General features: G+C 43.5%; 5 protein-coding genes across 6 annotated transcripts in view; 3 read left to right on the forward strand and 2 right to left on the reverse strand.

The window, feature by feature from the left end:
* The window catches only part of ppp1r14d (protein phosphatase 1 regulatory inhibitor subunit 14D), a 19,129-nt gene extending 10,366 nt beyond the window's left edge, over positions 1–8,763 (forward strand). The window contains exons 2-4 of the mRNA XM_071366218.1: positions 7,545–7,625; positions 8,101–8,133; positions 8,333–8,763. Coding sequence (XP_071222319.1) covers positions 7,545–7,625; positions 8,101–8,133; positions 8,333–8,401 — 183 coding nt within the window. The 3' untranslated portion in view covers positions 8,402–8,763. The remainder of the gene's footprint in view (positions 1–7,544; positions 7,626–8,100; positions 8,134–8,332) is intronic.
* Positions 8,764–10,393: 1,630 nt separating this feature from the next.
* zfyve19 (zinc finger, FYVE domain containing 19) lies at positions 10,394–13,816 on the reverse strand. Its single transcript, XM_071366219.1, has 11 exons — positions 13,586–13,816; positions 13,328–13,449; positions 13,167–13,220; positions 12,910–13,073; positions 12,680–12,822; positions 12,418–12,523; positions 12,030–12,257; positions 11,757–11,833; positions 11,391–11,492; positions 11,113–11,276; positions 10,394–10,979 (listed from the first exon to the last, which is right to left on the reverse strand). The coding sequence occupies exons 1-11, from the start codon at positions 13,637–13,639 to the stop codon at positions 10,904–10,906; spliced, it is 1,290 nt and encodes a 429-aa protein (XP_071222320.1). The 5' UTR covers positions 13,640–13,816; the 3' UTR covers positions 10,394–10,903.
* Positions 13,817–13,875: 59 nt separating this feature from the next.
* bub1bb (BUB1 mitotic checkpoint serine/threonine kinase Bb) lies at positions 13,876–16,991 on the forward strand. The gene is made up of 9 exons (XM_071366220.1): positions 13,876–14,223; positions 14,490–14,658; positions 14,891–14,950; positions 15,078–15,222; positions 15,327–15,523; positions 15,630–15,805; positions 15,931–16,127; positions 16,201–16,298; positions 16,526–16,991. The coding sequence occupies exons 2-9, from the start codon at positions 14,516–14,518 to the stop codon at positions 16,785–16,787; spliced, it is 1,278 nt and encodes a 425-aa protein (XP_071222321.1). The 5' UTR covers positions 13,876–14,223; positions 14,490–14,515; the 3' UTR covers positions 16,788–16,991.
* Positions 16,992–26,192: 9,201 nt separating this feature from the next.
* LOC139553659 (serine/threonine-protein kinase PAK 6-like) lies at positions 26,193–56,025 on the forward strand. 2 transcript variants are annotated; one of them, XM_071366221.1, is made up of 9 exons: positions 26,193–26,638; positions 42,471–42,718; positions 43,891–44,502; positions 45,957–46,490; positions 48,861–48,994; positions 53,393–53,519; positions 53,605–53,730; positions 53,909–54,043; positions 54,565–56,025. In XM_071366221.1, the coding sequence occupies exons 2-9, from the start codon at positions 42,515–42,517 to the stop codon at positions 54,730–54,732; spliced, it is 2,040 nt and encodes a 679-aa protein (XP_071222322.1). In that variant the 5' UTR covers positions 26,193–26,638; positions 42,471–42,514; the 3' UTR covers positions 54,733–56,025. The 2 variants fall into 2 exon arrangements, with proteins under 2 accessions (XP_071222322.1, XP_071222323.1); XM_071366222.1 differs by lacking the exon at positions 54,565–56,025 and adding an exon at positions 54,280–54,542.
* Positions 56,026–56,165: 140 nt separating this feature from the next.
* LOC139553661 (uncharacterized) lies at positions 56,166–58,153 on the reverse strand. Its single transcript, XM_071366223.1, has one exon. It carries the CDS (start codon positions 58,151–58,153, stop codon positions 56,564–56,566), a length of 1,590 nt encoding a protein of 529 aa, XP_071222324.1. The 3' UTR covers positions 56,166–56,563.
* Between the last annotated feature and the right edge of the window lie 13,394 nt (positions 58,154–71,547).

Genomic DNA, 71,547 nt, shown 5'->3' on the forward strand with positions numbered 1-71,547 from the left:
ATGGAGAAGTCTGTTATCTACAAGGAAGTAGTCTATGCATGTAAAAGTGTGGTGAACCGATGAGAAAAAAAGAGTATGCTTTTCCAAATGGATTAAACATTCTCCAAAGGTCTGAAACTGGTATTCAGACATAAAGGTTCGGACAACTCTAGCTGATGTTGACAAGGTAATAGGTTTAGTGGAGGATTGATCCAAATGTGCGTCTAACCAACAGTTAAAGTCACCACCTAAGATCAACATATGGGAGGGCATATCGGGAGTGTAGACAAAACCGGTTTAAAGAAATCACCATTGTCCCAACAAGGAGCACAAATATTAACAAGAAGTACATTCGTATTGAGCAGCCTACCACTGACAATTATGTATCTACCATGTGGATCTGCGATCACATTAGAACATGTAAAAGGTACCGATCTGTGAAGTAAAATAGCCACCCCTCTTGCCTTATTCTGAAATGAGTAATGGAACATCTGACCCACCCATCTGCACCTAAGACTTGACTGTTGTGATACCTTCAGATTAGTTTCTTGGGGAAAGATGATGTGAGCTTTCAGCTAATGAAGGTGGTGTAGCACCTTACTACGTTTAACTGGGTTATTGATGCCCCTGCAATTCCAAGTAAGAAAATTAAAACCATTCCCTCCAGCTGGATGGGCTACACTAGGCATGTCTTAAGAGAGAGAGGACGTGTAAAGGACAAGGTACAATGTAAACTAAAGATCGTAGTTTACCCTAAAAGCGCAAATTTTAAAAACAAAGACAAGCGACGAAGCGCAAAAAAACATTAAAAACTATGTACAAATAAAGAGGGAAAAACCCCTTCCCTCACAACCTCCCTTGCCGAAGTATCTCCCCAACTGAGATGCAAGCAAAACCCTAAATACAAAAAATGTTTAGAGCAAAGCATGATAACTCTTACTCTGTGCTACCTGAGATGTGTGACCATTTAACCAGAGTAAACCAAACATGCATAGATTGGTCCCCAGTAGAGTCTAAGGAAAACTAACCTTGGTTAAGAGAGGTTTAAGAGCAATAAAAGTGGTAAAACTGCAACTGAACCATGAAAACAGCCAGACATTGGCAATAGATTAAAAAAAAATTAGATCAAGGCTTAGATCAAAATAGAATAGTAATGATACAAATTAAAAGCAATAATGTGAGTGAAATAAAGAATATATATATGCATACTGTCACGACTCCGACCGAGGCAGGCTCTCCTTCCCGTTCGGGTGGCGCTCGGCGGTCGTCGTCACCGGCCTATTAGCTGCCACTGATCTTTTTCCTCCCCCTCCTTATGTGTTCATTGGTTACACCTGTTTTGTGTTTGTTCGTAATTAGTTGGGCTTTATCTGTCAGCCGGCCCGCCCGTTTCTTTGTGCGGGATTGTTTTATTGTAAGCTTGGTGTTTGTTAGTCTGATCGTTACGTGTTTGTGTTAGTGTGCATTTTCTGAACTGTTTTCGTTCCCCGTGTCTGGGGCAGTTTATTGGGAGCACCCAGTGTCAAGTGGGGTGGCCGTTGTTTGTCAGTGGTTCATTAAATGAACGTGATCATTGTATCCTCTGTCTTCCTGCGCCTGACTTCGCACTCCGACACCCAGTCCTTACACATATCTGCATTGTATCACATTATAGTGGGGAGTCAACTGTATACTCACCAACATGGGTTGGAAATGAAAATAAAAAAAAGAACGACATTCAAGTGTCAATGAACTCAGCAAAGTTGGCTTCGCTTGCCAACCAGTCTGCCAGCCGGCCTGCTAACTAGCCTGCTAACAAGACCAGCTAACCAACCATTTGTTCCACACCATGCGGTACAACAGCCGCTTTCACATTCTTGTTGATGAAATCGGTTGCTTGAATCTGTGCGTGGAGCCGTCGGGTAAAGTCAGACTCAGAACTGCAGGGTAGATGAGGCCAAACTTCACGCCCGGGCAGGCGCGCAGCTGGCGCTTCACAGCTCCGAAGCTAGCCCGCTTCTTAGCCACAGCCGTGGTGTAGTCCGCAAATATCGATACTCTTTTACCCTTGTAGAGGAGAGGAGATGCTTCTCCCGATCTCCACAGTATGTCATTGCAGATGTGAAAGAAGTGCACCCTGATGACAAATGGTTACTGGGGTTCTCCATCCCGGGGTCGGCTACGCAGGGTGCGGTGGGCCCAGTCTAGCAGCGGCTTCTCCTCCAGGCCCAGCAGCTCCTGAAGCAGCTGGGCCATGAACTCCGTGGGTCTTGGGACCTCCATTTCCTCCGGTATTCCCAGAATATGAATGTTGCTCCTCCGCATTCTACTTTCCATATCTTCGCATCTATTGTCAAGGTATGCCACCCTAGTTTTTAATGAGCCAACGTTAGCCTCGCTAATGCAAGTGCTGTGGTCTGTAGCACCGCGCTCCAGCTCCAATAAGGCAGCTCCGTAGGCGTCAAGCTTTTTCTGTATACTCTCTATAGATTTTTTCAGCTCGTATTTGACCATTGATATCTCTGACCTGAGATTGGTAGAGAGAGTAAATTTTGAGGCTGCCCATCACGGATTGTAGCAGCTCCACTAATAACACTCCAACTAATAACACTGACTGGTTTAGGTAACCTAGTAGGACTGCCCATCCATGATATCGAAAGTATTGTTTTAAACATGGTATGAGGCTATACCGTGTTGGTTAACATTTACAATGTTTACAAACATTGAAAAAAAACTAGCTTATATTTAGGGTTCTCATGGAGTGTGACAGTAGAACTTAGCTCATGAGGCATTTATAAGTTATATTCTAAAAGAATCAATGGATATATACAGTACCAGTCAAAAGTTTGAATACACCTACTCATTCCAGGGTTTTTCTTTATTTTTTACTATTTTCTACATTGTAGAATAGTGAAGACATCAAAACTATGAAATAACACATATTGAATCACGTCGTAATCAAAAACGTGTAAAACAAATCAAAAAAAAAAAAAAAAAAAAATCTAACAAATAGTACACAGGACTCTTAAATAATTTAAATGTGAATCACAGAAACAATGAGGAAAATATGGAAAAAATAAATAAATAATGAAATGTTAATTATATAAAGCAGCCCCTGTAATAATCTGCCAAAGAGTAGCCCCAATCGGCCCGAGCCCCAAGTAATATATTCGGGCCAGATAACTCTCACTGGAATCGGCTCGAGCCCCAAGTAATACATTTGGGCCAGATAACTCACACCAGAATCGGCCCGAGCTCAATCCCCGCATCCTAGCCATAAGTAACATGACGTCGGCCGAGTCTGCCTCTCAGCCGAGTGCCCTGACTCTCAGCCGGAATCGGCCCAGATCCACTGTGCTAGCTGGGTAGCGACTCCTGTGGCAGGCCAGACGCATGCACACTGACACGGTGTCACGCTCGTTGATGGAAGGATCGGACCAAGGTGCAGCGTGGTAGGCGTACATCTTTCTTTTATTGATGACACCAATAAAACATCAAATACAAAACGAAACGCTCAGTTCTGTAGGGCTGGAAAGCAAAAGTACAAAAACAAGATCCCACAAACTAAAGGTGGAAAAAAGGCTGCTTAAGTATGATCCCCAATCAGAGACAACGATAGACAGCTGCCTCTGATTGGGAACCATACCCGGCCAACAAAGAAATAGAAAGACTAGAATGTCCACCCAAATCACACCCTGACCTAACCAAATAGAGAAATAAAAAGGCGCTCTAAGGTCAAGGCGTGACAGTACCCCCCCCAAAGGTGCGGACTCCGGCCGCAAAACCTGACTCTATGGGGGAGGGTCCGGGTGGGCATCTAGCCTCGGTGGCGGCTCCGGTTCGGGACGTAGACCCCGCTCCGCTCGCTGATCCCTCCGCTTCCGTGGAACTGGACCGTGGATCGTCGCCGGAGGAACCGGACTGTGGATCGTCGCCAGAGGAACCGGACCGTGGATCGTCGCCGGATGCTCCGGACCGTGGATCGTCGCCAGAGGCTCCGGACCGTAGATCGTCGCCGGGGACTCCGGACCGCCGATCGTCGCCGGAGACTCCGGACCGTAGATCGTCGCAGAAGGCTCCGGACTGGGAACTGTCGCTGGAGGCTCCGGACCGCCGACCGTCGGTGGAGACTCCGGACTGCCGACCGTCGCTGTAGACTCCGGACCGCCGACCGTCGCTGGAGACTCTGGACCGCCGACCGTCGCTGGAGACTCTGGACCGCCGACCGTCGCTGGAGACTCTGGACTGCCGACCGTCGCTGGAGACTCTGGACTGCCGACCGTCGCTGGAGACTCTGGACTGAAGACCGTCGCTGGAGACTCAGGACTGCAGACCGTCGCTGGAGACTCAGGACTGCAGACCGTCGCTGGAGACTCCGGACCTTGGATCGTCTCTGGAGGCTCCGGGCCATGGATCGTCGCTGGAGGCTCCGGGCTATGGATCGTCGCTGGAGGCTCCGGGCCATGGATCGTCGCTGCAGGCTCGGGGCCATGGATCGTCGCTGGAGTCTCCGGGCCATGGATCGTCTCTGGAGGCTTCGGGCCATGGATCGTCACTGGAGGCTTCGGGCCATGGATTGTCACAGGAGGCTTCGGACTGCGGAGGCGCACTGGAGACCTGGTGCGTGGAGCCGGCACAGGGCGTACCAGGCTAGGGGAGACGCACTGGAGACCGGGTGCGTGGAGCAGGCACAGGGCGTACCCGGCTGGAGAGACGCACTGGAGGCCGGGTGCGTGGAGCTGGCACAGGATATATTGGGCCGTGGAGGCGCACTGGAGGTCTGGAGCGTAGAGCTGGCACAACCCGTCCTGGCTGGATGCTCACTTTAGCCCGGAAAGTACAGGGCGCTGGCACAGAGCGCACCGGGCTGTGAATGCGCACTGGAGATACAGTGCGTATCACCGCATAACATGGTGCCTGAACGGTCACACGCTCCTTAAAGCGAGTGCGGGGAGTTGGCTCTGGTCTGAAACCTGGCTCCGCCAACCACCCCGTGTGCTTCCTTCGTGGTCGCGAACCCCGGTGTCGTCGTTGTTCCTCCCTCGCTGCCTCCGTCTGCTCCCATGGAAGGCGATCCCTTCCGGCCTGGATCTCCTCCCACGTCCAGGATCCCTTACCGTCCAAGATATCCTCCCATGTCCAGGATGTCTGCTCCTCCTGGCCACGCTGCTTGGTCTGTTTGTGGTGGGATCTTCTGTCACGCTCGTTGATGGAAGGATCGGACCAAGGTGCAGCATGGTAGGCGTACATCTTTCTTTTATTGATGACACCGAAAAAACAACAAATACAAAACGAAACGCACAGTTCTGTAGGGCTGGAAAGCAACAGTACAAAAACAAGATCCCACAAACTAAAGGTGGAAAAAGGCTGCCTAAGTATGATCCCCAATCAGAGACAATGATAGACAGCTGCCTCTGATTGGGAACCATACCCGGCCAACAAAGAAATAGAAAAACTAGAATGCCCACCCAAATCACACCCTGACCTAACCAAATAGAGAAATAAAAAGGCTCTCTAAGGTCAAGGCGTGACACACGGTCACCAGGTGTACAGTGTTTCCTCTGACATACATTTTTTGGGGGGGTGAATGTGTATAATTTGTATGCATAAAATGTATAATAGTAATATTTAAAATTACTAAATCGGGTAATTTTGTATACATTTATTTAAATTTGAATCGGGCCGCTTCTGGGGGGATTCTGGTAGATGCCGGCAAAGTCGGCTGAATTCCGGTAGACTGAAAGGACCCGATGTACTTGGGACGATTCTGGGCAGTCATTCATTTTTCTTTCCAGGCCGAGTCCGACACCCAATTCCAGGCCGATTTCAATCAGTTCCGGTCCCCCGGAAGAGGGCTGCTTCTGGGCCAATTCCTCATTGCTAGCTGGGATCCCCAACCCTGTTCATCAGTGCCCAAAATCACTTGCCAGCTAGCTAGATTCCAACTTTGTGTTAGTAAATGAAGCTAGCAAGTAGTAATATGCTAAAAACAGTTACAGAGTTTAATGGCTGTGATACGAGAAAGCTGAGGATGGATCAACAACATCGTAGTTACTCCACAATACTAAACGAAGGAAGAATAAAACATATTCCAAAAACATTAATCCTGTTTGCAGCAAAGCACTGCTGCAAAGAATGGGCCAAGCTCAATTAACTTTTTGTCGTGAATACAATGTGTTATGTTTGGGGCAAATCCAATACCTTACTGAGTACCACTCTCCATATTTTCAAGCATAGTGGTGGCTGCATCATGTTATGGGTATGCTTGTAATCGGTAAGAACTGGGGAGTTTCTAAGGATAAAAAAGAAACAGAAAGGAGCTAAGCACAGGCAAAATCCTAGAGGAAACCCTGGTTCAGTCTGCTTTCCACCAGACACTTCACCTTTCAGCAGGACAATAACCTAAAACACAAGGCCAAATCTACACTGGAGTTGTTTTTTATTTTTTTTACCTTTATTTAACTTGTTTACCAAGAATGTTCCCGAGTGGCCAAGTTACAGTTTCAACTTAAATCTACTTGAAAGTCTATGACAAGACCTGATCAACAACCGACTTGACAGAGCTTGAATTATTTTTAAAATAGTAATTGGCAAATGTTGCACAATCCAGGTGTGGAAAGCTCTTAAAGAATTACCCAGAAAGACTCACAGCTATAATCACTGCCAAAGGTGCTTCTACAAAGTATTGACTCTGGGGTGTGAATAAGGTATTTCTGTTTTTCATTTTCAATACATTTGCAAAAATGTCTAAAAACGTGTTTTTACTTTGTCATTATGGGGTATTTGTGTAGATGGTTGAGAAAACATATATATTTAATCAAGTTTGAATTCAGGCTGTAACACAACAAACTGTGGAATAAGTCAAGGGGTATAAATACTTTCTGAAGACACATTAGGCCTAGACTAATCTGCGCAGGACATTTGCCATGTAAAGGAATGAGCCCAGTATAAGGAAGCTGAAACTCTTGCAATCTTATATCATAAACATTTAAACCGGAGTGATTCTTACTTTATTGGTTGAGCAAAATGCCAGCTGGGTAAATCATCCATGAAATTAGATGGCGGATGCCTGTCCTTCGCCCCTGGTCTCTTGTTCTTGCCTGAATGCTTCTATCATCAATCTCATCATTGTTAGTAATATAATCATTATTATTTTTATACCACTATGTAAAACCAATGTAATAACATCCACAACTAAGTTGTAGTGTTGTTGACTATAGTCTTGTAGATCTACTTAGAATACATTGAAGACCTTTAAATGTGGAAAAATTACAATTTGACGTAATTTTAGGTTTCACGTAAATGATTGTTGTAGTGGTACATCATGCATGGCTTTTAAACGTGGTACTTGGAGACTCGTTCTCTTTAGTACCGTTAAGAATGAAATATGTTAAACTGGTTTGTAAACACTGTGGGATGGCAGAGAGCCCCAGTCATCTATGTCTGCATGGCTGGTAAAAAAACAATGTTCCACTGTCTGTCTGTGGTGGTATGGGTGTGTGTATGGGGCTCCAAAGATGTCCATTGTCTCTGACCAATTTTTTCCCCTCCCTCCCTCCCTCCCTCCCGTCTGTCTGTCTGTCCAGGAGGAGGAGATGCCAGAGTTAGAGATTGACATAGATGAGCTGCTGGAGCTGTCAGACGTGGAGCAGAGATCCAGACTGCAGGTTAGTACACTACAGACAGGTTGCCCTGGGAGGAGCTCAGCTCAGGCATCAACACAGTGTTGTCAGTTAGCCCCGCCCATCATTTACTCCAGAACACAGAGACATCCAATCTGACAAATCCAGAGTCATAGTTATCCAATATGAGATAAGATATTATTTCAGTAACTTGTTTCCGCATACATTTGTCTTGAGCCGTATAAAACAATCTCATTAAAAGAAAAACATAGACAGGGAAAACATACTGCAGACATTTTCCAGTCAAGAGGCCATTTTGTGGGTCACAGTATGAGCCAATACTTACACCTCAGCCATGCCCTTGTTTATACTTTACACATAAACCCAGGAATATTCAACAAAGTAGGGTAATTGCTTTACAAGCACTTGACCCCAGTTGGTGTGCTTGCACAATATTTGATGTGAAAGAGCAATGTCCACATCAGTTACTGAGGCCATGTTTGTTTCTGACCATTTACAGGAGTTACTGCAGGAATGTGGCAAGCCTAAAGAGGTGAGATACAACAAGCAATCATTATAGCCTTGGTCATGTACTCGAAAACGAAACAAAAGTCTGCTAAGTGTACATTTGTTCTCTACAAAGAAATAGTTGCAATTCAATGGTTCACTGCTCTTATACAGTCTCAGAAAGAGTTTTACAGTCAACTGCTTAAACAGGTAGCGTTATCTAGTTTCTTCTTCCTCCCCCTCAGGACTTTATTAATGGGCTGCTTTATCGGATTAAGGGCCTACGCAAAATGTCAGGACCCCTAAAGAAATAATGAGAGGTCAAATCAAGAATCAAGACAATGTAAAGCTCCCTCGCCATTACCTTGTATTCTGGATGTCTGTCTGTGCAGTTACATGTTGATGGGACCCTCTCTCTGCACATGTGGGTCAATGTTGGTCTGTAAAGAGAACAGTGGGTTTTGATTAGTGTTTTATATTACTTTGTTTTTGGACCGTTTTAACGTTTTGATTCCCCTCAATACAAATAATGCACCAGTAATTAAATGTATTGTCTATTACCCACATGGAAAGTTTTTGTGTAAGACTGTATATTTTTGTTTGCCTATTTATGTACATATATTTTTGTTCTGTTAACAGTGTTGTATGTCAATAAAACTTAACATTTTCAAGACAAGGCTTTGGATGTCTACCTATTGTATATGGCTGACTTGTCATTTTGTAGAAGGATAAAGCTAGTCAGTGTATAATAAATATCAAAACAGCATTGTTCTAAAAGCTACACGCTTCACATTGAAAACTCTATAAGAGACGAGAGGAAGAGATTGAATAGTCAATGGCAGCAGAAGTAGGGCAACGGGAATGGCAACCCCCACAGCCCTAAGGTAGTTTTGCTACATGATGGTACTGCCAACCTTTCCAATACTGTTTTCACCCATCAAAATATAATTCCACTCAACACCAGTGGATAAATCAGCATTATTGAGGGGTAATGTTACGTTTTAAGCACTCTAAAATCGCTCTAACAATTCTGCATGTTTGCACCTTAACACACCGATGTTTCTACACGTATTACACAGATATTCATGTTTTTTTTTGTTAATTTACATTACTCTCCCTCCTACGCATATGAAGTCATACATATTCTCATTCTCACTGTGAGTCTGAAATTCCTTTTTTTGTGATCAGAGGTAGTGTCTAATTGAAACATAGGACTTGACTGAAAATGACAGCATGTCAGCAGCACAGGCAACAACTATAGCATAGAGGTGGTCCATTATCTCTATCTGCATCCATTACGACTGTCCATTTCCTTCCTGTGGCCACTGTGTGGGATAACCAAGGTAGGCAAACACAGAGAGGGCCTTTATCTGGGCCTTAATGGACCAAATCCCTGGAGGTGAGCTTCATTATGGCTCTCCAGAGTGAGCCAGACAGTAATGCACCCTGATAAAACTGCACTCTGCCTCTCTCTCTGTCATACACTAAAGGTAATTTGGCAAAGGGCTCCATTAACGTAATTCTCCTGATTTTTCATCCTCCTCACCAACCTTTCTGAAACTGTGGCTGTCCTAGTGTAAGATTGGAGAATCCCTTGAGGGGTATGCCCATAGCGATCCTATTAAATTCCACTGAGTATACCAAACATTAGGAACACCTTCCTAATATTGATTTGATTGATTTGTGGTTATTTTAGTGGTGGGAAAAGTAGGCCACACAGCAAAAAAGCCAACAGGAAATCACTTTTCATCAAATCAAACTTTATTTGTCACATGCGCCGAATACAAGTGTAGACCTTACCGTGAAACGCTTACTTACAAGCCCATAACCAAGAAAGAGTTAAGAAAATATTGACCAAATAAAGTAAAGAATAATTACAAGTAAAATAACGAGGCTATATACAGGGGGTACCAGTAATGAGTCTATGTGCAGATGTACAAGTTAGTCGAGGTAATTCACTTCAAATCTCTCAGACATTGTTTACATCCCTTATATCTACATTACACGCAGCTACAGGAAACAACAATAACGTCCAAGACTACCCTGCCTGCCAAAAGAAAACAAAGCCCCCACTAATCCTTTTATAGTAGCTCCTCTGTGGGCCTCTATTGAGAAGATGACATCATCCCAAATGAGAAACTTGTGTTTCTGCGACATGTGTGCATGTTGTTATTGTCCCCAACTCAGCATCTATCTCAGTATCATGACAACAAATAAGATATCTGCAAGCCAATTAAAGTGCATTATCAAATCAAACCACACTGCTCATAACTAAGCCTCTGAGACAATTGAGGTAGCACAACAAATAGCCCAGACACCTTTATTTAATTGGACCAAAATCCAAAGGGTAACATATAAAATACAATAATGTTTTACAATTGTGAGAGTAAGTTAGACTTACACAACATATTAAAGGGAAATTGATATTACACAGATACTACATATTATTGGCAACAGTCCACATGTGAATGACTGATATTGCTTAGACATTACATCATGTGAATCTACAATAGTTATTCTGTTGCTATCTTAAGCATTGAATTATGCTGCTGCAACCCCATAATGTTACCCCCTAGAATAGCCACTTTGAAGCAATCTAACTACACTTGATAGATTGCTGCGTATTACACTAGATTAGCAACATAATCAGGGTTTCTTCTTGGTCTCTTTGTAAGACAGGTAGTAATGTTTGGATCAGCCTTCGCTTTGTGATCTTGCGAAAGAAAACTGAAGAAAACTGTCCAGCCTCTTAAAGATATAGTACACATCTCTCAGGAGTGACCATCCAGAAAGTAGTGGTGCCAGCCCCTGCAGTCTCACGTCGTCTTCTTCTTAGGTGCCGTGTAACTAGCTGTGCGGTGCTCTTTCCTGACATACTTATCATGGCCCTCCCTGGGAAAAAACATTACAAAAACACCAGGATGAATCGCAGGGAATCTAACTTTCTCGTAAATCACTGCATAGATGTCAATGCAATGATTTGCTTGAGTTATGTGGCCATAGTAGTAGTAGTATTGTGCAGTACCTGAAGCAGCGGTTGCAGTACAAATCACCATCACAGGTGTGACAGCGGATGGAGGCGTCCTGGTTACAGATGCAGCACCAGGGAAGCTCATCCTCGTCACTGTCTAAATCCTGACAGGTTACGACAGCTGCTGGGGTTCTCGACGACGTTGAAGGAACTGGTGTCTATAACATAGATTAAACAAATATATATATTTAATTTTGTTCTTTTACTATCTGCAATTTATTTGTGGAATTCTATGAAGTGTGTGTATTCAAGGAGGACTGCAGGTTTATTACCGGTTTCATGTGAGCGTCTGTCTTCTCTATGTTCCTAGGACCGCTGTGCTCAGGAGGTATGTTGTAGCCACTGGCCTCATCTAATGCAGCTTCTTCCGTGAGCTGGGAATGAGTAAACAATTACCACAGTTTGCTTAATCATTCATATTCATATTCACCTTTACCAGATCACAGCTTCAATTGTCTCTTTCAATTATGACTATTATAAGTAAAATGGCAAAACATCAGCCCCATGTGGTTATGAAAAGTAGCACTATCTTAAAAGAGGTTGATATGCATCGCCACTATGTGTAGGAATGTAAAAGAACAAGGACTCCGTTGAGATAAAGTACATATTCAAAGTAGGTTCTGCTTTTAGTTGCAGACCTTTTTCAGTATCCTCGTCATGGTCTCTTCCTCAGTCTCGTCCTCGCTGTCAGGGTGTTGGAAGTCTTCCATTGTGACTGAAACAACATAACAGAACACTGTTACAGCACATCATTACAACACAGATGACACATCACATAAACAAGAAAACAGATTTGACCACACTGACGGTTTCCTCTCCTCTCTTTCTCTCATAGCTATGGTGTGATTCTGTATGAAGTATTTATATGGAGGAAGGGGGGGGGGGGTTAATATCTACATTTAGTAATTTACCCTTGTCAGGGTCCTGTCCCTTGAGCTGGGCCAGCCTCTTGGCCATCTGTAGAACCTGTTCCTGGGAGCAGCGGTCCCGTCTCAGGTCCTCCATGGCGTCGGCCAGCAGGCGGTTCTTTTTATCCTCCAGCTGCCTGGCTGCATCCTGCAGCCCACCCCCATTATCCAGGTTCTCCTCCAGCCTGTCCCCCTCCTGCTTATTCAAGTTGTTCATGGGACCATCCACACCTGGAATGGAAACATGGTTGGAAAATAGATTCAGCATTTACAACAGCTTGATAGAGTAGGAAGCCATTGAATTGTTATCTTTGAATAAAGACTAATCTACAGTAATATCTCACTTTTTCATTAAAGTTGGTATAGTTACAGATGGGAAGAATCCAAATACCTTCAGGATTTGGTTGTTGGGTGTCTATGACAACTTCCTCTGACAACTGAGTGATCAGGTCATTGGCTTGTTCTGTTGGGGTCCGAACATCAGGGGGCTGGTGTACCTGCACAGAGCCACAAAACTAACTTATTACAATAATGATACGTCACTAAGACCTGAAGAATTTGGATACAGTATGAATGAGGTCAAATAGCAGCAGCACAGAAAGTTTTTGCCTTCATGTGTATGTGTATATGTGTAGTCTAATGCTCAGACTCACAGGTAGAAGGGCTTGGGAGGGAGGACATCTTCCCTGTAAGGCTGCCAAGCGGTCCTCCATCTCCCCTGCAGAGGGTACAGGCTGGAGAGGAGCCTTCAGGGCAGCCAGGCGGGATTCAATCTCTTTTTCTGACGGGATGGACTCTAAACAAAAGGTTGGCCACAGATATAATTTCAGGTATCAGTAAAGATATAGGCCTATTGGAACATAGTGTGTTAAACAATGCTCACTTGGTTTGGTGTCCTCTTTCAGCTTTTGCAGCCTCTCAGCGATGGCCAGGTCCTCTTTACTCAGACGTTTGGTTGGAATGAGGCCTAGTTTGGCATTTCTGCTGCCCCCTGTTTCAGGGGGTGGAATCGGTTGTCCTTGTTTGGCCTCAAGAGCAGCAACACGTCTGCGCAAACACAATATAAAAGGCGTTATGATATCTACCGATAAGCGACATATAGCAAACAGTCGACTGACTCATCAACCTACCTTTACTCACTTTTTGTAGTTTTCAGGAGGGGACCATCTTGCGGCATTGTTTTGGTTTTCTCCACTGCCAAAACAGTATTCAGAGAGCAAGCAAAACCAGCGCATCAAATACCATGTTATTGAATAGGCATAATGTTTTGGTAGAAAAGCAAAACTACATTATCACTCCACCTTGTGAGATTCCCATGACATTGGTTGCAGACCTTCTGCTGGGTGTTGCCACAGCGAGGCACCACTGCGTTGAAAGTCAGGCAACCCGAGCAAAATGAACGCCCACAGTTCTTACAGCCCAACTGTAAAAGATGACAATCAAAACATAAAACAAGGAGTTCGAACCTGTACCAGATGATTTGACAATTATAGGCAGTAAAATATTCAGATAACTACAGCAACTGAAATGAGTAACGTTACTAGGGGGTAGAAACAAACCTCCTTCCTGAAGAGAGTGAACTTTGATGCACAACAATAGCAACGGTTGTCCATTTCGCCGGATTTAGAGTAATGTAATCTGGTTGAACCGCCACTACTGCTATCGTCTTGCCATCTACGTATGATACAGTCATTTGTCAAATAAACATAAAACTAACTATTTCATAGCTAGATTTGTTTAGACTATCCAGGAAAAAATCCATTGATCAATCAGGAAGTCCACCGGAAGTTGCATGTACATTAAGTCTAGGTTCAAAATATAACTGGCCATCTTCAACCTAGCATTCCTTGAGCGTGCAGCCACATGATAAATGTAGTCCTAAAGTATAAATGTAAAGCAAACATATTTTTATGGAAGATATTATATTTGAGTGGTTTTGGAGTCCACAGTAAATAATATACTATCAGCGAAAAATACATTTAATTTTTCAAAAGAGTTTCTCGTTTACTAACGTATTGGTGTGACCATCCAATCAGCTTTGTTCATATCTTCTCGCGGTTCGAGTTCAAAATACACAGAGCAACCAGCATGAAAAGGACAACGACCCAGTCCAGTGTTGTTTAACTTTGACAAAAAATATACATATTTTATCAAGAAAGTTGTTGAAGAAAAAATATATATCTAGCTATCTAACAAGGTAAGATATTTTTGATATAACGTTAGCCTAATACGATTTGGAAACCTAGCTTTGTAGTAGGTAGCTAACCAGCTAGCTACTGTGGCTAACTTGGCTAATGCTAGCCACCTAGCTAGTTATTGTTATGTAACTACTGTAGCTAGCGCTTTTGCAAAAATATTTCAAAGCGTGATACCTTGCTTGTTACTTGCCTTGTAAAATATTACAAGTTGTCCAAGAGATGTACTTGTGTGGCTTGTCATTGTTTGTGTCTGCTGTTATTGTAGCTAGCTAGCTGACTTACAGAAACAAAATGGCAGAAGGTGGAGAAGCAGACTGGGAACTTTGCAAAGAGAACATCCAGCCCTTGAAGAAAGGTCGGGCCATATCAGTTTTACACCAGGCACTCAGTCAACAGCAAGAGGGTTCGAGCTCTGCCACCAACCAACACAAACAGTAAGGATGCCTTTATTAAAGTACTTAACTATCTACAAACAGGGATTTGAGTGCCGTGCTTGGGATGGGAGGGAGAGACAGCATAAAGTGGGACTTTTGCTTACTAGCTACCTAACGTTAAATAACCAGTTTTGGGGCAGTTCCACAAGGCATTCTGGTTCTTGGCTTGGCTGAATGGTGTGAATTTACAGTGCTGGCAATATGCAAACAGGCCTATTGTTTTTGTCTTCAGGGCTTTTGAGTCTGAACTGAGAGTGTATGATGGAGATGACCCCCTTGATGTTTGGGATCGGTAAGATGAAAAGGATTACTCTGGCCAAGACTGTAATCATACCTGAAGGAGTATTACAGTGTGTATGTCTTAATGTTCATTGATAATGTCATTATTGTAGCCAGATAACATGGTTCCTTTTGAACAGGTATGTTAAATGGACAGAGCAGACCTATCCACAGGGAGGAAAGGAGAGTAACCTTAATGTGCTTTTGGAGAGAGCTGTGATGCGCTTCACAGAGGAAAACAAATATCACAATGACAGCCGTTATGTTGACCTATGGATCAAATTTGTAAGTAACCCTTGTCCTTTGTTCATACAGCTTTAACATGTGACAAGTGTCAATCAAACAAGTTGTATTCATGGCTATGTATGTACTCTGTCTTCCTGTATTAGGCGGAGAGCGGTCACGAGCCTTTGGATATCTACACATATATGCGAGCCCAGGGAATAGGAGTACAACAGGCTTCCTTCTACATTGCCTGGTCTGAGGAGTATGAGAATCAGGGTAACTCTCGAACAGCAGACAGTGTCTACCAGGAGGGCTTCAAGCGTGGGGCTGAACCTCTGGAGAAACTCCTGCAGTTTCACAAGTATGGATCTACTTTAATTCATTTTTTTACTGGATCTACTTCCATGCTGTTTGAGGTGGTTTTAGTTTTCCTAGCATGATTCAATGTTTTGTGTCATCTGTTGCAGGGCTTTGCAGGCGCGTGTGTCCCGGCAGGTGATGTCTGGAATGGTGAATGAGGAGAATGACGAGGAGGAGGAAGCTGAGGCAGCAAAGCCTGAGCGGGTTTCTCTGGTGGATCTAAAACACAGGGGGAAGAAAAAGGCTGTTGCACCCATTAGTAGAGTTGGTGCAGCACTGAGCAGTAAGCTAATGTCTCTTTTCAAAATTATAAATCATTCCAGGTTAAAGTGTCATGTTGGGTTATGTAATGTCATAAAGAAGAATATATTTATGATTTTTGACTCTATATTACTTGTTTGTTCACAGGTAATTCACGAAGCCTACAGTTACAAGGCCCACCAGCTCTGGCCAGCAGTGGTCAAAACAGTCGCCTTGTGATCTTTGATGAGAACAAGGCTGTCAGTGCTGAGCCCTCTGAACCAAAGTTGGAATCTTGGATGGCCCCACCCCCATCGAGATCCAAGGAGAACGAGCAGAGGCCTGAGAAATGGAGCAACGTAAAGGTATGAGACACACAGTAATGGGACTTAAGGCTTGTTATAATTTATGACTGAATTTGTGTGTGCTCTATTGTAGATGCCAATGAAGTCCAGGTTTGGTCACAGTGTTGTGGCTCTGCCCATCAAGCCAAACTTCCAGCCCTTTGTGGAGGAGTCGGATCAGCCTCCAGCTATGTGAGTGTAAACTGAGATCATCTTAATCATAACTAACTGAATTAACTACTGCGGCGGGAACAGTAAAGATCCATTTTTCTATTCAAAGAAATGTAGGTCTAGCAATAAATTATTTCAAAATTGTGTGACTTAAACCCAGCAGTAACCCTGAGCTGTATGCCTTTGGCATAGTTTGTTTCTGCTCCAGCTGTGTTTTAGTTATTTGTTCTGACACCTTATTCCTCCAGGACACCGTGTAAGATCAACCCAGCTGTGAATTCAGTGTTGTCTGCACGAAAGCCCTGCAGGGATGAGACTCCTCTGAAGAGACTGCAGCAACAGCAGCAGGAAGAGGGGAAAGCTCTGGAGCATAGCATGTACTGCAAGGAGCTGCTGCTCAGTGGCGCCTCCGAGTTCTGCTTTGAGGAACTGCGGGCTGAGCGCTACCGACAGAAGAAGGCAGGGGGCAGTGGCAAGGAAGAGCAAGCGGGCTCTGGTCTTCCAAACTGACACATTTCCACAAGGACATGTTCAGTGTTTTATCATTAGGTAGCAGACTATCAGTGTCATCATGTATGTATTTTAGCATTTGTGTATATAAACAGTTTGAAACTTGTCCCCTGTGGGAGTCAAACCCACAACCCTGGTGTTGCAAGCGTCATGCTCTACTAACTGAGCCAGACGGGACCACTAATAACACACTATGTATCTGTCTTTCCTCTTTATTATTTATTTGCCTGCTTCATGTAACCTCCCAGTGGAATGAACCTTTCAGTGGTGTAGGCAGGGCGTGAGAATGACTGAGAAATCCAGAGGTGAGAATGACAGGGTTCAATTCATATCGATGCATAGCTGTCACTGCTGTGTATATATACAGTACCAGTCAAAAGTTTGGACACACCTACTCATTCAAGGGTTATTGTTTATTTTTGCTCTTTTCTACGTTGTAGAATAATAGTGAATACATCAAAACTATGAAATAACACATGGAGTCATGTAGTAACCTAAATCGTCAACATACACAACAAATCAACATACACTACTGTTCAAAAGTTTGGGGTCACTTAAAAATGTCCTTGTTTTTGAAATAAAAGCATATATGTCCATTAAAATAACATAATTGATCAGAACTACAGTGTAGACATTGGTAATGTTGGAAATGACTATTGTAGCTGGAAATGGCAGATTTTTTAAAATTTTATATCTACATAGGCGTACAGAGGTCCATTAGCAACCATCACTCCTGTGTTCCATTGGCACGTTGTGTTAGCTAATCCAAGTATAATTTTATAAGGCTAATTGCGCATTAGAAAACTCTTTTGCAATTATGTTAGCACAGCTGAAAACTGTTGTTCTGATTAAAGAAGCAATAAAACTGGCCTTCTTCTGACTAGTTGAGTATCTGGAGCATCAGCATTTGTGGGTTCGATTACAGGCTTCACAGAACAGCGCAAACTGGCTGTAACCAGAATAGAAAGAGGAGTGGAAGGCTCCGGTGCACAACTGAGCAAGAGGACAAGTACATTCGTGTCTAGTTTGAGAAACACGCCTCACAAGGCCTCAACTGGCAGCTTCATTAAATAGTACCTGCCAAACACCAGTCTCAACGTCAACAGTAAAGCGGCGACTCCGGGATGCTATTTCATAGTTTTGATGTCTTCACTATTACAATGTACAAAATAGTAAAACTAGAGAAAAACCTGGAATGAGTAGGTATGTCCAAACTTCTGACTGATTCTGTTGGTTTAAATGTACCCCCACAGGTCTTGTGGTAATTGTTGCCTGTGAACTGGAGCCTGTCGTATGACTCACTGTCAGTAGAGGGCATGCATGAGGAGTTCTAGACCGCAGAGTTCAAATATGGGCTACTTTGCATGTTTTTCATCTGAGGTTATTTGAACCTCTAATTGAATATGAGATGAGTATTTGTATTTATTTGATATGGATCCACATTAGCTGCTGCTACTCTTCCTGGCATCCAGCAAAATTAAGGCAGTTATACAATTTCATAAACATTACAATTACATTCATAACAGATTTCACAACACTGTGTGCCCTCAGGCCCCTACCCCACTACCACATATCTACGACACAAAATCCATGTGTACGTGTGTGTATAGTGCATATATTATCATGTGTATGCATGTGCCTATGTTTGTGTTGCTTTACAGTCCTCGTAGTTCCATAAGGTGTATTTGATTCTGCTGCTTGCATCAGTTACCTGATGTGGAATAGAGTTCCATGTAGGCATGGCTCTATGTAGTACTGTGCGCCTCCCATAATCTGTTCTGGACTTGGGGACTGTGAAGAGACCTTTTGTGGCATGTCTTGTGGGGTATGCATGGGTGTCTGAGCTGTGTGGTAGTTGTTTAAACAGACAGCTCGGTGCTTTCAACATGTCAATACCTCTCACAAATACAAGTAGTGATGAGGTCAATCTCCTCCACTTTGAGCCAGGACAGATTGACATGCATATTATTAATGTTTGCTCTCTGTGTACATCCAAGTGCCAGCCGTGCTGCCCTGTTCTGAGACATTAGTAATTTTCCTAAATCCCTCTGAGGCACCTGACCATACGACTGAACAGTAGTCCAGGTGTGACAAAATTAGAGCCTGTAGGACCTGCCTTGTTGATAGTGCTTTTTAAGAAGGTAGGGCAGCGCTTTATTATGGACAGACTTCTCCCCATCTTAGCTACTGTTGTATCAATATGTTTTGACCATGACAGTTTACAATCCATGGTTACTCCAAGCAGTTTAGTCACCTCACCTTGCTCAATTTCCACATTATTTATTGGGAGATTTAGTTGAGGTTTAGGGTTTAGTCAATGATTTGTACGAAATATAATGCTTTTCGTTTTTGAAATATTTAGGACTAACTTATTCCTTGCCACCCATTCTGAAACGAACTACAGCTCTTTGTTCTGTGTTGCAGTCATTTCAGTTGTCATCCGCATACATCGGCACTCAAAGCCAGTGGCATGTCGTTAGTAAAGATTGAAAAAAGTAAGGGACCTAGACAGCTGCCCTGGGGAATTCCTGATTCTACCTGGCTTCCATTAAAGAACACCCTCTGTGTTTTGTTAGACAGGTAACTCTTTATCCACAAAATAGCAATGGGTGTTTTCTTTTAGCAGATAATGTCAAAAGCAGCACTGAAGTCTAACAAAACAGCCACCATAATATTTTTATCATAAATTTCTCTCAGCCAATCATCAGTCATTTGTGTGAGTTCTGTGCTTGTTGAATGTCCTTTCCTATCAGCGTGCTGAAAGTCTGTTGTTAATTTGTTTACTGTAAAATAGCATTGTATCTGGTCAAACACCATTTTCCCCAAAACTTTACTACGGGTTGGTAACAGGCTGATTGGTCGGATATTTGAGCCAGTAAAGGGGGCTTTACTATTCTTAGATAGCGGAATGACTTTTGCTTCCCTCCAGGCCTGAGGGAAGGCTTAAATTGTCCGCAATTATCCTCAGTAATTTTCCATCCAAGTTGTCAGACCCTGCTGGCTTGTTGCTAGACAACAATAATTTTTTCACCTCTTCCACACTCACTTTACGGAATTCAAAATTACAATTCTTGTCTTTCTGAATTTGGTCAGATATACTTGGATGTGTAGTGCCAGAGGGTGTTCTTTGTTGCTGGCATGTCATGCCTAAGTTTGCTAATCTTGCCAATGAAAATATCAATAAGGTAGTTGGCCATATCAGTTGGTTTTGTGATGAATGAGCCATCTGATTCAATGAATGCTGGAGCTGTGCCTTTTTTACCAACATTTTGTTGAAGGTGCTCTAAAGCGTTTATCTTTGTCTCATAATGTAGTTTATTCTTTTTATTCAGTTTAGTCACATGATTTCTCAATTTGCAGTACGTTTGCCAATCGGTTGTGGAGCCAGACTTTTGCCTCATCCCTCTCAACCATAAAATTGTTCAATTCCTCATTGAGTATACTGCTCTACACAAGCCCTTGTTGGAGGCTAAAGGAGTAAACACTCTGCAACGAGCTGCACTGTCAAACTGCCATAAACTAACTCAGTTCACTATATTTGATGCGGCCACATTTATCTTAATTATTCAAATGAAAATATTACATTCTCTAACTGGAGGATGTTCTTGCATTTTTTTGTTATGGAGAACACCCACAATGATATAGCTACTTGTCATATTGTATCACAGCCAGAATCTTAATTTTAACTTCATATTTTCTTAATTGTCCGAGGGAGGTCTAGTCTGACCCTACTGATATAGTAACAAGTAATCCACTGTGATGATGGGATACATGGCTGCTCAGAGGGCAGATTTGATGACTGGGTGGGAGATAGGTGACTAATTAGCAAGTTAAATCCAGCCTCCTTAGTTGGGTTGTGTGAGCAGCAGAGCAGGCCTAGTCACTCCCCTGAGACCTCTACCACCAGGCTGCTGCTGCTACACCAAGGAACTAGAGGGAAGGACATCCTAAATCACATTTACTGCTGGAAGAATTCACATAGAAACCCACCCTCAAAACACTGTATGGACCTCACCCTTCATTTTGACTGGATCTGAGTGCCTCTCAACTGGTGAGTCCCCGAAAGTAAAATGTTAATTTTGTGAGAATAGATACACATACAATGTTTAGTGTTATTGCAATTCTGTATCTTAGCTGAATCATTTGTATTCCTATTGGCATGTTTGCTGCAGGACTTATTAAATGCTTATCCAGATAGTTCTTGATGCAGAAAATCCATACCTCTCTCTTCTTAAATCCAGCTGTGGAGAGGCTACTATCTATGCTTAATAGGGTTTTTCAAGGCCCTAGGAGGAGGACTTTTGTCTGGCCCTGTTAGTTTGATAGGCAAACAGTCAGGCTATTTTGACCATGTCTCACAGCTGGTGCTTTTAAACTATGTCTGTTTTTATTTACAACAGCAGTTAATAGCAAAATTCCTGTTCAAGCCATTACTTCACTTAGCAGAAGTCCTTGCAAGACCTGGCGTAGCTCATTGTAGGGTTATGCTGAACTAGCCATAGAAAAGGGACAGGTGTATGACAGCTAATAATGTCAGAATAATGCCATGTCATGCTTGACAATGACATGTTAGGATGTGGGCTCAGAGGCTGCTGCTCACTCGGAGGTCCTCAGGTCATAGAATTGATGTGGGCTCTGACCACTCACTGATGACCACTCACTGAGTCAACCACAACCACGGTCAACACTAAAGTCCTGAGGCGGTCTCCCCCATTCTTGAATATTGCCCAGGGCAAATCCTGAGTAACCCTACTAAATGTCATTGAAATTGAAATGCAAGCAATTTACGTTGTCTCTTATGAAGAGAAAGGCTTCCATTGAATTACTATAGCTACAAAAGGTTAAAAAGGCCTACTTTGCAATGCGTGTATCATTACCCCCAGTTTATCTGGTGACTCATTATTTTAATCAGAAGCAGTAGCAGCCTCATCAAGCGTGACAATGCATGACAAACAACAATATATGTGTACTGTTCAGCCTCTGGCTAGCACAGCAAGTCACTATCGTTATTGCTTAAATTCAATGTGTCAGTCTCTTTGACGAAAGTCACATTTTGAGATTTGTATTGCCTCGTGTTTGATTTTGAATTATATTACAATCTTAGCCAGATAAATAGCATAGAGGCCATAGACAGAATGCATATTGTTATAAATAAAGGGAGGATCGCTACTCTGACTTTTTTTAACCCAATCAAGCCAGGTTCCTCACACTGTATGCAAGATGTCACACAGAAGGATAAGGGGAACAAGCAAACAAACTGGTGTCTATAAACAAGCAGCAAAAGAACCAGAGACCTCCAGATAGCCTAAGCAAATATAGGCATTTATTTGTGTTATTGTGGGATATTAGTAGGATACCTGTGCTATGGGATGAGGCTGTATAACTGCCCTGCCCACCCAATATGACCAAAAGCACCACAATAGTACTAACAGAAGAGACCCAGCAGTAGGCAGGCCAATCAATATCAGCAATAACAGCGATGATAACAAAGAGAAAAGCGAAGGGGGGTCACATCTGCCAAGCCCCCAAGTGGCCATAATCTGGATCATTGTTATGCAAATTGTTGAGCCTTTTGCCCGGGTTTATTTGATGTGGGGGTTAAATAACATTATTTACAGTTGTTATAGAGCCTATGCAAAGGTAGTTTCGAATCAAATGACCATGTATTACAGTGTTCTAAATGACCGTGTATTAGTGTTCTAAACGACCATGTATTACAGTATACTACATTTATTTATTTATTTCACCTTTATTTAACCAGGTAGGCCAGATGAGAACAAGTTCTCATTTACAACTGCGACCTGGCCAAGATAAAGCAAAGCAGTGCGACAAAAACAACAACAAAGTGTTACACTTTAACAAACGTACGATAAAATGACCATGTATTACAGTGTTCTAAATTACTGTGTATTACAGTGTTCTACGTGACAATGTATGACAGTGTTCTAAATGGCCATGTATTAAAGTGTTCTACGTGACAATGCATTACAGTATTCTAAATGACCATGTATTGCATTGTTGTGAATGACCATCTATTACAGTGTTCTAAATGACCGTGTATTACAGTGTTCTAAATGGCCATGTATTAAAGTGTTCTACGTGACAATGCATTACAGTATTCTAAATGACCATGTATTGCATTGTTGTGAATGACCATCTATTACAGTGTTCTAAATGACCAGGTATTACAGCACTCTAAATTACAGCGTTCTAAATGACTGTGTATTACAGCGTTCTAAATGACCAGGTATTAGGGTTCTAAATTACCAGGTATTAGTGTTCTAAATGACCATGTGTTACAGTGTTCTAAATGACCAGGTATTACTGTGTTCTAAATGACCGTGTATTACAGCATTCTAAATGACCAGGTATTACAGTGTTCTAAATGACCAGGTATTACAGTGTTCTAAATGACCAGGTATTACAGCGTTCTAAATGACCAGGTATTACAGTGTTCTAAATGACCAGGTATTACAGTGTTCTAAATGACCAGGTATTACAGTGTTCTAAATGACCAGGTATTACAGTGTTCTAAATGACCAGGTATTACAGTGTTCTAAATGACCAGGTATTGCAGTGGTCTAAATGACCAGGTATTACAGTGGTCTAAATGACCAGGTATTAGTGTTCTAAATGACCAGGTATTACAGTGGTCTAAATGACCAGGTATTACAGTGTTCTAAATGACCAGGTATTAGTATTCTAAATTACCAGGTATTACAGTGTTCTAAATGACCAGGTATTAGTGTTCAAAATGACCAGGTATTACAGCGTTCTAAATGACCAGGTATTACAGTGTTCTAAATGACCAGGTATTACAGTGTTCTAAATGACCAGGTATTACAGTGTTCTAAATGACCAGGTATTACAGTGGTCTAAATGACCAGGTATTACAGTGTTCTAAATGACCAGGTATTGCAGTGGTCTAAATGACCAGGTATTACAGTGGTCTAAATGACCAGGTATTAGTGTTCTAAATGACCAGGTATTACAGTGGTCTAAATGACCAGGTATTACAGTGTTCTAAATGACCAGGTATTACAGTGTTCTAAATGACCAGGTATTACAGTGTTCTAAATGACCAGGTGTTACAGTGTTCTAAATGACCAGGTATTACTGTGTTCTAAATGACCATGTGTTACAGTGTTCTAAATGACCAGGTATTACAGTGTTCTAAATGACCAGGTATTGCAGTGGTCTAAATGACCAGGTATTACAGTGGTCTAAATGACCAGGTATTACAGTGGTCTAAATGACCAGGTGTTACAGTGTTCTAAATGACCAGGTATCACAGTGTTCTAAATGACCAGGTATTACAGTGGTCTAAATGACCATGTGTTACAGTGTTCTAAATGACCAGGTATCACAGTGTTCTAAATGACCAGGTATTATAGTGGTCTAAATGACCATGTGTTACAGTGTTCTAAATGACCAGGTATTACAGTGGTCTAAATGACCATGTGTTACAGTGTTCTAAATGACCAGGTATTACAGTGTTCTAAATGACCAGATATTATAGTGGTCTAAATGACCAGGTGTTACAGTGGTCTAAATGACCAGGTATTACAGTGTTCTAAATGACCAGGTATTACAGCGTTCTAAATGACCAGGTATTACAGTGTTCTAAATGACCAGGTATTACAGTGTTCTAAATGACCAGGTATTACAGTGGTCTAAATGACCAGGTATTACAGTGGTCTAAATGACCAGGTATTACAGTGGTCTAAATGACCAGGTATTACAGTGTTCTAAATGACCAGGTATTACAGTGGTCTAAATGACCAGGTATTGCAGTGGTCTAAATGACCAGGTATTACAGGGTTCTAAATGACCAGGTATTACAGGGTTCTAAATGACCAGGTATTACATGGTTCTAAATGACCATGTGTTACAGGGTTCTAAATGACCAGGTATTACAGGGTTCTAAATGACCAGGTATTACAGGGTTCTAAATGACCAGGTATTACAGTGTTCTAAATGACCAGGTATTACATGGTTTTAAATGACCAGGTATTACATGGTTCTAAATGACCAGGTATTACAGTGTTCTAAATGACCAGGTATTACAGTGGTCTAAAGGACCAGGTATTACAGTGGTCTAAATGACCAGGTATTACAGTGGTCTAAATGACCAGGTATTACAGGGTTCTAAATGACCAGGTATTACAGGGTTCTAAATGACCAGGTATTACAGTGGTCTAAATGACCAGGTATTGCAGTGGTCTAAATGACCAGGTATTACCGTGGTCTAAATGACCAGGTATTGCAGTGGTCTAAATGATCAGGTATTACAGGGTTCTAAATGACCAGGTATTACAGGGTTCTAAATGACCAGGTATTACAGTGGTCTAAATGACCAGGTATTGCAGTGGTCTAAATGACCAGGTATTACAGTGGTCTAAATGACCAGGTATTACAGTGTTCTAAATGACCAGGTATTACAGTGTTCTAAATGACCAGGTATTACATGGTTCTAAATGACCAGGTATTACAGGGTTCTAAATGACCAGGTATTAGTGTTCTAAATGACCAGGTATTACAGTGTTCTAAATGACCAGGTATTACAGGGTTCTAAATGACCAGGTATTAGTGTTCTAAATGACCAGGTATTACAGTTTTCTAAATGACGAGGTGGTACTGTGTTCTAAATGACCATAATTTACAGTGTTTTAAATGTTGTTTGGCAGGCTATTTCTGCTATGCATTTCATTTTCTCATTCTTCTGCTTTTTTTTGTTACTATAGTCTTTCTCCTTTTTTCACAGATATGTTGTGTTTGATTAAAATAGTCGATCTTTATGCTAATATATATAGCTGGGGCTGAATATGTATTATTAAATGCAATGGAGTCTACAGCTAGGTTAGAAATTGTGCAGAAGGGAATAACGATAATGGTAATCCTAAATGATTATGCTGACATGAGGATTTCCCTCAGCGTAATTTTAGTGTTAACATGTTAATCCTTAGGTCATAAATTCAGAGAGAAACGGAGATTGGATCATATTTGAGATTAGGATGAGTCATAATAACCAGCCACACAAATAGCCCTCTCTGGTCACGCTCCCATCTCTGACCCTGTCATTAACATGGATAATGCATCCGTTGACTGGGCAGAAAGAAAACGTCACCTTCGGTTACTGCCACTGTTATCCTATCACCCCCTCATGTGGGGCAGAAGGGCAGGGGGGCCAGGTGGATGAAACGTATCCCAGATGATGTATACAGCAGCTCTCCTTTCTTTTCAGTCATTGGAAACCAGCCTAAACAGACACACACGGCACACTGCTATCAATTTAGGGCCACTGCAAAGATAGCCCAATGAGAGGGTGGGAGGAGGGAGGGAGGTGATAAAGGGAGCGAGAGAGAGTGGGAAGGGGTGTGTGTGTGAGAGAGAGAGAGAGAGAGAGAGAGGGGGGAGGGAAGAAGCTCTCTGTATGGCTGTGATAGTCTCTCATCCTGGATACTGCCTTTCTTCTCTGGTTTTGTCCCTTTCACTGGCCACCCTGTGTCCCCAGGAGCAGGCAGCGGTGTAGCGGCACACGGACAAGTTGTTAGCCACGGAGGAAGCTGGGGATGAATCATCCCCAAAAAAGAGCCATTGAGATGGCAGTGTGTGCGTCTGCCTGGAGGGAGGAACGCGTCAAGCTTTCTCAAGCAAGCAGCAGCCTGCAGTGTGTGCCTGCTTGAGAGCCAGCCCTCCTCGACTGTGTGTGTGTGTATATTCCTGTGTGGGGGTTTGTGTGACGGGTGTGTATAACGAGTGCTTGTGTACAGTTAATGTGTGTGTGCGCACTTGCTCGCAAGCCTCTTCCCTTCCTGGAGGAGAGGCTCTCCTTTTCAGCGAACCGCAAGGTAAGGAGCCTGCTGTTTTTATAGCACTAATTTCTCCCTCCACAGACCCTGTGTATTCCCTCTGGGGATGGGGGCATTGGGGAGAAAAAAGAAAAAGAGGCTTAGCTCCATTGATAAAGAGCGGGCTACTGTGTGTGTGTGTGTGTGTGTGTGTGTGTGTGTGTGTGTGTGTGTGTGTGTGTGTGTGTGTCTGACGTCTGCAGGCAACAGCGTTGGTGGAGGAGATGCAAATACAGAGGGAGAGAGTGACAGAGAAAGAGAGGGGGAGGGAGAGAGAGAGAGATAGATATATATATATATATAGAGAGAGAGAGAGAGAGACAGAGCAGAATGCAGTATGCCCATGTGGTAATAAGGGAGAGAAGAAAATACTATGAAAAGCTGATTGGGTGATGTGTTGGATTCTGGGAAAGGCTGCATCTCAGAAAGGAGCTGCATTCACCTTCTGCCCACCCACCCCACGTTCTCTCTCTCCCTCCATCCCTCTCTCTGTCCTCAGCTTCTGTTGAAAATATGTAACCTCAGTTTAGCTGGTGAGCAAACAGAGTTTTGACAGAATTAATCATGTGAAGATAATACAGACAAAGCTATAGCATTTAATGCTGATTACATGTATGCACTGACAATAGAGGTGCTTATTGTTGTCACTATGCATCTGTCCTTATCTGTGACTGTGAGCTGAGTGCTCAGGTGAACTCTATAGCTTTATATCAGACGAACACTGAGTTGAATTGGATCCAGCTGCTGCATGTATTGTTATGCTTACGTGGATGCCGAGGGAAGGCATCCACATAAGCTTTCTTCTGCTCTGTGAGAACATGCACAAAACATGTTCCTTTTGTGAGTCATGATGGTTGTACTGTACACAGTGCTTGACTTGGGCAGGAGCTCTGCTGAGGACCGGCACCTCACATTTTCTACTGCTTGAGCTCCTGTTCCTCTTATAGAATATTAGCTCAAAAGTATTGTGGAGTTCCTGCACCTAAATATAAACTGTACCAGCACACCCAAAATGAGTCCCGGCACCTATTTCATTCCAAGTCAAGCACTTACTGTACAGTACTCTGTGGAATTGATGACAGAGAATACATATTCAGTCAAAGGCAGAGACCCAGTGGCAGACTGACAGTTTGTCACGGCTGTCGTCCTCTTCTTCCTCTGAAGAGGTGTAGCAAGGATCGGACCAATACGCAGCGTGGTAGGTGTCCATGTTTTAATAGGGAAAACTGAACATGAACACAAATACAAAAACAATAAACGTTAACAAACCGAAACAGTCCCGTGTGGCACAAACACTGACACAGGAAACAATCACCCACAAAATACCCAAAGAACATGGCTGCCTAAATATGGTTCCCAATCAGAGACAACGATAAACACCTGCCTCTAATTGAGAACCAATCTAGGCAACCATAGACTTACATAAACACCTAGAATGAACACAACCCCATAAATCTACAAAATAACCCTAGACAGTACAAACACCCTAGACGAGACAAAAACACACAAACCACCCTCGTCACACCCTGACCTAACCAAAAATATAAAGAAAACAAAGAATACTCAGGTCAGGGCGTGACACAGTTAAACAGTCATGTCATTTCACAAGGTCTTATACTGTAGATTGCATTATTGTAATAGTCTACGCCATACTAGTCTTGTTTTAAGTAATTAAATCATTTAGAGAATATAATGGTATATAGTTTTCATGGGATTGCTGGTACAGTCAAACATTGATGGATTTCTCTTTACTGTGACCAGTGGTTAGGACTCTAACTACATGCCCTGGAGGGACACACTGACAATTATGTCTTAAAGTAACTGTCCAGTGTTTCCAGATTTCTCTGAAATATGACCTATAATTAATTACAATATAGGTTAAAAGAAGAAGTACTTTTTATTTTATGTTACAAAGCAGCTTTTTTATGTGTAACGGCTGTCTAATTCCTCCTCCTCGTAAGGGTCGGACCAAAACGCAGCGTTGAATGTGGACATAATGATGTTTATTAAAGTAAAGACGAAACACGAAAACACTTTAACAAACTACAAAAAAAATAAACGATGTAGACAGACCTGGACTTGAGAACTTACAATATACGAAGAACGCACGAACAGGAACAGACTACATACACGAACGACAAACGAAACAGTCCCGTGTAGTAGACATACAGACACGGAAGACAACCACCCACAAACAGTGTGAACAGCCTACCTTAATATGGTTCTCAATCAGAGGAAACGTAAAACACCTGCCCCCTAATTGAGAACCATATCAGGCAACACATTGCACCCAACATAGAAACACAAAACATAGAATGCCCACCCCGACTCACGCCCTGACCAACTAAACACATACAAAACAACAGAAAACAGGTCAGGAACGTGACATTATGTTACAAAGCAGCTTTTCTGTGTTGAAATGGTGTGAGCGTTCCCAAACAACAGAATTGTCACGCCCTGGCTATAGAGAGGTTTTTTTTCTTCTCTATTTTGGTTAGGCCAGGGTGTGACTAGGGTGGGCAGTCTATGTTCTTTTTTTCTATGTTGTTGGTTTTCTATGTGTTTGGCCTGGTGTGGTTTCCAATCAGAGGCAGCTGTCTATCGTTGTCTCTGATTGGGAGCCATACTTAGGTAGCCTGTTTTCAATTTTGAGTTGTGGGTGATTAATTTCTGTTTAGTGTGTGTTGCACCACTTATTGACCTGCTTGTCTTCCTCAGGAAGATGACATCATCCTCTATGAGGAAATAGCAAGCATTTTTTAAACAGCCAGTTTGTGGTTGGGTTTTTGAAGTGTTTTTTTTACCTCCAAATTATGCTTTGGCCACAAATACATTATTTGGGTATGAGTTAACAGAATATTAACTTTTAAAGTGAGATTTTCACTGGACAGTTACTTGCGGCTAGGTGTCCCGCTAGCGTTCCACTACGACAACATCCTGTGAAATTGCAGAGCGTGAAATTCAAAATACATAAATAGTAATATTAAACATTCATGAAAATACAAGTGTCTTATATAATTTAAAAGCTTAACTCTCAGATTTCAAAAAGGCTTTACGGCGAAAGCATACCATGCTATTATCTGACGACAGCGCCCCACATAAAAATACTTTTTCAAACCAGCACAGGCGTCACAAAATCACAAATAGCGATAAAATAAATCACTTACCTTTGAAGATATTCCTCTGTTTGCAATCCCAAGGGTCCCAGCTACACAATGAATGGTTGTTTTGTTTGATAAAGTCCTTCTTTATATCCAAAAAAGTCTGTTTAGTTGGCGCCATTGATTTCAGTAATCCACTCATTCAACATGCATACAAACGAATCCAAAAAGTTACTGGTAAAGTTTGTCCAAACAAGTCAAAGGATGTTTCTAATTAATCCTCAGGTACTCTAATATCTAAATAAATGATCATATTTAATACGGAGAGTAGTATGTTCAATAGGGAAGATAAATAACGAAGAGTGTGCACCTCATTCACGCGCGCAACAAGACTACTTTTCTAATGAGGGACACCTTGCATAAACTACATCTACTTGCTCGTTTTTCAAGAAACAAGCCTGAAACCCTGTCTAAAGACTGTTGACATCTAGTGGAAGCCATAGGAACTGCAATCTGGGTCCTTTTTTGTATATCCCATAGGCTAGCATTGAAATGGCCTGTGACCTCAAAAAAAAATGTCCAGATGGACTTTCCTCGGGTTTTCGGCTGCCATATCAGTTCTGTTATACTCACAAACATTATTTTAACAGTTTTAGAAACCTCAGCGTGTTTTCTATCCAATGCTACCAATTATATGCACATCCTAGCTTCTGGACCTGAGTAACAGGCAGTTTTACTTTGGGCACGTCAGTCATCCGGAATTCAGGATACTGCCCCTCGCCTTAAGAGGGTGTATTCCCGTCTGACTGCAGCAGTATGACATACAGCACTTACCTCTCACACCATAAATAAAGTTGTGAGTAGTTGACCCCGTTTGACTCAGCTCAATGGCCCCTGTGCACCTGCAGCACAGCACAGGGATGTGTCTGTTACCTAGCAGGCTAAGGGTCAGTTAGAGCCTGGGACATCTCTGGGACATCCTGGATCAACAGATCTATAGAGCTCAGCTCCCCCAAACCAGAGAAGGTTAGGAGTAGCAGAGGCTCCACTCCTAGGTGCTGGAGGATTAATTGAGGTTAATCAATAATCAGCACTCATGCAACTTGATCAGTCATTAATTTACCCCATTCTACATTTTGTAAGTATGTTTAATTCATTGGTGGGGGAGGTTACAGCTTGGTCACTCTGTATACCACAGCCAGCGGTAACGAACACGCCATGTGTTTGTGTCTCAGGTTTCTTACTGATATTCAAGAAGGCCAGGGAGGGAGGGAGAGAAAGAGCAGATGAAAGGAGAGTTTTAATATTCCACACAAAGCCAGATGGACATACAGTATGTTAGCTGAGGGTGAGTGACGCGTCATGCACACTCATGGGTCCTCGTCTCACATCATTACTTCTTTTGGAGCCTTTTTTATCATTTTTTCCTTCACGGTCTAGCACTGCCTTAGAGTGCTGTCAGAGCGATGACAAATGATCTGGCCTGTCTCAGGTACAGCTGGGAGGGTGACAGACGGACCCCATGGAGAAGCACACAGGTGCTGCTGGGACATACTTCTTCCCATACTGTATGTACCCTTACCATACAGCCCTGCACTGTGAGCACATGTTGGCCTGCCAGAGGAATGCTTGCTTAGCAGTCATGTCCGCTAGGGGAGAGGAGAGGAGATAAAAAGAGAGGAGAGATGAGGAGAGGAGAGTGGTTATTAAAAGCTTACTGTGGCCAATGGCCATGACCAAGTAAAATGAGGACAGGGTGCCCAGCAGTCACATTGTGTGATGAGACAGCGGCCATACTGGATGAAGGAAGAAGAACTGAGCTGCCGCAAATTGACAACATGGGAGATTAAAAAATCTTTGTCATTTTGTCCCTGGGAGAGGAGCGCTGAGGATGGAGCGGTGAAAGATGAATCATGGCTTCATAGGGAGAAGGGTGTACAGTAAAGCTCGCTAGGGAGGCCCAATGCATCAATAAATTAGACCCCTGAGAGGCCATTTGACCTGTTTCATTGATCCGGCCAGATGACACGACTTTATCTGCTGAGAGTCAGATTGTTTAAAGGACTGGTGGAAGCCAGGAGCATCATAAATTAGACAGAGTGCGGGTCAGTAGTACACTTTACTTCCCTACTGCCTATAGGCCTGTGGTACAGTTAGAAGTACAATATAGGGCCAGGCGGTTTGGGGGCTAGGACTCATTAGAGCACTCATTTGGTACAGGCATGTGTCAGCAGCATCCCTGTAGACATGCAGTGAATAGCACATCAGAGATGAAGACTTGAGAGGTGCTGCATTTACAATGTCATTATGTCAAAGTTCTTGCGGTAGATAAGAGCTAACTTTTAATGTACATGACTCGTACATGTTAGTGTTTCATCGACTCTGGCCTAGTGGAGAACAAAGCCATTTTCTCTCATACCTACTGGCACAGATTCTCCAGGCCCAATCTAATTCAGGCAGAATGATGTATATTCTTTGTCAAGCTCCCCGTGCTCTTCTCAAATCCCTCTTATCACGGCTTGTTTACAGCCAGCGAAGCCAGTCAAGGTTGACCTATAAAGACATTCAGTCTCTTGGTGTTGAGGAGGGATGACAACATGCAGCAAGATAATAAAGTGAGACAGCAAAACAAGTGAAACGTCAGTGGCAGGCGACAGTGACAGCCCTCACTCAATACCCCCCTTCCCCTCTCGTTCTCTCTCTCTCTTTGGTCTGTTCCTTCTCTCAGACTATTCCTCCACTCCATACTATGAACATTCAACCAAAAGTGATGTGCAGTCATGCACTGTGTCTACCCTACAAGCTCAGAAAGCACAAAGTTGTTGGATAAGGACATTTATGTATTGTCCTGTCTCTGGCTCCATATTCATTCAGTGACTAAAAACATGATGAAAAATCATTCAGGTTTTTTTTCTAACCAGAATTTCCGTGGTTGATGCAGTCTAATGACCAGTGACCTCATGGGTGGAATGTTTTTCATATGTTTCATAATTAATAAACAATAAAAAAATGTAACACAGAAAATACAGTGTTTCCATGTCAAACGGTTTTGTTATATTTCAGTCTTCTGTGATGTATATAAAGTGTAATATTGGGATGCAAACTCAAAATGTAATACATTTCAACACTATATCTGACATTGTACAGGTGTCTTGTTTTTTTTAGGCCCATAGCCATGTGTGGGAGGTGTATACTTTGGTTTCAAAGTAGATTTGTTTAGGACTACCAAGAAACAATGATTTAGCTCACTGCAGAAGAAGGTTGAAACAGTTCTGACTTATTTACTTTACAGGAGTCTTTATCTCTTGCAGGGACAGATGACGTAGTTCAGTGAATTTTACATTCTCACTTTTCTTAAATATTGTTCTTTTTAGAGCCACCAAGACTTTACTTTAATAAACTGCAGCGTGAATGTGAAATGAATCTGGTTCTGCTCCTAAGTGTGGTCTTTAATTGAGCTAGCGATACAGTAATACGGTTAGGAAATGCTGTTGTTGTAGCACTAGCTCAAATAAAGACCACACTTGGGAGCAGCAAGCACAAATTAACCTTCTTTATTTTCATAGCATTTTATTTTTGTCCAGCTCTTATACCACATTTGATGTGTGTAATTCATCTCCTTGAATATGCTGTATTTTAGTGTCCTGTGCCCTCTGCTCAAATAGCTCCTGTTATATTGAGTAATTGTAACATGATTATTGATTATCAGCAAATAAAATAAATTTTCCCTCTTTGAGGAAGGTCTGTCCCTAGTGACTCTACTGTCTAGCATGCTATAACACGGCTGCTGGGAGCACAGTCACACAGTCACACTCTGGCAACAATTAACTTAGTGCAGGTTCTATAGCGTGTCTCGCTTTTTGCTTGCACACGACTTGCATGATACATCAGACCACCTATTAATGAAATATACACGTAGGGAGTGTGTCTTTTTGTCTCATATGAATCTAGCTTCATTACACCTGTTTAACACAATAATCATCACGCTATTGCATGTTGACTCATCTCTGTTATTGCCTCTAGAAGTGACTTTTTAGAAAAAACAGGCAGTCCTACTGAATGAAAGGACAGCATCAACCACAGTCATAAACACTGAAATTGTGCCGTCCAGTCACGTCCAGTTCTTGTTTACCTTTCTCTTACCCTCAGAGTGTGTGTGTGTGTGTGTGTGTGTGTGTGTGTGTGTGTGTGTGTGTGTGTGTGTGTGTGTGTGTGTGTGCGCGTGCATTCGTTCGTGTGTGCATTCGTTCGTGTGTGCATTCGTTCGTGTGTGTGTGCGTGCGTGTATGCGCTGAGAAGACAGACCCCTCCACCCCCGGCCCCCTTGAGGGACAACACAGTCTCATTACACTCAAAGGGCAAAATGGTCATCATGATGAAGCTGATAGAAGAGCACGGCACAGATCCAGCTGTGCTATTTAGCCTTGCGTTTGGCTTATTTCTGCATTGACAAACAGAAAGAGGATTACCTTCTGTCCTTTCTCCCACCCACACCTCAAAATTTGACACAAATCTTGTGCACAACAAACATGCGTCAGGAGAAACTGTGTCCTAAAATTGGATCAGAGGAGGGCTGAACACACGCTACTAATCCTACAAGCATAGTTACCTACACTCTCCATACATCAGTACAAGCCTGCCAAAACAAGATAGAAATGGAATCAGGGCAAAATAGGGAAAACGTTCACTTGAGCTTGGCGGACTCAAATCCAATACCTCTCTTATCTCTCTATCTCTTTCTACCCCCTCCCACTCAACATCTCCAATCTGGCTGATATAACTACGGTAGGGGGGTGCATAAGCTATCCCTCACCAGTCCTGTCCATAATGGATTGACGGGATAACTGAGGCTTGTCTGCCTGTTAAAGCTGCTCACAGGGAGTATGGCTGTTGTTAGATCTGGAGATGAGCGTAGGGTGTGAAGGTATGTTTGGGGTCTGAGGTATGTTGTTTACAGGCCCACTGACATACTAGAATTATAGGCTGTCTGTTTGAAAAATGGGGCTGTAATTCATACAAATTAGAAGTGAGAAAGGCTAAATCTCAGGAGTGATTATTGGTCAGACTGTCACTGTACTACTAGAGTAAGTATGCCTTCTAACCAAAGTAGGCCAGTACGACTGCTAAAGATTTAGCATGTGTCCCTTTGACAAGTGATTTTAAATGATTGTTTGTTCTGAACCATCAATCGTTTAAAAGTAAATTGTCAAAGAGACACGTGATTGGTTCTGTGTTCATGGCAGATATTTGGATTCATGCTATATTGCTGGTGTGTTCATGGAGTTAGAAAGAAATAAACCAGTGTAGCACAATTTAGAATTGCCTCATCCTCTTTGGCTTTTGATATCCTTGACAGCACCTGCCGAAGTTTTGCTTCAGCACTTTGGTAGGATTCAAGCCAAGCTGCTGAGGCATGAGGTCAAGTCCCTGTAGTTCAGAGGTATGTGACCAGAAACCATTATTACAGCAAGTGCAAGTTTAGCTCCACATGCATGTATATTTCTTTTCCTATGGGCTGAAAAATCTATAAGATATTGTTATCTGGACATTCATAAGTTTAGTAGATTTTGAGAGGTCGGTATAAGTGCAGATGCATGTTATTACAGCTTGTAAACCAATATTCAGCTCCTACTTTGCAATTAATTTTGTTGAACATGAATAAAGATACTGTGTTTTTTTATTTGGGTCCAAATACTTGGTTCTTTACTTTGTAATGTCCATGTATTCCGAATGGAAACACATAGAAGGAATACAGTGATCTATAATGAATGCTGTTGTGTTCTGTTATCTGCAGGTCTGCATGGCAATGATGCCTCATAGAATAGCACAGAGCAGTGAGAGCAGCTATTCTGTTTGTGACGATATCATCCCATTATCACTGGCATCGGACGACTGTAGCAGTTTGCATTTCACTCATGAGTAAATATTGATTGATCTGCTTGTACAGGAAACACAAGCGTAGTGTATAAATATTTTGCTCAGTACTGCCAACATCTGCACTTCACAGTGCTGAACAGACACAGAACCAGAGAACCGGGCATATGGAGTGAAAAAAACAAAAAAACAGTTGTGTATTTTCTGTCTATTTCGAGCCTTTCGTTACTCAAACTCAAAAGACAAACAGGCCTTAAAACCCTTTTCATGTTTTAGAGTGAAAAACTAGGTCCATGTCTGAAACCACAGCCAGGTTTACCCTGCTCTGTGGTCCCAGCTCCATCCTCCATATCACCCACTCACACCTCCCGACAGCCTCCCTCACGCCATAGTGTCCCTGTCAGATGGAATTAAATTAAATTCCTTCTCAGCTCCACAGTATGTACATAGGGAGAGCACAGAATGATACGCTTATGCAACACTTAGCACTTTAGCCTTGTGATGGAATTATCCTTGGAGGGGGACATTGCTCCCTCCCAGCATTGCTACTCTACTCCCTCAACCTTGTCCCCACCTTCCCCCCCATCTCTCCCTTTATAAATCAGGTTTATCTGAAGTGTGACTGGGGGCCTCTCCACTCTGGTGCCAGGGTGAAGACAGGGCTGTTGGCATGCAGTGGTTAGTCATAACAAGGGTCACTACAGCTGATTAGAGGGCTGTCTGGCGGAGGAGAGCAGAGGAGGCTGCCAGTGTGATTGCATGCCAAGTTGGAGAACGCTGCAGTAGTGATTTCCTCAACTCCCACAATGCATCACGGCAGATGTTGCGTATTCTACTGATGGTATCTTTGTTGTGTTCAATGTGATGGCGTGTCATGAGAACTTGTTACAGTGGGCCACCAGCCATGTTCCCATATGATGTTCTGACAAACATTCATCAGTTCTCCAACAAGACTTTATCAAAGAGCAGCTCATATGCAGCATTATATTTTCAACTAATTATGGACACGTAAATGTGGGTGAAGGAAATGATATGTAATATAACTGATTACTGTATCGTGGTACAGTAGATACAGTGGAGTCCGAAATTATTGACACTTGATAAAGATGAGCAAAACTTATGGTATGAAATAAATCATTCAAATACTGAGCTCTTTTGTATGCTCGAAACAAGTATTTTATACTAATACAAAGTAATAAAACATTTTCTCAAAGAGGTAGGGGTCAAAATTATTGACATCCTTGTTTTCAATACCTTTCAATACCTCACCTTGCGAGGATAACAGCACTGAGCCTTTTCTAAAATGTTTTAGGAGTTGGAGAACACACTGGGAGGGATCTTTCAGATCCTTGATATCCTTAGTCTGCACTTATGGACTGCCCTCTTCAATTCAAACCACACGTTTTCAATGGGTTTCAAGGCCAGAGACAGAGATGTCCATTGCAAAAGGTTATTGAAAGGTATGTCAATAATTCTGACCCCTACCTTTTGAGAAAATAAAATGTTACTTGTTAAACAAATCTCTTTCTCTGGGCAATTAAATTAGTATAAAATAACATAATTTCCGATTTGTCTTGTTGTATACAATATAGCTCAGTATTTTTTATAATACATTTTATACTGTCATATTCACTCGTCTTTATCAATGGTGTCAATAATTGCAGACCTCATTGTACATATAAGATTAATGACAGCAGTGTCCCTAGCTTACACTATGCCACTCATTTTATACTAATACAATTGCTCAGAGAAAGAGATTTGGTTTAACAAGTAACATTTCATTTTGTCAAAAGGTAGGGGTCAATGCAGTGCAGAGGGCTTTATATCTAAAACTTGAGAGGTCACTTTCCCTAGAAGCCAGAGAAAGTCGTGCTTCTTCATTAGCATAAGGACGGGGATGGGGTTATAGTGGACTCCAGCATAGGGACTAGGGGTTATGGTGGTAGACTCCAGCATAGGGACTAGGGGTTATGGTGGTAGACTCCAGCATAGGGACTAGGGGTTATGGTGGTAGAATCCAGCATAGGGACTAGGGGTTATGGTGGTAGACTCCAGCATAGGGACATTAGGGGTTATGGTGGTAGACTCCAGCATAGGGACATTAGGGGTTATGGTGGTAGACTCCAGCATAGGGACATTAGGGGTTATGGTGGTAGACTCCAGCATAGGGACATTATGGGTTATGGTGGTAGACTCCAGCATAGGGACATTAGGGGTTATGGTGGTAGACTCCAGCATAGGGACATTAGGGGTTATGGTGGTAGACTCAAGCATAGGGACATTAGGGGTTATGGTGGTAGACTCCAGCATAGGGACTAGGGGTTATGGTGGTAGACTCCAGCATAGGGACTAGGGGTTATGGTGGGTAGACTCCAGCATAGGGACATTAGGGGTTATGGTGGTAGACTCCAGCACAGGGACATTAGGGGTTATGGTGGTAGACTCCAGCATAGGGACATTAGGGGTTATGGTGGGTAGACTCCAGCATAGGGACATTAGGGGTTATGGTGGTAGACTCCAGCATAGGAACATTAGGGGTTATGGTGGTAGACTCCAGCATAGGGACATTAGGGGTTATGGTGGTAGACTCCAGCATAGGGACATTAGGGGTTATGGTGGTAGACTCCAGCATAGGGACATTAGGGGTTATGGTGGTAGACTCCAGCATAGGGACATTAGGGGTTATGGTGGTAGACTCCAGCATAGGGACATTAGGGGTTATGGTGGTAGACTCCAGCATAGGGACATTAGGGGTTATGGTGGTAGACTCCAGCATAGGGACATTAGGGGTTATGGTGGTAGACTCCAGCATAGGGACATTAGGGGTTATGGTGGTAGACTCCAGCATAGGGACATAAGGGGTTATGGTGGTAGACTCCAGCATAGGGACTAGAGGTTATGGTGGTAGACTCCAGCATAGGGACTAGGGGTTATGGTGGTAGACTCCAGCATAGGGACATTAGGGGTTATGGTGGTAGACTCCAGCATAGGGACATTAGGGGTTATGGTGGTAGACTCCAGCATAGGGACATTAGGGGTTATGGTGGTAGACTCCAGCATAGGGACATTAGGGGTTATGGTGGTAGACTCCAGCATAGGGACATTAGGGGTTATGGTGGTAGACTCCAGCATAGGGACATAAGGGGTTATGGTGGTAGACTCCAGCATAGGGACTAGGGGTTATGGTGGGTAGACTCCAGCATAGGAACATTCGGGGTTATGGTGGTAGACTCCAGCATAGGGACATTAGGGATTATGGTGGTAGACTCCAGCATAGGGAAGAGGGGTTATGGTGGTAGACTCCAGCATAGGGACATTAGGGGTTATGGTGGTAGACTCCAGCATAGGGACATTAGGGGTTATGGTGGTAGACTCCAGCATAGGGACTAGAGGTTATGGTGGTAGACTCCAGCATAGGGACTAGGGGTTATGGTGGTAGACTCCAGCATAGGGACATTAGGGGTTATGGTGGTAGACTCCAGCATAGGGACATTAGGGGTTATGGTGGTAGACTCCAGCATAGGGACATAAGGGGTTATGGTGGTAGACTCCAGCATAGGGACTAGAGGTTATGGTGGTAGACTCCAGCATAGGGACTAGGGGTTATGGTGGTAGACTCCAGCATAGGGACATTAGGGGTTATGGTGGTAGACTCCAGCATAGGGACATTAGGGGTTATGGTGGTAGACTCCAGCATAGGGACATAAGGGGTTATGGTGGTAGACTCCAGCATAGGGACATTAGGGGTTATGGTGGTAGACTCCAGCATAGGGACTAGAGGTTATGGTGGTAGACTCCAGCATAGGGACTAGAGGTTATGGTGGTAGACTCCAGCATAGGGACATTAGGGGTTATGGTGGTAGACTCCAGCATAGGGACATTAGGGGTTATGGTGGTAGACTCCAGCATAGGGACATTAGGGGTTATGGTGGTAGACTCAAGCATAGGGACATTAGGGGTTATGGTGGTAGACTCCAGCATAGGGACTAGGGGTTATGGTGGTAGACTCCAGCATAGGGACTAGGGGTTATGGTGGGTAGACTCCAGCATAGGGACATTAGGGGTTATGGTGGTAGACTCCAGCACAGGGACATTAGGGGTTATGGTGGTAGACTCCAGCATAGGGACATTAGGGGTTATGGTGGGTAGACTCCAGCATAGGGACATTAGGGGTTATGGTGGTAGACTCCAGCATAGGAACATTAGGGGTTATGGTGGTAGACTCCAGCATAGGGACATTAGGGGTTATGGTGGTAGACTCCAGCATAGGGACATTAGGGGTTATGGTGGTAGACTCCAGCATAGGGACATTAGGGGTTATGGTGGTAGACTCCAGCATAGGGACATTAGGGGTTATGGTGGTAGACTCCAGCATAGGGACATTAGGGGTTATGGTGGTAGACTCCAGCATAGGGACATTAGGGGTTATGGTGGTAGACTCCAGCATAGGGACATTAGGGGTTATGGTGGTAGACTCCAGCATAGGGACATTAGGGGTTATGGTGGTAGACTCCAGCATAGGGACATAAGGGGTTATGGTGGTAGACTCCAGCATAGGGACTAGAGGTTATGGTGGTAGACTCCAGCATAGGGACTAGGGGTTATGGTGGTAGACTCCAGCATAGGGACATTAGGGGTTATGGTGGTAGACTCCAGCATAGGGACATTAGGGGTTATGGTGGTAGACTCCAGCATAGGGACATTAGGGGTTATGGTGGTAGACTCCAGCATAGGGACATTAGGGGTTATGGTGGTAGACTCCAGCATAGGGACTAGAGGTTATGGTGGTAGACTCCAGCATAGGGACTAGAGGTTATGGTGGTAGACTCCAGCATAGGGACATTAGGGGTTATGGTGGTAGACTCCAGCATAGGGACATTAGGGGTTATGGTGGTAGACTCCAGCATAGGGACATTAGGGGTTATGGTGGTAGACTCCAGCATAGGGACATAAGGGGTTATGGTGGTAGACTCCAGCATAGGGACTAGGGGTTATGGTGGGTAGACTCCAGCATAGGAACATTCGGGGTTATGGTGGTAGACTCCAGCATAGGGACATTAGGGATTATGGTGGTAGACTCCAGCATAGGGAAGAGGGGTTATGGTGGTAGACTCCAGCATAGGGACATTAGGGGTTATGGTGGTAGACTCCAGCATAGGGACTAGAGGTTATGGTGGTAGACTCCAGCATAGGGACTAGGGGTTATGGTGGTAGACTCCAGCATAGGGACATTAGGGGTTATGGTGGTAGACTCCAGCATAGGGACATTAGGGGTTATGGTGGTAGACTCCAGCATAGGGACATAAGGGGTTATGGTGGTAGACTCCAGCATAGGGACTAGAGGTTATGGTGGTAGACTCCAGCATAGGGACTAGGGGTTATGGTGGTAGACTCCAGCATAGGGACATTAGGGGTTATGGTGGTAGACTCCAGCATAGGGACATTAGGGGTTATGGTGGTAGACTCCAGCATAGGGACATTAGGGGTTATGGTGGTAGACTCCAGCATAGGGACATTAGGGGTTATGGTGGTAGACTCCAGCATAGGGACTAGAGGTTATGGTGGTAGACTCCAGCATAGGGACTAGAGGTTATGGTGGTAGACTCCAGCATAGGGACATTAGGGGTTATGGTGGTAGACTCCAGCATAGGGACATTAGGGGTTATGGTGGTAGACTCCAGCATAGGGACATTAGGGGTTATGGTGGTAGACTCCAGCATAGGGACATAAGGGGTTATGGTGGTAGACTCCAGCATAGGGACTAGGGGTTATGGTGGGTAGACTCCAGCATAGGGAAGAGGGGTTATGGTGGTAGACTCCAGCATAGGGACATTAGGGGTTATGGTGGTAGACTCCAGCATAGGGACATTAGGGGTTATGGTGGTAGACTCCAGCATAGGGACATTAGGGGTTATGGTGGTAGACTCCAGCATAGGGAAGAGGGGTTATGGTGGTAGACTCCAGCATAGGGACATTAGGGGTTATGGTGGTAGACTCCAGCATAGGGACATTAGGGGTTATGGTGGTAGACTCCAGCATAGGGACATTAGGGGTTATGGTGGTAGACTCCAGCATAGGGACATTAGGGGTTATGGTGGTAGACTCCAGCATAGGGACATTAGGGGTTATGGTGGTAGACTCCAGCATAGGGAAGAGGGGTTATGGTGGTAGACTCCAGCATAGGGACATTAGGGGTTATGGTGGTAGACTCCAGCATAGGGACATTAGGGGTTATGGTGGTAGACTCCAGCATAGGGACATTAGGGGTTATGGTGGTAGACTCCAGCATAGGGACATTAGGGGTTATGGTGGTAGACTCCAGCATAGGAACATTAGGGGTTATGGTGGAAGACTCCAGCATAGGGAAGTTAGGGGTTATGGTGGGTAGACTCCAGCATAGGGAAGTTAGGGGTTATGGTGGGTGGACTATTTGTGTTTTCCTCCTAATGCACTGAAAGCCTGTGGGCTCTGGCCAGGCCGACTGTGTGCTCGTCAGTAAAAGGGCAAACAGAGAATGAATAAGCCAGATATCCTTCATTACACACAGGCTTACAAACCTGTCCCCCTAAGACAGGTTATAAGGCACAAAAGCAAATGACAGACAGAAAGCCAGTCTGGAAGATGGACATATCACGGAGAGAATATTTTTTAGACCGACAGATTGGAGTTTATTCACTTGTATTTTGTTTTCTAATGGAAGTGTCTGATGATGGTATAGTCACTTCAACGTACACATTGATGTATAATTGACTGTTCATAGATTAAAGAAGTTGTAAGTGACTTCATCAATGGTAACAACAGTAGCTGCTAATTTAGAAAAATAATGTATTGAATGTGTCTATTTCTTGTCTGTGCAGGGCCGTCTTGAGTTTTGCAAGCTGTCAGTCTTCTGGACCTGACGATGTTTCGTAAGAAGAAAAAGAAGAGGCCAGAGATCTCAACACCAAAGAACTTTGAGCATCGGGTGCACACCTCGTTTGACGCCAAGCGGTGCTGCTTTGTGGGCCTGCCGACCCAATGGCACAGTCTGATAGAGAACCTCCGTAGGCCCAAGCCTATGGTGGACCCCTCCCGGATCACCTCCGTGGAGCTCAAGCCAAAGAAGGTACTGGACCTTATTCTCAGCTCACTTTCCTGTTTGCACAGTTTTTTTTCTCTGAACGTATTATCTAACAGACAAAAAGAGCTGAGAATGTGTAGGATTTTATTTCTGAGAATATTCCAGTTTTAGTAAGCCTCAAAACCCTCCATCAAAAGTGTTTTTATCAGAGGCTATAACGCCCTTTAGATCTTCAGCAGAGTTACCCTGCTTTTGTAGTCTAAAGTTTCCCTAGTCCAGTGATGGCAGTGTGGTTGACAACACTTACTGTTCTCCCTGTCATATTGCTTTCTTATCTATCACGGGGCTCAGCTAATGACCCTGCTGTGTACATTGACTGTACAACGCGAATCCTTGAAGTCTCCAAGATTTATTACTCCATGCAGGAAAATAATAACGATCCATGGCTGAGGGATAGAAAGTGCAGGTACAGCAGTGGAAATGCCAGTGAGCGAAAAAGCCTGCAAATCTAAGGATTTCTGCACTAGGCTGAATACTCATGCCGATATGCCCCTTATAAAAACACAACACATTTTCATTATCACCATTGGATACATTTCAGTTTTGCATTTCAAAATCCCAGTGTCAGCTTCTGAAGCAAGGTCATGGTTTTAACAGGATCATCAGGATTGAATTGGTAGTACAGGGGAGACTTGTGTTCTGTAAATAATGTAGCATTTCCGACAGAGGCAAAGGTTGGCGAGGTTACAAAAATAATTATTACATTTGAGACATTTGTACAATAATTCTCAATTTTGTCATTTGTAAAGAATTTGCAGTGGGATGTTAATTAGTTTGGCTAAGTTACCTATGCAGCTGTGAGAGCTGACCAGAGCACCATTCCAAAGACAGAGAAACATAGGAGACTCTTGTGATGATGAACAGAACTTTACTTTAACCAGAGATTGAGTAATCAGCCAATTGGCCTTTCTCTAATAGGTTCAACTGGTAGGCCCTTTGCCCAACACATTTTTTAAGTCTGTCATCTTGTTCTGTCAGGGCAAGGTAATGCTCTTTTTCTACGCCACTGCGATGTTTGCTACTTGAGATTTCACTCTTCAGAAAGAATCTATCCGTCATTACAGTTTTTATACAAGCCACATTGCAAAATAGAAGTGCCTGTGTGCAGTATGTTACAATCATTCCAGGTTGGCTGAACATTACTGCTTTCCTTTCAGACCATCGTGCGTGGGAGTATGATCGGTCATGGAGACTACATCTCAACCATGATCTCCGACATGAGCAGGTTGTCCGTGACCAGCTCCAACTCCCTGAGGAAGAGCAGCCCTTCGGCCAGGAAAAGGGCCCAGTCCCTGGGCAGGCTGGGGGAGGTGAAGGAGGGGGACACCTACCAGTATGAAGACCTGGGAGAAGATGAGCTGGAGCAGCAGCAGTGGAGAGACAGGGCTCATAACATCCACAGTGAGAGTGGGACGAGTATCACCCTACAGCCGAACGGAGTTCTCCCCAGGGCCAAGTCCACCTATGAAGTGAGCATCAGCTCTCTGGAGGGACCCCTGGCTCCATCCCAGCCAATGCAGGTGCCTATTAAGGGGGCTTATATCAGCTGTGAGGTGGGTAGCCCCACAGAGACACTGATGGTTAAGAGAGACTTCCAGGTGCCCAGGGTTATGCCACAAAAACAGAGGCCCATCTCATTCTTCTTCAGCCCAGCCATGGCTGTCCAGCATACCGACCATGGGGGTCATCCCCCTCCGGAGTACAGCACCAACCTCTACATCCACTCCCACAACAGCCCTGGCAGACCATACTCCTCCTACGACCTGAAGGTGAGCATATCACTTAATCATAATCTCTCATCTATATTTTAGATGGACATTGTCATAGGCCAGCGCGTTTGCTGCTATAACAGCCTCCACTCTTCTGAGAAGGCTTTCCACTAGATGTTGGAACATTGCTGCGGGGACTTGCTTCCATTCAGCCACAAGAGCATTAGTGAGGTCGGGCACTGATGTTGGGCAATTAGGCCTGGCTCGCAGTCGGCGTTCCAATTCATCCCAAAGGTGTTTGATGGGGTTGAGGTCAGGGCTCTGTGCAGGCCAGTCAAGTTCTTCCACCACAATCTCGACAAACCATTTCTGTATGGACCTCGCGTTGTGCATGGGGCATTGTCATGCTGAAACAGGAAGGGACTTCCCCAAACTGTTGCCACAAAGTTGGAAGCACAGAATCATCTAGAATGTCATTGTATGCTATATCGTTAGGATTTCCCTTCACTGGAACTAAGGGGCTTAGCCCAAAACCATGTAAAATAGCCCCAGACCATTATTCTTCCTCCACCAAACTTTACACTTAGCACTATGCATTGGGGCGGGTAGCGTTCTCCTGGCATCTGTAAAACCCAGATTCGTCCATTTGACGGCCAGATGGTGAAGCGTGATTCAACCCTCCAGAGAACACGTTTCCACTGCTCCAGAGTCCAATGGCGGAGAGCTATACACCAGTCCAGCCGACTCTTGGCATTGCGCATGGTGATCTTAGGCTTGTGTGCAGCTGCTCGGCCATGAAAAACCCATTTCGTGAAGCTCCCGAAGGAACAGTTATTGTTCTGAAGTTGCTTCCAGAGACAGTATGGAACTTGGTAGTGAGTGTTGCAACTGAGGACCGACAATTTTTAAGCGCTTCATCACTCGGCGGTCCCATTCTGTGAGCTTGTGTGGCCTACCGCTTTGCGGCTGAGCCATTGCTGCTCCTAGACGTTTCCACTTCACAATAAAAGCACCTACAGTTGACTGGGGCAACTCAAGCAGAGCAGAAATTTGATGAACTGACTTGGTGGAATCCTACATCTTATAGCAGCCTGCATTCCTGCATTCTACAGTTGATTGCTCAATTAATGCTGTTGGTTTTTTCGGGATGCTAAAATATGATTTGTGACTTTATTGCTTCAATGTGCTTGTAAACATTGAGAGATGCTATGTTTAGCATAATCTCAAGGGTACATTGAGGTACCTATGGCAACGTTTTAGCAGGGAGCGCACCAGGTGAAGTCAATGCATAGTGAGAGTGAAGCACTGTGAATTTCATCCAGTAATAAAGCAAGCCAGGGGTCCCTGGGAAGACAGCCAACTCTACCTCTCTCTCTCTCTCTCTCTCTCTCTCTCTCTCTCTCTCTCTCTCTCTCTCTCTCTCTCTCTCTCTCTCTCTCTCTCTCTCTCTATCTCTATCTCTATCTCTATCTCTATCTCTATATCTATCTCTCTCTATCTTTGTTATCGTCCAGGAAGAGTCGGCTCTGAGGCACCACCAGTCAGGCTTCCTACCCAGCACCACCAGTAGTCCCTTCATGAGTGGCATCAGACCCCACAGGACGGTATGCTCCTCAGCCAGCTACACCCTGGGACTGTCTCCCAACATGGGGCTGAGACCCAACGGCCCTGACCCCTTTCTGAGACACTCAGGCTGCCCTAATGCTCCCTTCCCCGGGCAGGACAGCCCCTCCCAGCTCCGGCCTTCCCCCACCGGCTCCCTGGCCTACAGCCCCCCAGGCACATGTTCCCCTGCCTTCAGACCCCCTCAGCACCCACAGAGGCCGCCACCAGACCCCCCCAAGGTGACCCATAAACAGTTTAAGGCTGCCCTGAACATGGTGGTGGACAAGGGAGACCCTCGGTCGTACCTGGAGAACTTTGTGAAGATTGGAGAAGGGTCCACAGGGGTGGTGTGTATCGCTCGGGAGAAACACAGCGGCAGGCAGGTGGCCGTGAAGATGATGGACCTGCGGAGACAACAACGTAGAGAGCTGCTTTTCAATGAGGTATGACGACCTCCAGTCAAAACTATCCTCAATGACCCCCTCAAAACACCACCCCGAATCACCAATAAATAATGCTGGGATACATCACATAAAAGAGCCCAGATGTTATGTATTTGTTGCCGGGTTTAACATGTTTATGCATTTTAAATTGTCAAATAAAATACAATAAAATACATTGAAACTGCTGGGTCAAATGCCCCCTTAGATCCATCTAGTTCTAGCGTAGAGATAGATAACACGTAGTCACTGTTTTGGGACACTGTAAAGTCCATGGAGAATAAGAGCACTGCCCACTGCCCACTGCACTGAGGCTAGGAAACACTGTCACCACCGATAAATCCATAATAATCAATCATTTCAATAAGCATTTCTCTACCTGGACCCGTACAAATCAGCTGGGCTAGACAATCTGGACCCTCTCTTTCAAAAAATCCGCCACCATTGTTGCAACCCCTATTACCAGTCTGCTCAACCTCTCTTTCGTATCGTCCGAGAACCCTAAAGATTGGAAAGCTGCCACGGTCATCCCCCTCCTCAAAGGGGGTGACACTAGACTCAAACTGTTACAGACCTATATCCATCCTGCCCTGTATTTCTAAAGTCTTCTAAAGCCAAGTTAACAGACCACTGACCATTTAGAATCCCACCGTACCTTCTCATCTGTGCAATCCGGTTTGCGAGCCGGTCACGGGTGTACCTCAGACACGCTCAAGGTATTAAACAATATCACAACAGCCATCGATAAAAGACAGTACTGTGCAGCCGTCTTCATCGACCTGGCCAAGGCTTTCGACTCTGTCAATCATAATATTCTTATCGGCAGACTCAACAGCCTTGGTTTCTCAAATGACTGCCTCGCCTGGTTCACCAACTACTTCTCAGATAGAGTTCAGTGTGTCAAATCGGAGGGCTTGTTGTCCGGACCTCTGGGAGTCTCTATGGGGGTACCACAGGGTTCAATTCTCGGGCCGACTCTTTTCTCTGTATATGTCAACGATGTCGCTCTTGCTGCGGGTAATTCCCTGATCCACCTCTACGCAGATGACACCATTCTGTATACATCTGGCACTTCTTTGGACACTGTGTTAACAAACCTCCAAACGAGCTTCAATGCCATACAACACTCCTTCCGTGGCCACCAACTGCTCTTAAACGCTAGTAAAACTAAATGCATGCTTTTCAACCGATCACTGCTAGCACCCGCCCACCCGACTAGCATCACTACTCTGGACGGTTCTGACTTAGAATATGTGGACAACTACAAATACCTAGGTGTCTGGCTAGACTGTAAACTCTCCTTCCAGACTCATATTAAACATCTCCAATCCAAAATTAAATCCAGAATTGGCTTCCTATATCGCAACAAAGCCTCCTTCACTCACGCCGCCAAACATACCCTCGTAAAACTGACTATCCTACCGATCCTTGACTTCGGCGATGTCATTTACAAAATAGCCTCCAACACTCTACTCAGAAAACTGGATGCAGTCTATTACAGTGCCATCCGTTTTGTCACCAAAGCCCCATATACCACCCACCACTGCGACCAGTATGCTCTCGTCGGCTGGCCCTCGCTACATATTCGTCGCCAGACCCACTGGCTCCAGGTCATCTATAATTCTTTGCTAGGTAAATCTCTGCCTTATCTCAGCTCACTGGTCACGATAACAATACCCACCCGTAGCACGCTCCAGCAGATATATCTCACTGGTCATCCCCAAAGCCAACACCCCCTTTGGCCGCCTTTCCTTACAGTTCTCTGCTGCCAATGACTGGAACGAATTGCAAAAATCGCTGAAGATGGAGACTTATATCTCCCTCACTAACTTTAAACATCAGCTATCTGAGCAGCTAACCGATCGCTGCAGCTGTACACAGCCTATCTGTAAATAGCCCATCCAATCTATCTACCTCATCCCCATATTGTTTTCATTTACTTTTTTGCTCTTTTGCGAACCAGTATTTTTACTTGCCCATCATCATCTGCACATCTATCACTCCAGTGTTAATTTGCTAAATTGTAATTACTTCGCTACTATGGACTGTTTATTGCCTTACCTCCTCACTCCATTTGCACACACTGTATATAGACTTTTTTTCTATTGTGTTATTGACTGTACGTTTGTTTATTCCTTGTGTAACTCTGTGTTGTTGTTTGTGTTGCACTGCTTTGCTTTATCTTGGCCAGGTCGCAGTTGTAAATGAGAACTTGTTCTCAACTGGCCTACCTGGTTAAATAAAGGTGAAAAAAAAAAAAATGTTTCCCAGACAATAATACCCAAATAAACTTTTTTTGCCCATGAGTACCCTCTCGAAATCATCAGGTACGTTACATGACACCTCTGTTATCAACTGTATGTGTTTGTCCAGGTGGTGATAATGAGGGACTACCAGCACAGGAACGTGGTGGAGATGTTTAAAAGTGCCATGGTAGAGGAGGAGCTCTGGGTCATTATGGAGTACCTACAGGGTGGAGCACTAACCAACATCGTGTCTGAGACCAGGTATGGAGACACTGCACAGACTTGACCTACACAGCCAGAAATAACTGCTGTCATACTGGGGGCAAATTGTATTGAGGGGTCAATATAATGTCAAATATAGGCATTTTTAAGAGACAAGACTTCAAGGACATGTGTGACAGAAGCATGGAGCAAAATTCTTGTTATGTTTTCAGTACCTATTTTCACCATTAAGTGGTAGTGTGGTACTAATTAGTTGAGAGGACAGGCAAGTATGCACAGTCACTCTCATTCTCACTGCCACTTTAGCAAAACACTGTCCTCCTATGGGAAAATATCATCTGATAACATAATTCAATTTGTGTATGTTCAAATGAAATGTGGTGAAATTAATTTAGTCCCAAAACACAATTTTATCTATGCTCTCATCTTGTTCAGTACTGTATATCAGATACTCTAGAAATGCATAAACAAAAGCAAGAAAATGGCCCACTCGATATTAGACACGAGGAATTGTCAGTGAATTTTAACTCTACCTGTCAATATATTTTAAATTCCAAACTCAAAGTTGGCTCATTCACAATACAGAGACAGGAGTTGACCTCAGAGCCTAGAGACATGGTGACTGAGTGCATTTCTAACTGACATATAAAAATGGGCCAGATCACATTGGCTGTCATTTTCAGTTTTTGTCAGCAGAACCCAAGATTTGCTAAATTATAGCTCCTTCATACTCCAATCCAACCCCAAATAAGATTGTTAAACAATCAATAAAGCTATTAGCCATAACTCTAAAAAAAATATTTTCTGGTGTGTTTCTGTAACACAGTTCTTCAGTGTTCAAAATCAGCTAGGCTATATTTTCATAATGCAAACACGAGATACTGTGAATGCATGTAGTTGTCTGAACCTCACCTATACCACCCACCACTACACTCTTCGAAAAAAAAGGTTATATCTAGAACCTAATAGAGTTCTCCGACTGTCCCCATAGGATAACATTTTAAAGAAACCTTGATGGTTCCACGTAGAACCGTTTTGGGCTCCATGTAGAACCCTATCCACAGAGGGTTCTACATGGAACCCAAAATGGTTCTACCTGGAACCAAAAATAGTTATCCTATGGGGACAGCCAAAGAACCCTTTCAGAACACCATACATCACCTCGGTGATGTGACAGCAGCCATTTTGCAGTGCAGGGAAAAGATGGCGCCGAAGAACATGGCTGACGTTTTACATTCTTCCAACCAATTGTGCTATTTTGTTAGTTTTTTTGTGTTTTGTGTAACTTGTTTTTTTACGTATTTTGTACATAATGTTGCTGCAACCGTCTCTTATGACCGAAAATAACTTCTGGACATCAAAACAGCGATTACTCACCGCGGACTGGAATAAACGTTTTCCTTTAACGAGTCTGACGACAAGGATATACTGCTTTCACAGCCCAGATCCCTGTCATTTGCTTGAAGAAAAGACGCAGGAAAAGGGGCCGCATATCGGGCTGCCTTCTGAGAATCCATAGGCGAGCGAGTAAACTCCCACTACTATCCATTCTTCTTGCTAACGTGCAGTCATTGGAAAATAAAATTGATGACCTACGATTTAAGATTATCCTACCAACAAGACATTAAAAACTGTAATATCTTATGTATCACCGAGACGTGGCTGATCGACGATACGAATAATATAGAGCTGGCGGGATTTTCCATGCACCGGCAGAACAGAGAAGCTACGTCTGGTAAAACGAGGGGTGGGGATGTGTGTCTATTTGTCAATATCAGCTGGTGTGCGATGTCTAAATTTAAAGAAGTCTTGAGGTATTGCTCGCCTGAGGTAGAGTACTTTATGATAAGCTGTAGACCACACTATCTACCAATAGAGTTCTCATCTATATTATTCGTAGCCGTCCATTTACCACCACAGAACAAAGCTGGCACTAAGACCGCTCTCAACCAACTCTATAAGGCCATAAGCAAAGAAGAAAATGCTCAACCAGAAGCGGCACTCCTAGTGGCCTGGGACTTTAATGCAGGTAAACTTAAATAAATGTTTACCAGCATGTCACATGTGCAACCAGAGGAAAAAAATCCCACCTTTACTCCACACACAGAGATGCATACAATGCTATCCCCCGCCCTCCATTTGGCAAATCTGACCATAATTCTATCCTCCTGATTCCTGCTTACAAGCAAAAACTAAAGCAGGAAGTACCAGTGACTCGCTCAATACGGACGTGGTCAGATGACGCGGATGCTACATTACAGGACTGTTTTGCTAGCACAGACTGGAATATGTTCCGGATTTCATCCAATGGTATTGAGGAGTACACCACCTCAGTCATCGGCTTCATCAATAAGTGCATCGACGATGTCCCCCCCATAGTGACCGTACGTACATATCCCAACAAGAAGCCATGGATTACAGGCCACATCCGCATCGAGCTAAAGGCTATAGATGCCACTTTCAAGGAGCGTGAGACTAATCTGGACTCTTATAAGAAATCCTGCTATGTCCTCAGACAAACCATCAAACAAGCAAAGCGTCAATACAGGATTAAGATAGAAACCTACTACAGCTGCTCTGACACAGGTCAGATGTGGCAGGGTTTGAAAACTATTACGTACTACAAAGGGAAACCTAGTCGCAAGCTGCCCAGTGATGTGAGCCTACCAGACGAGCTAAATGCCTTTTATGCTCGATTCGAGGCAAGCAACACTGAAGCATGCACGGGAGCATCATCTTTTCTTGATGACTGTGAGATAACGCTCTCGGTAGCCGATGTGAACAAAACCTTTAAACAGGTCAACATTCACAAAGCCGTTGGGCCAGACGGATTACCAGGACGTGTACTCAAAGTATGTGTGGACGAACTGTCAAGTGTCTTCACTGACATTTTAAATGCAGACCACCATAGTCCCTGCGCCCAAGGAAGCGAAGGTAACCTGCCTAAATGATTACCGCCCCGTAGCACTCACGTCAGTAGCCATGAAGTGCTTTGAAAGGCTGGTCATGGCTCACATCAACAGCATTCTCCCGGACACCCTAGACCCACTCCAATTCGCATACCGCCCCAACAGATCCACAGATGATGCAATCTCAATCGCACTCCACACTGCCCTTTCCCACCTGGACAAAAGGAACACCTATGTGAGAATGCTGTTCATTGATTACAGCTCAGTGTTCAACAACATAGTGCCCACGAAGCTCATCACTAAGCTAAGGACTCTGGGACTAAACACCTCCCTCTGCAACTGGATCCTGGACTTCCTGACGGGCCGCCCCCAGGTGGTAAGAGAAGGCAACAACACTGGGGCCCCTTAATACTGGGGCCCCTCAGGGGTGTGTACTTAGTCCCCTCCTGTACTCTCTGTTCACCCACGACTGCGTGGCCAAACACGACTCCAACACCATCATTAAGTTTGCTGACGACACAACAGTGGTAGGCCTGATCACCGACAACGACGAGACGGCCTATAGGGCTGGCAGTGTGGTGCCAGGACAACAACCTCTCCCTCAATGTGAGCAAGACAAAGGAGCTGATCGTGGTCTACAGGAAAAGGCGGGCTGAACGGGCCCCCATTAACATCGATGGGGCTGTAGTGGAGCGGGTCAAGAGTTTCAAGTTCCTTGGTGTCCACATCACCAACAAACTATCATGGTCCAAACATACCAAGACAGTCGGGAAGAGGGCACGTCAAAACCTTTTCCCCCTCAGGAGACTGAAAAGATTTGGCATGGGTCCTCAGATCCTCAAAAGGTTCTACAGCTGCACCATCGGGAGCATCCTGACCGGTTGCATCACAACCTGGTATGGCAACTGCTCGGCATCTGACCATAAGACGCTACAGAGGGTAATGCGTACGGCCCAGTACATCACTGGGGCCAAGCTTCCTGCCACCCAGGACCTATATAATAGGCGGTGTCAGAGGAAAGCCCATTAAATTGTCAGAGACTCCAGTCACCCAAGTGTGACTGCTACCGCACAGCAAGCAGTAGCGGAGCGCCAAGTCTAGGACCAAAGGCTCCTCAACAGCTTCTACCCCCAAGCCATAAGACTGCTGAACAATTCATAAAATCGCCACCGGACTATTTACATTGACCCCCCCTTTTGTACACTGCTGCTACTCGCTGTTTATTATCTATGCATAGTCACTTCACCCCTACCTACATGTACAAATTACCTAAACTAACCTGTAAACCCGCACACTGACTCGGTACCGGTACCCCCTGTATATAGTCTCGTTATTCTTATTGTGTTACTTTTTATTCTTATTTTTTACTTTTGTCTATTTGGTAAATATTTTCTTAACTCTTCTTGAACTGCACTGTTGGTTAAGGGCTTGTAAGTAAGCATTTCACGGTCAGGTCTACACTTGTTGTATTTGGCGCATGTGACAAATAAAGTTTGATTTAATATATCAGTGTCACTCTCCTATGCAGGCTGAGTGAGGAGCAGATAGCCACAGTCTGTGAGGCTGTGCTGCAAGCCCTGGCCTACCTTCACTCCCAGGGTGTTATCCACAGAGACATCAAGAGTGACTCCATACTGCTAACACTGGATGGGAGGGTAAGTCTCTCTCTCTCATAAGTATTTTTAATTCAGTTGAGAAAAACACACCTGTTTATAATTTAATTTTAATGTCCCTGTATAGATCAAGCTGTCCGACTTTGGGTTCTGTGCTCAGATCAGTAAAGACATCCCTAAAAGGAAGTCTTTAGTGGGAACACCCTACTGGATGGCTCCGGAGGTCATCTCTAAATCACCATACAGCACTGAGGTGAGAAAGAAGATATTCAAAACAACTTTGTATCCTAACAAACTGTACATGTATATTACTGCATACTAATGACATACTAGCTGTATCCAAACAAATACTCATGATGTCCAGTATTCATGTGCATGTCAACACTGACTGAAGGTGATGTTAGAATATACTGGTTTGTTGTGTCTGCCAGGTAGATGTGTGGTCTCTGGGTATCATGGTAGTTGAGATGGTGGATGGAGAGCCCCCCTACTTCAGTGAGACCCCTGTTGCAGCCATGAGAAGACTGAGGGATGAGCCAGCTCCCACTGTACGGAACGCAACACAGGTCAGAGGTCAAACAGAATACATACATAGAGGGACTCCCGAATGGCGCAGTGGTCTAAGGCACTGCATCGCAGTGTTGCTGCGTCACTACAGCCTGGGGCTGTGTCATTACCGGCCGTGACCGGGAGTCCCATAGGGCGGCAACCGGGTTAGGGGAGGGTTCGGCCGGGGGGGCTTTATTTGGCTCATCGCGCTCTAGCAACTCCTGCAGGCTGACTTTGGTTGTCAATTGAACAGTGTTACCTCCGACACATTGGTGCAGCTGGCTTCCGAGTTACGCGAGCGGGTGTTAAGAAGTGCGGTTTGGCGGGTCATGTTTTGGAGGACGCATGACATGTCCTTCACCTCTTCCGAGCTCGTTGGGGAGTTGCAGTCATGAGACAAGATCGTAATCACGAAATTACGAAAAAGGGGGGTAAAAAAAGATTTTCAAAATAAAATAATACATACATGGAGAGATACACACCTTTTCTCTATTTCAACATGTCTGCTGAATTAACTTGGACCTCACACTTTGTGTAGGTCTCCCCGGTGTTGAAGGACTTCCTGGACCATATGTTGATCAGAGACCCAGTGGAGCGGGCCAGCGCCACAGACCTGCTAGAACACCCCTTCCTCTTACAGAGCGGCTCCCCGCAGTGCCTGGTGCCCCTGGTGGAACAGTACCGCAAGCGCATGTCCCGCTGCTGATTCCCCCCCCCCCCTTGATGGAACCCTGATCTGGGATTACTACTGTACCCTGTGTGACCTGCCCAGGCCCAACCCAGCCAGCACCTATCCCAGTGAGGGAGCAGCACCAGAGAGCAGACCCAGAGAGCCTGGTGCTGCTACAGAGCTCATGGCAGCAGGCCGGTAGGCTTGGTAGACAGTGACACAGCCTGGGCCTGCAAATCTAAGAAGCACTTTAGCAGTGAGTTGGCGTAGTGTTACGGAAGCATGCAAACAAACAGTATTCCTCACTCATCTCAACAACGTCTGGGCCTATCCAATGGAATTCCTCTCGACATAACAACAATCTAACATTAGTGCATTATATGAAACTTGAAATCCAAGGGAACTGTAAACTGTAGCCTATTGTGAACCTTTACCGTAATTGAGCAGTTTCCCATCGTAGTGTTTGGATATTAGTTGTGTATTTTCAGCTTGTGCTATAGGCTCAAGCTGTGGTAGCTCATGACTTTGAGAGAAGCGTAATGTTACATACCTCTACAACCATATGGGACACTGACTGAAGTTCAGTGAAACCTTGCACCTTGTCAGTGAACAATTTGCATGGCCAAATGAAGGCACACCTGGCCTGATCGGAATGTTTAAAACGTGCTACTGAGAGATGACATGAGAGACATCCTCCAACATCACCATGACAAATGTGTAGATGGGTTGGCTGTTTGTTTTTATTGGGCTCAATGAATCATATTCCTTTTAATATTTATCCTATTTTGCTTTCCGAAAAGGATTGTGAACTGTTTGTAGCCTAAGATGTGAAATTGCAAATAAGTTAAAATTTTAGATTATCAACTTGAAACGTAGCGGTTGAACAAATAATGTAAATACAGATACTGTATATTAGGACTTACTACTTGCAGAGCCATTGTATAGTTAGTTATATGGGATGAATTTTACTTAATTTTGAAAGTGTGTGTGTTTACGCTTGGATGCTGTGTTGGTGTTGCCTCAAACATCCCTTCCACTGTGTTGTGACTGACTTTTGAAACTACAGGATGTGTTTGTTGCTACTGAAGATGTGTGTGTGTGTGTGTGTGAAGTATTTGCATTGGTTTGAATAGATAAAGCACACAGGCTTGGCATGTGATGCTGAAGAACATCCACCAGCTGAGAGCACATTGCACATTGTCTTTGTATTCTTACCAGTGACACAACATATTTCATGTATTTGTATTTCTATGTCGGACATTCATGAAAAAGAGAATTATACATTATTTACATTTTCTAAAAATCAATAAATAATGCATATTGACTCTTGATCTTGATAATCTAAGCACTGCTATTTTGTTCCAATTCAGTTTGATGTTTAATGCCCCCTTTCACACAGTTGTATCTCTCTCTCTCTCATCTCTCTCTCTCACATACACACATCATATCAAATGCAGAAATGAGAATTCTGTCACATTTTTTTTATATTTTAATAAATATTACATAGCATAGCTTGTGCATATTAACATCATGATTCATTGTAAATAATTATACATGACAGGCTTACCTAGAATATAGGCTACATATTCCATAGTATAATAGTATAATATAACATTATTTTTGACAAATAAAAGCGACACTGCCATCATTACGATTGATGTATATAGCACATGACTGAATGGACAGACAAAGCAATGGGCTATGTTCATTAGACTGAAGAAACACAAGTTTAGATAGAGCTATATCGTTATTTTACAATCTAAGAATAAAGGAGATAAGTTACCACACTGCTTGAACATGTGGAATCTAAAGTGCTTTATCAAATCGACTTCTCCTAATTCTTCAAATTGAACAATTGGTTTCCCTGTTACTCCAGAGAGACAACTTGGGAAGTGCTCTCAAATTCACACTTCACCCCGCTAATGCTGTCCACGCTTGGCTGACTGTTAACTCTCTGATGCGTGTGGGAAAAGGGAAAAGTCTCGGACCGGGACATCCTCCCTCTGCCCTGTGAGGAACCGGAGGAACAGTCAATTACCAGTCTCATGAACTCGGGGGCAGTGAATCGCCGCAGTAATCTGGTCCCCAGCCCGGTGAACCCCGGTGGACGGACAGGAATCTTCTCCGGCTCCATCTCTGCTCTGTGGAAGAGGAGTTTGTTGAGTCGCCCGTTCGGCGGGAGGCTGCCGCGCTTCTGACTCTCTCTCCTGCTTGATTGAGCGACGTCATTATTATCATTTTTTGGCGCCCTGATAGAATCCTCGGGTGCTCTCTGAGATTTATTTTTACAGATTAAAAGTGCTTTTGGTGCCGTGACGGTTTTGTCAGTGTCGTTTGTCACCTCCCAGGTGCTCTTTTGACATTCAATCTTTGCTATCAGGGATCTCTCGTCCTGCAGCGAGGCTCTCTTTAATTTACTGCCTGATAGGCTCATGTCACACACATCACCCTGATAGGACTGCTTTCTGCTGCTCAGGAGGTCCAGGTTAAATGGCTTTGCTTTGTCCCAGAGTGGAATACTCTCTGGCTCCTCCTGTTTCATTCCTCTGTGTCTGTTGACATCTTTCTGGCATGGCTCTGGGTGATGGCTCAGTGTTTTAACCCCCCTCATGTCCTGTAGCTTATGGTTCTGTATCTGTTTGGCTGTGAATATGTCATCCTGTTCTTCTTCTGACAGGGCCCTCTCAAGGTGATTCCTATCTAGAGACTGATTCTGGCATCTGATGCGCGCCCACAGTTTGTTACTGTCCCCGACCCTCAGCTGTCTCTGGAACACGCCAGGCAGATGGTCTTCATCCTGGCTCTGGAACTGTTTAGAGAACCTCTCCAGAACCTGCCTGGGGAGCTTGTTGGGCTGCTGCCACTCTGTCCCGGCCTCCATCCCAAATCCGACCTCCCCTAGTGGGTCATCTGACACTACCCCCCTCCTCCCAGAGTTCAGGGCCTGGACACAGTGGTCATGCCCAAAGAATTTGGCCACCTGGATGGCAGAGTGGCCAGCCTGATTGGTGCGGTCCAGTCTCAGGCCCATTCTTTTGAATGCCCTGACCAGGAACTCCAACACGTGGCTGTGGCCGGTGTAGGCTGCGTACATCAGGGCGCTGTTCCCCCAGGCGTCAGATACATCAGGGTCGGCGTTGAACTGCACCAGAAGTTTGACCACGTCCAGGTGGCCCAGCTCACAGGCCAGGCTCAAGGAGGTACGCCCGTGCTCATCCTGGCAATTCACGTCGGCCCCTTTTTCCAGCAGCAGGCGGGCAAACTTGGCCCGGCCCCCGGGGTCCTGCAGGCAAACGGCGAACATCAAAGGGGTACGGCCATTTTCCGTCTTGGAGTTGATTATGCGGTTGTCCAGCGCATCCAGGACGAAGCGCGCCAGGTGCACTTTGCCATCGTGCATGGCATCCAGGAAGGTCTTGGTGCCAGAGCCCTGGCGCAGATCCTTAGGTCTCATCATGCTTGACGGTAACTTCTGGTGGTGAGCCTCAGACTCTTCTGAGATAGGAACGGAGAGTGAATCAGGGCCCCCTCTGTGTTGACAGTGAGTGTATTTACCTCAGAGTGAGCCTCAGCGAGGAGCTGCCTGTGCTTTTATACCTCTCTCTCTACACACCCTCCCCGCGTTGTCAAGGAAACAGCCATCTGAGGTCCATTATGCTGCTGCAACATCCATTCAGAATAACCTCCCTCCACCGGGAGGAAATATATGCTATTTGAACTGAATAATTACTCAAGGAGAAAAACATTGCTGCGTTTTTGATGTGTGCCAGGTTAAAGCGGCTGCAAAGGAGGTGCTTAAATCAGTCTCTTTTCCCCCCAGGTTTAATACCATTCTTTCACATACAGCTCTAATTAAATTTAGCACTCTCTCACATGGGTCAAAATAGAAAGCTTGGATTTTCTATTTATACCATTTCGTTGCTAAAGGTCAGCTAATCTTGCATGATATGAATGTTTTAAATAATGTATTATATTATGACTTATACATATGCATGATTATAGTTTCTTCTCTTACCAAAGTTTTGAGAGAATAATATAGTAAAGTCAGGTTTGGAGCACTGATTTAGCTTTTTAAGACAGAATGGAAATGTGAGTTTTCATCACTGCACAGGTGCCAAAAACACCATCCCACCCCTATGATACAGCTCCAGTGAATTGAGGTATTATTTACATACTGTAGCGACTCCCCTCTGCTTCCTTGTGCCAGGAAACCTGGCCCTCTCACTGCCTTTGATCCCTTTGATCTCTGTAATCAGTGACAAGAACTCTGTTTGTACGACAACGTCTATTATTTTTCCATGTAACCTGCTGCATGCTGTGATACTAATAATGTGTCATGTTCTGTCCACGTGACAGGAGAGAGGTCTCTGAACATGGCTATCGTGATGAATACTGTATTGAGGAAAATGTTTTTTCAATGCTTTATTTGTTCTGTTGAAGTGTTTTGCAACCAACTGATTTTTAAATCACTGTTATTTTTTGTTTTTCATATACACTGGGTTTAAAAACATTAGGAACACCTGCTCTTTCCATGACGTAGACTTACCAGGTGAATCCAGGTGAAAGCTATGGATGAATGGGCAAGACAAAATATTTAATTGCCTTTGAACGAGGTATAGAAGTAGGTGCCAGGCGCACCGGTTTGAGTGTGTCAAGAACTGTAACACTGCTGGGTTTTTCATGCTCAACAGCTTCTCGTGTGTATCAAGAATGGTCCACCACCCAAAGGACATCCAGCCAATGGCAGGCCAATGGCAGGCCAATGGTAAAAAAAATTGTAATTGATGAAAGAGGACAAAGAAGGCTGACAAATTGTGCAGCGCAACAGACTGGCTACAGATAGTCAACTGACAGTCCAGTACAACATTAGTGCCCAAAGACCCATTGTCACGCCCTGGCCTTAGTTATCTTTGTTTTCTGTAATATTTTGGTTAGGTCAGGGTGTGACAGGGGGGATGTTTGTGTATAGTTGTCTCGTCTGGGGTGGTTGTATGGTATAGGGGGTTTTGGTAGAGTGTATGGGTTTGTGTTGAGTGTAGGTGTCTAGGTAAGTCTATGGTTGCCTGAATGGTTCTCAATCAGAGACAGCTGTCATTCATTGTCTCTGATTGGGAGCCATATTTAAGGCAGCCATAGGCAGTAGGCTTTTGTGGGTAATTGTCTATGTGTAGTGTTCAGTGTCAGCACTATTTGTTTGAATAGCTTCACGGTTGTTTTTGTTCGTCTTCAAAATAAAAAGAAGATGTCGTTCTATCACGCTGCGCCTTGGTCCTCTATTCAAAACTATGATGATCGTGACACCCATAAAAGAATGTACAACTCGTCTTACCTTGACACGAATGGGGTATGGCAGCCGATGACCTCACAGAGTTCAACTTCTTTCAGCAAAAAACAAGAAACTGCGATTGCAGTGGGCTAAGGAATGAACACTGGACACTGGAAAATTGCAAAAACATTGTCTGGTCTGATGAATTTCACGCTGATGGGAGGACTAGGGTATGGCGAAAACCACATGAGTACATGCATCCATTATGCCGCGTGTCAACATTTCAGGCTATTGTTGATGGTGTGGGGTAGTTTCCATTGCACACATTGGGCGCCTTGATAAAAGTGGAGCAACATTTGAATGCCACAGGATATCTGAACATCAGTGCCAATCAGATGCATCCCTTCATGAGAGCAATGTATCCATCTGCAAATGTATTTTTTTCAGTAGGATAATGCCCAATGTCACAAGGTTAGGATTATACAGGAATGGTTCCGTGAACATTACATTTTACATTTTAGTCATTTAGCAGACACTCTTATCCAGAGCGACTTACAGTAGAGTGCATACATTTTATTACATTTTACATACTGAGACAAGGATATCCCTACCGGCCAAACCCTCCCTAACCCGGACGACGCTATGCCAATTGTGCGTCGCCCCACGGACCTCCCGGCTGCGGCCGGCTGCGACAGAGCCTGGGCGTGAACCCAGAGACTCGCAGCTAGCACTGCGATGCAGTGCCCTAGACCACTGCGCCACCCGGGAGATCGTGATGGTGAATTCCGCTTACTGCAGTGGCCTGCCCAGTCACCAGATCTCAATACAATTGAGAATCTGTGGGGTGAGATGGAACGAGCTATACAGTATAGAGATCCACTGTAGGCCAACTTGTGGGAAGCATTGGAGCATTGGAAGCATCGGAGTCAACATGAGCCAGCATCCCTGTGGAACGCTTTCGACACCTTGTAGAGTCCATGCCCTGACGAATTGAGGCTGTTCTGATGGCAAAAGGGGATGCAACTCAATATTAGGAACATGTTCCTAATGTTTTGTACACTCAGTGTACATAGTTCATTCATTTGATGGTGTTGTTCAAAAACCTTATTCATGTTCCCCTCAGCAATTCCTTTCAACAAGTTTATTGTTTCAGGTTCAATGGCATTGACCTGTAAGAGCGCAGCAACCAGGCTCCTGGAAGAGGAGATTTAGAGGAAGGAATGGGGATGAATCAGCCCATTCTCTCTGAAAGCCGCCCCACCAACATCACCAGACAAGCTCTTTCCTCGAACCTGCAAAGCCAAAGGAAACAAGTGTGCACGCTGAATACCTAGTAAAGGGAGCGAGCATGATGCAGACAACACCAAAAGAACCAGGCATGCTGAGGACTGCCCAAAGTAGGGTGCAATGGAGAGGAGCGATGGGCCCAAGTAAAGTAAGTAAACTTTCATTAACCTGTGACAATTCCAAAAATGTGTCAACTGGTGTAGTTAACCACCAGCAGTATAACATGTCTCCAACACACTAACACAACTTGTCCTGAATTCTAGTAAGTAGAAAATGCTTAAGGTAAAAAAGGCGATTTTTAACTCATGTCCAGCAGCACCGCCCTCCACGCCTTCTGATGATTTTAATTAGGTTTTAATTGCTAATATAAAAGACAGCAGGAGCAAAGCCGGACCCAGATAGTGTAGGTGAGAGAAGCAGCACTTCCTTACTGTTCACCAGCCGGTCAACATGTCTCTTCATCAAAACCCACAGCAGGTCTCTGATGAGCCAGATCCATTATCTCACCATTACATCTAAGATTTCCCTTCAGATAGATTTGATCAGAGGGAATGTGATACAAATAGGACTGAAGCTTACTCATGCAGCGACTGACAGTAAGAGTTTATATCTGGTTGTATTTGTATTAGTATTTATTATGGAACCCCATTAGCTGTGTATAGTGCACATGCTATCATGTGTGTATGTATGCATGTGTCTGTGCCTATGTTTGTGTTGCTTCACAGTCCCCGCTGTTCCATAAGGTGTTTTTTTAATCTGTTTTTTAAATCTAATTTTACTGCTTGTATGAGTTACTTGATGTGGAATAGAGTTCCATGTAGTCATGGCTCTATTTAGTACTGTGCGCCTTCCATAGTCTGTTCTGGACTTCGGGACTGTGAAGAGACCTCTTGTGGCATGTCTTGTGGGGTATGCATGGGTGTCCGAACTGTGTACCAGTAGTTCAAACAGAGAGCTCGGTGCATTCAACATGTCAATACCTCTCATAAATAAAAGCAGTGATGAAGTCAATCTCTCCTCCACTTTGAGCCAGGAGAGATTGACATGCATATTATTTATATTAGTTCTCTGTGTACATCCAAGGGCCAGCCGTGCTGCACTGTTCTGAACCAATTGCAATATCCTTTTTTGTGGCACCTGACCACATGACTGAACAGTAGTCCATGTTCAACAAAACTAGGGCCTGTAGGACCTGCCTTGTTGACAGTGCTGTCAAGAAGGTAGAGCAGCGCCTTATCATGGACATACTTCTCCCCATCTTAGCTACTGTTGTATCAATATGTTTTGACTATGACAGTTTACAATCCAGCTTTACCCCAAGCAGTTTAGTCACCTCAACTTGCTCAATTTCCACATTATTTATTACATGTTTTAGTTGAGGTTAGGGTTTAGTGAATGATTTGTCCTAAATACAAAGCTTTTAGTTTTAGAAATATTTAGGACTAACTTATTCCTTGCCACCCAATCTGAAACTAACTTAACAAAGAGTTGCAGTAATTTCCGTTGCTGTAGTAGCTGACGTATAGTGTTGAGTCATCCGCATACATAGACACTCTGACTTTCCTCAAAGCCAGTGGCAATTCATCAGTAAAGACTGAAAAAAGCAATGGGCCTAGACAGCTGCCTTGGGGAATTCCTGATTCTACTTGGATTATGTTGGAGAGGCTTCCATTAAAGAACACCCTCTGTGTTCTGTTAGACAGGTAACACTTTATCCACAATATAGCAGGGGGTGTAAAGCCATAAAACATACGTTTTTCCAGCAGCAGATCGATAGCAGACTATGATCGATAATGTCAAAGCCCCCACAATCTTTTCATCATCAATTTCTCTGTCAATCATCTGTGCCTTGACACGATCCTGTCTCGGCCGTCTACGAACAATTCCTTTGACGTCATAGCTTGGTTTTTGCTCTGACATGCACTGTCAACTGTGGGACCATGTATAGACAAGTGTGTGCCTTTCCAAATCATGTCCAATCAATTGAATTGATCCAGTTGTAGAAACATCTCAAGGATGCTCAATGGAAACAGGATGCACCTGAGCTCAAGTTCGAGTCTCATAGCAAAGGGTCTGAATACTTACATGTATATAAATAAGGTTTATTATTTTTAATACATTTGCAAAAATGTCTAAACCTGTTTTCGCTTTGTCATTATGGGGTATTGTGTGTAGATTGATGAGGGCAAAATATATATTTGATCCATTTTAGAATAAGGCAGTAACGTAACAAAATGTGGAAAAAGTCAAGGGGCCTGAATACTTTCCGAATGCACTGTATATGTTATTATAAACTGGGTGGTTCAAGCCTTGAATGCTGATTGACTGACAGCCGTATATCAGACTGTATACCACGAGTATGACAAAACATTTATTTTTACTGCTCTAATTACGTTGGTAACCAGTTTATAATAGCAATAAGGCACCTCAGGGGTTTTTGGCATATGTCCAATATACCACAGCTAAGGACTGTATCCAGGCACTCCGTGTTGCGTCGTACATTATTGCTTAACTATAACACCAGAGAAGTAAAAAAAAAAAAAAGCAATAAGTTGAGCAATCATACATTAGCAATCATACAAACAAAAATCTATGAAGGCCTAAGCTCTATTTTCTTGCCACTCTCCCTCTGTGGGGCTTTCTCGGCTGCTCTGATTCAGTAGTGTCAATTTCCTGAGATACAGCTTTTCCCTTTAGGGGCGCTTTTCCCCTTCCTTTTGTAGCTGCCACAACTGTAGCTTCTGAGATGGTCTCTGGCACTTCCTGCGTGACAGTAGGAGACGGAGTAGTGCTAGTGGCCTCAATGGGAGCTGCATCAGTAGACTTTGCTCTTCGTGTTGTTTTCTTGACAAGTTCCTTTTTCATATGGAACTGTTAGCAGGTAGAGGTGTGTCTGTGATGACCAATACAGCACGGCTTGGAACTCTGCTCCAATCCGTATCCAGGATCAAACAACCCATTTTATAATATATCATTGTAGTGCAGGTATGTAATAATGTGGTCTTAGCAAATATTTGAAAAAATATTTTAATTATGGTTCTACATTCACCCTCTTGATTTCAAGGATACATTTCCCCGTCTATCCTCAAATATTTTAGGCTTTTCCCTTCAAAAACAATTCTCAGTAACCGATCCCAAGGGGTAACTTAACTCCAGAGGACCTCAGTTGTATTTTCTGGTAAAAGCACAGACTGAGTGGTGTGTCAGCGCTGAATGTCCTCAGAGACAGCTGATTTATCCCTTTAGGTCCAGGACAGCCAGTGTCTCCGCTTCTCACCACCATCCTACTTTAATTACTGCTAACGCACGCTCTCCATACCAATGAGCCATTGTGTTTATGATGCAACCTCTGTCTCTTCCAATGCTGATAAGATCTTAATCAGGTCAATGTAATTCAGCAGATTCTGTAACTTAGCAATATAACCTAATCCCAGGAGGCCAAACTAGGTCAGGTCAATTTCCCTCAACCACAGCATGGTAGTAGATACATCACAACATGGCAGACCACGTTAGCGCAGTAGCATATTGAATAAAATATGAATAACTACTCATTGACAAGAGTTCTTATCTCAGCAGAGGGAGCTAGTTAAAGCTAGACTCCTTAATTGAAACAATAACAAAGCAGCGAGCCAACCTCTGAGGGATGGGCCTGGAGATGTATGTAACCACTCTTAAACTCAGACAGAGCTATGGATGCAAGTACTGACCATCCATGATATCACAATTTATAGTTTTAACAATGTTTGGAGGCTGTAGAGTGTTTTTTTTAAACATTTTAATTGTTTACAAACATTAGAGTAAAACAAGCTTATATTCTGGGTTTCAATGGGGTATGACAGTTGAACTAAGCTCATGATTAATTAATTAATTATATTCTTCAATAATCAATAGGTATATAAACTGTATCATTAATTAATCATTAATCATTAAGTCCAAAAATAGTTTTAGCAAAAAGTTAATTAAGGTAATTATATGAGTCATTGATAAACCATATATACAAAAGTATGTGGACCCCTTCAAATTAGTGGATTTGGCTATTTCAGCCACAGTATAAAATCGAGCACACAGCCATGCAATCTCCATAGACAAACATTGGCTGTAGAATAGCCTTACTGAAGAGCTCAACCTTTAACGTGGCACCGTCATAAGATGCCACCTTTTCAATAAGTCAGTTCGTCAAATTTCTGCCCTGGATGCAACGTCAGCACAAGAACTGTTCGTCGGGAGCTTCATGAAATGGGTTTCCATGGACGAGCAGTCGCACACAAGACTAAGATCACCATGTGCATTGCCAAGCGTTGGCTGGACTGGTGTAAAGCTATCCGTCATTGGACTCTGGAGCAGTGGAAACGCGTTCTCTGGAGTGATGAACCCCGCTTCAGCATCTGGCAGTCCGAATTATGAATCTGGGTTTGGAGGATGCCAGAAGAATGCTACCTGCCCGAATGCATAGTGCCAACTGTAAAGTTTAGTGGGGGAGGAATAATGGTCTGGGGCTGTTTTTCATAGTTCGGGCTAGGCCCCTTAGTTCCAGTGAAGTCTGAATGCTACAGCATACGATGACATTCTAGACATTCTATATTCTGTGCTTCCAACTTTGTGGCTACAGTTTGGAGAAGGCCCTTTCCTGTTTCAGCATGACAATGCCCCTGTGCACAAAGAGAGGTCCAAAGCGAGATCCATACCCGACCTCACAGCTGGAATGCTCTTGTGGCTGAATGGAAGCAAGTCCCCGCAGCAATGTTCCAACATCTAGTGGAAAGCCTTCCCAGAAGAGTGGAGGCTGTTATAGCAGCAAAGGGGAGACCAACTGCCCATGATTTTGGAATGAGATGTTCGATGAGCAGGTGTCCACATACTTTTAGCCATGTAGTGTACGAACAAGCCCACTTTGTAGATTATGACTTAGTGGAAAGTTGCACAGTAGGCTGCTTGATAAAAGTTGTGCTCTCCATGCTCTTATCTGGTATTCCAGTGGAATGCTTGCAGCCCTTGGCGGCTATTTCAGAGCTGGGTTCCTCCAGAAATAGACTTGAGCTCTCAGACTAAAGTGAATCCTAGCAAGGCTGTGCTTGAGTTACTGTGTTGGCTCTCACACTTCTCTCCAACTCCAGATAATCTGTAGGCCTACTTGTTGATATTTCCAGCTGTGCCTTTTGAGGTGCATAATATTACAAATATATTTTAACTTTTACTTGGTACTCATCCCGGATCCGGGAGCACCCCCCACAGTAAAAAAGCTGACTAGCATAGCCTAGCATAGCGTCACAAGTAAATACTAGCATCTAAATATCATTAAATCACAAGTCCAAGACACCAGATGAAAGATACAGATCTTGTGAATCCAGCCATCATTTCTGATTTTTAAAATGTTTTACAGGGAAGACACAATATGTAAATCTATTAGCTAACCACGATAGCAAAAGACACAACTTTTTTTTCTCCACCATTTTTTTCCTGCATGGGCAGCTATCACAATTTCGACTAAATAAAGATATATATAGCCACTAACCAAGAAACAACTTCATAAGATGACAGTCTGATAACATATTTATGGTATAGCATATGTTTTTTTAGAAAAATGTGCATATTTCAGGTATAAATCACAGTTCTACATTGCAGCTGCAATCTGAAATAGCGTTGGAAGCAGCCGGAATAATTACAGAGACCGACGTCAATTAACAAAATACTCATCCTAAAACATTTCTGAAAAATACACAGCATACAGCAAATGAAAGACCAACATCTTGTGAATCCAGCCATCATTTCTGATTTTTAAAATGTTTTACAGGGAAGACACAATATGTAAATCTATTAGCTAACCACGTTAGCAAAAGACACCACTTTTTTTACTCCACCAGTTTTTTACTCCATCAGTAGCTATCACTAATTCGACTAAATAAAGATATATATAGCCACTAACCAAGAAACAACTTCATAAGATGACAGTCTGATAACATATTTATGGTATAGCATATGTTTTTTTAGAAAAATGTGCATTTTTCAGGTATAAATCATAGTTTACCATTGCAGCCACTATCACAAAACTCACCAAAGCGACTAGAATAACTACAGAGAGCAACGTGTATTACCTAATTAATCATCATAAAACATTTCTTAAAAATACACAGCGTACAGCAATTGAAATACACAGATCTTGTAAATCCAGACAATATTTCAGATTTTCTAAGTGTTTTACAGCGAAAACACAATATATCGTTATATTAGCATACCACATGAGCTAACATCACCCCAGCATTGATTCAAGGCAAAAAGCGCGATAACGTTATCACCACCAAAATATATTAATTTTTTCACTAACCTTCTCAGAATTCTTCAGATGACAGTCCTGTAACATCATATTACACAATGCATATAGAGTTTGTTCGAAAATGTGCATATTTAGCATCACAAATCGTGGTTATGCAATGTAATCTGTCAAAACATGGCATGCATTCTGGCCGGCGCCATCTTGGAAAGGCACCTAAGTTTACGATTATTTATCGATTAGATTGACTAAAAAAATACAGGTTGGACAGCTAATGAAAGATGCATTAGTTATTAATGCAACCGCTGAGTTAGATTTTTAAAATTTGCGTTACAGCCAGACTAGTGCCGCAACAATGGCCGACAAATGCGTTTACATTTTTCCACATAAATACGGAATAAAATCATAAATAGCTCTTACTTTTGGACGAGCTTCCATCAGTATCTTGGGCAAGGTGTCCTTTGTCCAAAAGAATCGTTGCTTTGTTGTAAAACGTCCTCTTCAACTTCGGAACTAGCAGCTAACAATAGCTACGTGGCACACACATGTCCAAATCCTCAAACGCAATACTACGAAAATTCCGAAAATAGCAATATACTCGCATAAACTGATATAAATCGGTTTAAAATAACTTCGTTATGATGTTTCTAACACCTATATCGAATTAAATCACAGACGGATATATCTTAGGCCGATAACAAGAGCTTTTCAACATGCCATTCTGATGTCCTCTCTTGCGCCTTGGCGAGCGTCCAAAAGAACGGACATGTCACTCCATTGCCTTTTATAAACTCTGAGAAATACGTAGAGACTCCATTCCACTTCTCATTGGTTACTGACATCCAGGGGAAGGCGGGTGCAGTTCATTTCGATCCATAGGGCACACACAGAGCTTTAAACTGATCTGAGAACAGAGACTATTTCTCTGACCTTCGCATGTCCTGTCATGATTTTCGCTGTAGAAAGAGTTCTGGTTCACCCACAGACATAATTCAAACGGTTTTAGAAACTAGAGATTGTTTTCTATCCAATAGTAATAATAATATGCATATTGTACGAGCAAGAATTGAGTATGAGGCAGTTTAATTTGGAGACGATATTTTCCAAAGTGGAAACAGCACCCCCTGTATTGAGAAAAGGTTGAAATGTACACAATAGTTACCTGGAGGAAAATGGGGGAGTTTCATGCTTTTTCAATTTCAGACAGGGAGGGTTTATTTATTTTTTTAGTCTAGAGGAGGGTCATGTAATTTGTAATGAATGAAATGTCATATTGCTCAGGGTTTGATAATTAGTTGCTTATTGTCTCATGTGTGCTCGATGATGCCCTGAATCCCTGATTCTCTGCTGGGCGTGCAATATCAAGTGCGCCTAGTGTGGTCTCAATAAAATTATCCATAGCCTATAAAAGCCCTTCTCAAACCCGGTCCATGGACCGACACCAATCTGTTGAGGATGCTTGCTGGTCTGCAGCATACAGTGCATTCGGAAAGTATTCAGGCCCTATTGGAGCTGTCCTGTGACCAAGGCCTGCTTGCTCGTTTTAATGAGATGCGCCTATCCACATTCTAACTGTTCAGCAGCGGAGAATACCAGCAACTCTGCGAGATGGCAGTGAAGACATTAATCCCCATTCATTGTACCTACTTATGTGAGACCAGTTTCTCCTCTCTTGCTGCAACAACATCTAAATATCGCAACAGACTGGCTGTTGAAAACACCTTGACACCTCTGGACTGTTCCTGGCACAAAAACGTTTGAGAAAGGCTGGCCTATACTGTAGATAAGCCATATTCAAATAATTTACATGAAGTGGCCACCGTGGAGCTGGACAGCACATTGGTGCTGAAGGTAGGCTAATTCGAGAAGACCTAATTCATCTAAACAGCCCTCATTTTAATTTTACAACAAGACGGCTTTGTGCTGGACCCTATTTCTTCCTATTCAAGAAATAAGAGGTAGGCCTTGTCACGACTTCAGCTGAAGTCGGTTCCTCTCCTTGTTCGGGAGGCGCTCGGCGGTCGGCGTCATCGGTCTACTAGCCATCGCCGATCCACTTTTCATTTCCATTTGTTTTGTCTTTGTTTCTACACACCTGTTTTTCATTCCCCTAATTATTGTTCATGTATTTAACCCTCTGTTTCCCCCATGGTGTTGTGCGCGATTGTTTTATGTCATGTTCGGTAATGTTGATGACTGGTTATTTCGACGGGTGCTGTTTCTTGCCCATGCGTAAAAGTTGATGTTTGGACAAGTGTATTGTTTGACCTTGCACCATTCATTATTCTGAGTAAAGTTACGTTGCTCCCAATTCTCTGCTCTCCTGCGCTTGACTGCATACACCAGCTACACCCACCATTCTGACAGGCCTACCTGTTTGACAAATGAAATGATAGTCTACTATCCAAAGATTTTGTCAGCCAATTCAGTCACCAAGAACTCCTTAAATATCTCAGTGTCAGTGAAGAGCTTGGTGTGTTAAGTTAAATCCAGTGCTCGAATTGAAGGAGTATGTGAGGGTACTGTATGTGATGGTATTGTGGCTTTTAAAGAAAATGGCTAAAAGAATAGGCCCTTGTTAACTTGAGATTTTGAAAAAAATGTAATGGATCTGATTATGTAAAGTGATCTATAACGACGCTTTAATCCGCAATGCTTTATGCTAGAAACAAGCTGTAAAATGCTGGGGAAAGACGTGATTCTGATGAATATGGGATATATTTGGTTTGTCTCTACGACATTCAGTCTTCTATAGCCGATGAGACAAAACATGTACTTTGTATGGGAAGTAATGATTCTGTTCGACATTGATTTTTGACATTCGACCTTTCAACAGACTGTTAAACAACATACTAACTCTAAATCAGTCAGGAGCAAGCCAGGTGGCCTAAGGAATTGTAACGATCGTCGTAATGTGGAAGATAGGAGGACCAAATCGCAGCGTGGTATGTATCCATATTTATTTGAATACTCTTCAATACGAACAAAACAATAAACAGAACGAAACCAACGACACTACAATCCTGAACTAGTGAACATAGACAAAACAATGAACGCACGAACAGGAACAATCACCCACAAACAAACAGTGAAAACAGTCTACCTTAATATGGTTCCCAATCAGAGACAACGTAAAACACCTGCCTCTGATTGAGAACTATATCAGGCCAATAAGACACACCTAAACCAATGAAACACAAAACATAGAATATACCCACCCTGCTCACGTCCTGACCAACTAAACAAAGACTAAACAAAGGAAATAAGGTCAGGAACGTGACAGGAATGAAAAATTATTATTTCGGCTATATTATTATTTCAAAGCTGTAGCCTGCCATTTTAAGAAATCAATTGTACAGCATTTGTGACACGCTACAGGCTGGCAGGAACGCTCAGCCTTTCAACAACACATCAACAACAGCACTTCAACAACATGCCTATATATTTAGCATTTATGCTATATACAATGACATTTAAAAAATAGAATTACTTAGAATTAAATAATAATGAAACGGAAAATGCCTTATTATGCTATACAGTCATTCAACAGCGCCTTTGAATTCAGTTTTAGAAACTCGAGTTTGGCCAGTCTTTGGTTTGAGGATCATGTGGTGAGCTATGCATGCCTAGTTTATTAAATTCAGCTTAGCAGATGCTCTTAAATTCCCATGGCCTAATCACAGTCAACACATATCTATTTTGTAATAACAATGTCATGGTATAAATTCGAAAATGAAAATTTCACAAATTATATTTTTTACAAGTCAATATAGGCCAACCTGATGATATGTGGCTGATGTGTTAAACAATTAATGGCTTTTTCATTGATGATCAGATACTTCAGTTGTAACTGGTTCTGTTGCCTACATTTTTACAGTTGATAGACAACTTTAGCACTGTTCCAAACTTAGACTATCCTCTTTTTTAACAATAGCCTGTATAGAAATCAAAACTTCTCCGTTGCTGCAGCATGCACTCATTCGTTGTCATGCTCTGTTGTGGTGTTAAAAAAGATTCTGCTTGTCTCCAG

The sequence above is a fragment of the Salvelinus alpinus genome, chromosome 25 (assembly GCF_045679555.1).
Source record: "Salvelinus alpinus chromosome 25, SLU_Salpinus.1, whole genome shotgun sequence".
NCBI classification, from domain to species: domain Eukaryota; kingdom Metazoa; phylum Chordata; class Actinopteri; order Salmoniformes; family Salmonidae; genus Salvelinus; species Salvelinus alpinus.

Coding starts and splice junctions, on each gene's coding strand:
- zfyve19 (XM_071366219.1), bottom strand. CDS start 13,639: ATGGACAACCGTTGCTATTGTTGTGCATCAAAGTTCACTCTCTTCAGG. Junction 13,221..13,327: donor TGTCATGGGAATCTCACAAG/GTGGAGTGATAA, acceptor CTGTTTTGGCAG/TGGAGAAAACCAAAACAATG. Junction 12,823..12,909: donor GAAAGAGGACACCAAACCAA/GTGAGCATTGTT, acceptor CCTTTTGTTTAG/AGTCCATCCCGTCAGAAAAA.
- bub1bb (XM_071366220.1), top strand. CDS start 14,516: ATGGCAGAAGGTGGAGAAGCAGACTGGGAACTTTGCAAAGAGAACATC. Junction 15,524..15,629: donor AAACTCCTGCAGTTTCACAA/GTATGGATCTAC, acceptor CATCTGTTGCAG/GGCTTTGCAGGCGCGTGTGT. Junction 16,299..16,525: donor TCGGATCAGCCTCCAGCTAT/GTGAGTGTAAAC, acceptor TTATTCCTCCAG/GACACCGTGTAAGATCAACC.
- LOC139553659 (XM_071366221.1), top strand. CDS start 42,515: ATGTTTCGTAAGAAGAAAAAGAAGAGGCCAGAGATCTCAACACCAAAG. Junction 42,719..43,890: donor TGGAGCTCAAGCCAAAGAAG/GTACTGGACCTT, acceptor CTTTCCTTTCAG/ACCATCGTGCGTGGGAGTAT. Junction 48,995..53,392: donor AACATCGTGTCTGAGACCAG/GTATGGAGACAC, acceptor TCTCCTATGCAG/GCTGAGTGAGGAGCAGATAG.
- LOC139553661 (XM_071366223.1), bottom strand. CDS start 58,153: ATGATGAGACCTAAGGATCTGCGCCAGGGCTCTGGCACCAAGACCTTC.